The following is a 70,418-nucleotide window of genomic DNA, read 5'->3' as shown; positions in this document are numbered from 1 at the left end:
ACTATTCACCAGTCTCCCACTCCTTTTTGGCCTCCCACCCCTTTTTGCCCTCCCACCCCTTTTCGACTTCTGATTTTTTCTGGCCTCTACTATTCACCGGTCTCCCACTCCTTTTCGACCTCCAATTTTTCCTGGCCTCTACTTCTCTCCAGCCTCCCACCCTTTTTTGACCTCCCACCCCTTTTCGGCCTCCCACCCCTTTTCAACTTCTGATTTTTTCTGCCCTCTACTATTCACCGGTCTCCCACTCCTTTTTGGCCTCCCACAACTTTTCGACCTCCAATTTTTCCTGGCCTCTACTTCTCTCCAGCCTCCCACCATTTTTCGGCCTCCCACCCCTTTTCGACTTCTGATTTTTTCTGGCCTCTCCTATTCACCGGTCTCCCACTCCTTTTTGGCCTCCCACTCCTTTTCGGCCTCCAATTTTTACTGGCCTCTACTACTCTCCAGCCTCCCACCCTTTTTTGGCCTCCCACCCCTTTTTGCCCTCCCACCCCTTTTCGACTTCTGATTTTTTCTGGCCTCTAATATTCACCGGTCTCCCACTCCTTTTTGGCCTCCCACTCCTTTTTGACTTCCAATTTTTTCTGGCCTCTACTATTCACCGGTCTCCCACTCCTTTTCGACCTCCAATTTTTCCTGGCCTCTACTTCTCTCCAGCCTCCCACCCTTTTTTGGCCTCCCACCCCTTTTCGGCCTCCCACCCCTTTTCGACTTCTGATTTTTTCTGGCCTCTACTATTCACCGGTCTCCCACTCCTTTTTGACCTCCAATTTTTTCGGCCTCTATTTCTCAACAGCCTCCCACCCCTTTTTGGCCTCCCACTTCTTTTCGACCTCCAACTTTTTCTGGCCTCTACTTCTCTCCACCCTCCCACCATTTTTCGGCCTCCCACAACTTTTCGACCGCCAACTTTTTCTGGCCTCTACTTCTCACCAGCCCCCACCCCTTTTTGGCCTCCCACTCCTTTTCAGCCTCCAATTTTTTCTAGCCTCTACTTCTCTCCAGCCTCCCACCCTTTTTTGGCCTCCCACCCCTTTTTGGCCTCCCACTCCTTTTCGACTTCTGATTTTTTCTGGCCTCAACTATTCACCGGTCTCCCACTCCTTTTTGGCCTCCCCCTCCTTTTCGGACTCCAATTTTTACTGGCCTCTACTTCTCTCCAGCCTCCCACCCTTTTTTGGCCTCCCACCCCTTTTTGGCCTCCCACCCCTTTTCGGATGCTAATTTTTTCTGGCCTTAACTATTCACAGGTCTCCCACTCCTTTTTGGCCTCCCACTCCTTTTCGGACTCCAATTTTTCCTGGCCTCTACTTCTCTCCAGCCTCCCACCATTTTTCGGCCTCCCACAACTTTTCGACCTCCAATTTTTTCTGGCCTCTGCTTCTCTCCAGCCTCCCACCCTTTTTTGGCCTCCCACCCCTTCTTGGCCTCACACCCCTTTTCGACTTCTGATTTTTTCTGGCCTCTCCTATTCACCGGCCTCCCACTCCTTTTTGGCCTCCCACTCCTTTTTGGCCTCCAATTTTTCCTGGCCTCTACTACTCTCCAGCCTCCCACCCTTTTTTGGCCTCCCACCCCTTCTTGGCCTCACACCCCTTTTCGACTTCTGATTTTTTCTGGCCTCTAATATTCACCGGTCTCCCACTCCTTTTTGGCCTCCCACTCCTTGTTGACTTCCAATTTTTTCTGGCCTCTACTATTCACCGGTCTCCCACTCCTTTTTGGCCTCCCACCCCTTTTTGGCCTCCCACCCCTTTTCGACTTCTGATTTTTTCTGGCCTCTACTATTCACCGGTCTCCCACTCCTTTTCGACCTCCAATTTTTCCTGGCCTCTACTTCTCTCCAGCCTCCCACCCTTTTTTGGCCTCCCACCCCTTTTCGGCCTCCCACCCCTTTTCGACTTCTGATTTTTTCTGGCCTCTACTATTCACCGGTCTCCCACTCCTTTTTGGCCCCCACCCCTTCTTGGCCTCCAATTTTTTCTGGCCTCCCGTCCTCCCAGCCTACCACCCCTTTATCGGCCTCCCACCCCTTTTTGGCCTCCCACCCCTTTTCAGATGCTAATTTTTTCTGGCCTCTACTATTCACCGGTCTCCCACTCCTTTTTGGCCTCCCACCCCTTTTTGCCCTCCCACCCCTTTTCGACTTCTGATTTTTTCTGGCCTCTACTATTCACCGGTCTCCCACTCCTTTTTGGCCTCCCACTCCTTTTCGGACTCCAATTTTTTCTGGCCTCTACTATTCACCGGTCTGCCACTCCTTTTTGGCCTCCCACCCCTTTTTGCCCTCCCACCCCTTTTCGACTTCTGATCTTTTCTGGCCTCTCCTATTCACCGGTCTCCCACTCCTTTTCGGCCTCCCACCCCTTTTTGACCTCCAATTTTTTCGGCCTCTATTTCTCACCAGCCTCCCACCCCTTTTTGGCCTCCCACCCCTTTTCGGCCTCCAACTTTTTCTGGCCTCTACTTCTCTCCAGCCTCCCACCATTTTTCGGCCTCCCACTCCTTTTTGACTTCTGATTTTTTCGGCCTCTATTTATCACCAGCCTCCCACCCCTTTTTGGCCTCCCACTTCTTTTCGACCTCCAACTTTTCCTGGCCTCTACTTCTCTCCACCCTCCCACCATTTTTCGGCCTCCCACAACTTTTCGACCTCCAATTTTTTCTGGCCTCTACTTCTCACCAGCCCCCACCCCTTTTTGGCCTCCCACTCCTTTTCAGCCTCCAATTTTTTCTAGCCTCTACTTCTCTCCAGCCTCCCACCCTTTTTTGGCCTCCCACCCCTTTTTGGCCTCCCACTCCTTTTCAGCCTCCAATTTTTTCTAGCCTCTACTTCTCTCCAGCCTCCCACCCTTTTTTGGCCTCCCACCCCTTTTCGGCCTCCCACCCCTTTTTGACTTCTGATTTTTTCTGGCCTCTCCTATTCACCGGTCTCCCACTCCTTTTCGGCCTCCCACTCCTTCTTGACCTCCAATTTTTTCAGCCTCTATTTCTCAACAGCCTCCCACCCCTTTTTGGCCTCCCACCCCTTTTCGGCCTCCAACTTTTTCTGGCCTCTACTTCTCTCCAGCCTCCCACCATTTTTCGGCCTCCCACTCCTTTTTGACTTCTGATTTTTTCGGCCTCTATTTATCACCAGCCTCCCACCCCTTTTTGGCCTCCCACTTCTTTTCGACCTCCAACTTTTCCTGGCCTCTACTTCTCTCCACCCTCCCACCATTTTTCGGCCTCCCACAACTTTTCGACCTCCAATTTTTTCTGGCCTCTACTTCTCACCAGCCCCCCACCCCTTTTTGGCCTCCCACTCCTTTTCAGCCTCCAATTTTTTCTAGCCTCTACTTCTCTCCAGCCTCCCACCCTTTTTTGGCCTCCCACCCCTTTTTGGCCTCCCAATCCTTTTCGACTTCTGATTTTTTCTGGCCTCAACTATTCACCGGTCTCCCACTCCTTTTTGGCCTCCGACTCCTTTTCGGACTCCATTTTTTACTGGCCTCTACTTCTCTCCAGCCTCCCACCCTTTTTTGGCCTCCCACCCCTTTTTGGCCTCCCACCCCTTTTCGGATGCTAATTTTTTCTGGCCTTAACTATTCACAGGTCTCCCACTCCTTTTTGGCCTCCCACCCCTTTTTGGCCTCCCACCCCTTTTCGACTTCTGATTTTTTCTGGCCTCTACTATTCACCGGTCTCCCACTCCTTTTCGACCTCCAATTTTTCCTGGCCTCTACTTCTCTCCAGCCTCCCACCCTTTTTTGGCCTCCCACCCCTTTTCGGCCTCCCACCCCTTTTCGACTTCTGATTTTTTCTGGCCTCTACTATTCACCGGTCTCCCACTCCTTTTTGGCCCCCCCACCCCTTCTTGGCCTCCAATTTTTTCTAGCCTCCCGTCCTCCCAGCCTACCACCCTTTATCGGCCTCCCACCCCTTTTTGGCCTCCCACCCCTTTTCAGATGCTAATTTTTTCTGGCCTCTACTATTCACTGGTCTCCCACTCCTTTTTGGCCTCCCACCCCTTTTTGCCCTCCCACCCCTTTTCGACTTCTGATTTTTTCTGCCCTCTACTATTCACCGGTCTCCCACTCCTTTTTGGCCTCCCACTCCTTTTCGGACTGCATTTTTTTCTGGCCTCTACTATTCACCGGTCTCCCACTCCTTTTTGGCCTCCCATTTTTCCTGGCCTCTACTTCTCTCCAGCCTCCCACCCTTTTTTGGCCTCCCACCCCTTCTTGGCCTCCCACCCCTTTTCGACTTCTGATCTTTTCTGGCCTCTACTATTCACCGGTCTCACACTCCTTTTTGACCTCCAATTTTTCCTGGCCTCTACTTCTCTCCAGCCTCCCACCCTTTTTTGGCCTCCCACCCCTTTTTGGCCTCCCACCCCTTTTCGACTTCTGATCTTTTCTGGCCTCTCCTATTCACCGGTCTCCCACTCCTTTTCGGCCTCCCACTCCTTTTTGACCTCCAATTTTTTCGGCCTCTATTTCTCAACAGCCTCCCACCCCTTTTTGGCCTCCCACCCCTTTTCGGCCTCCAACTTTTTCTGGCCTCTACTTCTCTCCAGCCTCCCACCATTTTTCGGCCTCCCACTCCTTTTTGTCTTCTGATTTTTTCGGCCTCTATTTATCACCAGCCTCCCACCCCTTTTTGGCCTCCCACTTCTTTTCGACCTCCAACTTTTCCTGGCCTCTACTTCTCACCAGCCTCCCACCCCTTTTTGGCCTCCCACTCCTTTTCAGCCTCCAATTTTTTCTAGTCTCTACTTCTCTCCAGCCTCCCACCCTTTTTTAGCCTCCCACCCCTTTTCGGCCTCCAACTTTTTCTGGCCTCTACTTCTCTCCAGCCTCCCACCCTTTTTTGGCCTCCCACCCGTTTTTGGCCTCCCAATCCTTTTCGACTTCTGATTTTTTTCTGGCCTCAACTATTCACCGGTCTCCCACTCCTTTTTGGCCTCCCCCTCCTTTTCGGACTCCAATTTTTCCTGGCCTCTACTTCTCTCCAGCCTCCCACCATTTTTCGGTCTCCCACAACTCTTCGACCTCCAATTTTTTCTGGCCTCTGCTTCTCTCCAGCCTCCCACCCTTTTTTGGCCTCCCACCCCTTTTCGACTTCTGATTTTTTCTGGCCTCTCCTATTCACCGGTCTCCCACTCCTTTTTGGCCTCCAATTTTTTCTGGCCTCTACTTCTCTCCAGCCTCCCACCCCTTTTTGGCCTCCCACTTCTTTTCGGCCTCCAACTTTTCCTGGCCTCTACTTCTCTCCACCCTCCCACCATTTTTCGGCCTCCCACAACTTTTCGACCTCCAATTTTTTCTGGCCTCTACTTCTCACCAGCCTCCCACCCCTTTTTGGCCTCCCACTCCTTTTCAGCCTCGAATTTTTTCTACTCTCTACTTCTCTCCAGCCTCCCACCCTTTTTTAGCCTCCCACCCCTTTTCGGCCTCCAACTTTTTCTGGCCTCTACTTCTCTACAGCCTCCCACCCTTTTTTGGCCTCCCACCCCTTTTTGCCCTCCCACCCCTTTTCGACTTCTGATTTTTTCTGGCCTCTAATATTCACCGGTCTCCCACTCCTTTTTGGCCTCCCACTCCTTTTTGACTTCCAATTTTTTCTGGCCTCTACTATTCACCGGTCTCCCACTCCTTTTTGGCCTCCCACCCTTTTGGCCTCCCACCCCTTTTCGACTTCTGATTTTTTCTGGCCTCTACTATTCACCGGTCTCCCACTCCTTTTCGACCTCCATTTTTTCCTGGCCTCTACTTCTCTCCAGCCTCCCACCCTTTTTTGGCCTCCCACCCCTTTTTGGCCTCCCACCCCTTTTCGACTTCTGATTTTTTCTGGCCTCTACTATTCACCGGTCTCCCACTCCTTTTTGCCCCCCCACCGCTTCTTGGCCTCCAATTTTTTCTAGCCTCCCTTCCTCTCAGCCTACCACCCTTTATCGGCCTCCCACCCCTTTTTGCCCTCCCACCCCTTTTCGACTTCTGATTTTTTCTGGCCTCTACTATTCACCGGTCTCCCACTCCTTTTTGGCCTCCCACTCCTTTTCGGACTCCAATTTTTTCTGGCCTCTACTATTCACCGGTCTGCCAGTCCTTTTTGGCCTCCCACCCCTTCTTGGCCTCCCACCCCTTTTCGACTTCTGATTTTTTCTGGCCTCTACTATTCACCGGTCTCACACTCCTTTTTGACCTCCAATTTTTCCTGGCCTCTACTTGTCTCCAGCCTACCACCCTTTTTTGGCCTCCCACCCCTTTTAGCCCTCCCACCCCTTTTCGACTTCTGATCTTTTCTGGCCTCTCCTATTCACCGGTCTCCCGCTCCTTTTCGGCCTCCCACTCCTTTTTGACCACCAATTTTTTCGGCCTCTATTTCTCAACAGCCTCTCACCCCTTTTTGGCCTCCCACCCCTTTTCGGCCTCCAACTTTTTCTGGCCTCTACTTCTCTCCAGCCTCCCACCATTTTTCGGCCTCCCACTCTTTTTGACTTCTGATTTTTTCAGCCTCTATTTATCACCAGCCTCCCACCCCTTTTTGGCCTCCCACTTCTTTTCGACCTCCAACTTTTTCTGGCCTCTACTTCTCTCCAGCCTCCCACCCTTTTTTGGCCTCCCACAACTTTTTGGCCTCCCAATCCTTTTCGACTTCTGATTTTTTCTGGCCTCAACTATTCACCGCTCTCCCACTCCTTTTTGGCCTCCCCCTCCTTTTCGGACTCCAATTTTTACTGGCCTCTACTTCTCTCCAGCCTCCCACCCTTTGTCGGCCTCCCACCCCTTTTTGGCCTCCCACCCCTTTTCGGATGCTAATTTTTTCTGGCCTCAGCTATTCACAGGTCTCCCACTCCTTTTTGGCCTCCCACTCCTTTTCGGACTCCAATTTTTCCTGGCCTCTACTTCTCTCCAGCCTCCTACCCTTTTTTGGCCTCCCACACCTTTTTGGCCTCCCACTCCTTTTCGACTTCTGATCTTTTCTGGCCTCTACTATTCACCGGTCTCCCACTCCTTTTTGGCCTCCCACCCCTTTTTGCCCTCCCACCCCTTCTTGGCCTCCAATTTTTTCTAGCCTCCCGTCCTCTCAGCCTACCACCCTTTATCGGCCTACCAGCCTTTATCGGAATCCCACCCGTTTTTCGCCTCCCACCCCTTTTCGGATGCTAATTTTTTCTGGCCTCTACTATTCACCGGTCTCCCACTCCTTTTTGGCCTCCCACTCCTTTTTAGCCTCCAATTTTTTCTGGCCTCTACTTCTCTCCAGCCTCCCACCATTTTTCGGCCTCTCACACCTTTTTGACCTCTAATTTTTTCTGGCCTCTACTTCTCTCCAGCCTCCCACCCTTTTTTGGCCTCCCACCCCTTTTTGCCCTCCCACCCCTTTTCGACTTCTGATCATTTCTGGCCTCCCCTATTCCCGGTCTCCCACTCCTTTTCGGCCTCCCACTCCTTTTTGACCTCTAATTTTTTCGGCCTCTATTTCTCACCAGCCTCCCACCCCTTTTGGGCCTCCCACAACTTTTCGGCCTCAAACTTTTTCTGGCCTCTACTTCTCACCAGCCTCCCACCCTTTTTTGGCCTCCCACCCCTTTTCGACTTCTGATTTTTTCTGGCCTCTACTATTCACCGGTCTCCCACTCCTTTTTGGCCTCCCATTCCTTTTCGGCCTCCAATTTTTACTGGCTTCTACTACTCTCCAGCCTCCCACCCCTTTTTGGCCTCCCACCCCTTTTTGCCCTCCCACCCCTTTTCGACTTCTGATTTTTTCTGGCCTCTAATATTCACCGGTCTCCCACTCCTTTTTGGCCTCCCACTCCTTTTCGACTTCCAATTTTTTCTGGCGTCTACTATTCACCGGTCTCCCACTCCTTTTTGGCCTCCCACCCCTTTTTGGCCTCCCACCCCTTTTCAACTTCTGATTTTTTCTGCCCTCTACTATTCACCGGTCTCCCACTCCTTTTTGGCCTCCCACTCCTTTTCGACCTCCAATTTTTCCTGGCCTCTACTTCTCTCCAGCCTCCCACCCTTTTTTGGCCTCCCATCCCTTTTTGGCCTCCCACCCCTTCTTGGCCTCCAATTTTTTCTAGCCTCCCCTCCTCCCAGCCTACCACCCTTTTTTGGCCTCCCACCCCTTTTTGGCCTCCCACCCCTTTTCGGATGCTAATTTTTTCTGGCCTCTACTATTCACCGGTCTCCCACTCCTTTTTGGCCTCCCACTCCTTTTTCACCTCTAATTTTTTCTGGCCTCTACTTCTCTCCAGCCTCCCACCCTTTTTTGGCCTCCCACCCCTTTTTGGCCTCCCACCCCTTTTCGACTTCTGATTTTTTCTGGCCTCTACTATTCACCAGTCTCCCACTCCTTTTTGGCCTCCCACCCCTTCTTGGCCTCCCACCCCTTTTCGACTTCTGATTTTTTCTGGCCTCTACTATTCACCGGTCTCACACTCCTTTTCGACCTCCAATTTTTCCTGGCCTCTACTTCTCTCCAGCCTCCTACCCTTTTTTGGCCTCCCACCCCTTTTTGCCCTCCCACCCCTTTTCGACTTCTGATCTTTTCTGGCCTCTCCTATTCACCGGTCTCCCACTCCTTTTCGGCCTCCCACTCCTTTTTGACCTCCAATTTTTTCGGCCTCTATTTCTCACCATTCTCCCACCCCTTTTTGGCCTCCCACCCCTTTTCGGCCTCCAACTTTTTCAGGCCTCTACTTCTCTCCAGCCTCCCACCATTTTTCGGCCTCCTACTCCTTTTTGACTTCTGATTTTTTCGGCCTCTATTTATCACCAGCCTCCCACCCCTTTTTGGCCTCCCACTTCTTTTCGACCTCCAACTTTTCCTGGCCTCTACTTCTCTCCACCCTCCCACCATTTTTCGGCCTCCCACAACTTTTCTACCTCCAATTTTTTCTGGCCTCTACTTCTCTCCAGCCTCCCACCCCTTTTTGGCCTCCCACACATTTTGGCCTCCAATTTTTTCTAGCCTCTACTTCTCTCCAGCCTCCCACCCCTTTTTGGCCTCCCACACATTTTGGCCTCCAATTTTTTCTAGCCTCTACTTCTCTCCAGCCTCCCACCCCTTTTCGGCCTCCAACTTTTTCTGGCCTCTACTTCTCTCCAGCCTCCCACACTTTTTTGCCCTCCCACACCTTTTTGGCCTCCCACTCCTTTTCGACTTCTGATTTTTTTCTGGCCTCAAATATTCACCGGTCTCCCACTCCTTTTTGGCCTCCCACTCCTTTTCGGACTCCAATTTTTACTGGCCTCTACTTCTCTCCAGCCTCCCACCCTTTTTTGGCCTCCCACCCCTTTTTGCCCTCCCACCCCTTTTCGGATGCTAATTTTTTCTGGCCTCTACTATTCACAGGTCTCCCACTCCTTTTTGGCCTCCCACTCCTTTTCGGACTCCAATTTTTCCTGGCCTCTACTTCTCTCCAGCCTCCCACCATTTTTCGGCCTCCCACAAATTTTCGACCTCCAATTTTTTCTGGCCTCTACTTCTCTCCAGCCTCCCACCCTTTTTTGGCCTCCCACCCCTTTTCGGCCTCCAATTTTTCCTGGCCTCTACTTCTCTCCAGCCTCCCACCCTTTTTTGGCCTCCCACAACTTTTTGACCTCCAATTTTTTCTGGCCACTACTTCTCTCCAGCCTCCCACCATTTTTCGGGCTCCCACCCCTTTTCGACTTCTGATCTTTTCTGGCCTCTACTATTCACCGGTCTCCGACTCCTTTTTGGCCTCCCACTCCTTTTTGACCTCCAATTTTTTTGGCCTCAATTTCTAACCAGCCTCCCACCCCTTTTTGCCTCCCACTTCTTTTCGGCCTCCCACAACAATTCGACCTCCAATTTTTTCTGGCCTCTACTTCTCACCAGCCTCCCACCCCTTTTTGGCCTCCCACACTTTTTGACCTCCTATTTTTTTGGCCCCTATTTCTCTCCAGCCTCCCACCCCTTTGTGGCCTCCCACCCCTTTTCGGCATCCAACTTTTTCCTGGCCTCTACTTTTCTCCAGCCTCCCACCATTTTTCGGACTCCCACACCTTTTTGACCTCTAATTTTTTCTGGCCTCTACTTCTCTCCAGCCTCCCACCCTTTTTTGGCCTCCCACCCCTTTTTGCCCTCCCACCCCTTTTCGGATGCTAATTTTTTCTGGCCTCTCCTATTCACCGGTCTCACACTCCTTTTCGGCCTCCCACTCCTTTTTGACCTCCAATTTTTTCGGCCTCTATTTATCACCAGCCTCCCAGCCCTTTTTGGCCTCCCACTTCTTTTCGGCCTCCAACTTTTCCTGGCCTCTACTTCTCTCCAGCCTCCCACCATTTTTCAGCCTCCCACAACTTTTCGACCTCCAATTTTTTCTGGCCTCTACTTCTCACCAGCCTCCCACCCCTTTTTGGCCTCCCACACATTTTGGCCTCCAATTTTTTCTAGCCTCTACTTCTCTCCAGCCTCCCACCCTTTTTTGGCCTCCCACCCCTTTTCGGCCTACAACTTTTTCTGGCCTCTACTTCTCTCCAGCCTCCCACCCTTTTTTGGCCTCCCACACCTTTTTGGCCTCCCACTCCTTTTCGACTTCTGATTTTTTCTGGCCTCAAATATTCACCGGTCTCCCACTCCTTTTTGGCCTCCCACTCCTTTTCGGACTCCAATTTTTCCTGGCCTCTACTTCTCTCCAGTCTCCCACCCTTTTTTGGCCTCCCACAACTTTTCGACCTCCAATTTTTTCTGGCCTCTACTTCTCTCCAGCCTCCCACCATTTATCGGGCTCCCACCCCTTTTCGACTTCTGATTTTTTCTGGCCTCTACTATTCATCGTCTCCCACTCCTTTTTGGCCTCCCACTCCTTTACGGCTTCTGATTTTTTCTGGCCTCTACTTCTCTACAGCCTCCCACCCCTTTTTGCCCTCCCACCCCTTTTTGCCCTCCAACCCCTTTTCGACTTCTGATTTTTTCTTGCCTCTACTATTCAGCGGTCTCACACTCCTTTTTGACCTCCAATTTTTCCTGGCCTCTACTTCTCTCCAGCCTCCCACGCTTTTTGGGCCTCCCACCCCTTTTTGGCCTCCCACCCCTTCTTGGTCTCCAATTTTTTCTAGCCTCCCGTCCTCCCAGCCTACCACCCTTTGTCGGCCTCCCACCCCTTTTTGGCCTCCCACCCCTTTTCAGATGCTAATTTTTTCTGGCCTCTACTATTCACCGGTCTCCCACTCCTTTTTGGCCTCCCACTCCTTTTCGGCCTCCAATTTTTCCTGGCCTCTACTTCTCTCCAGCCCCCCACTCCTTTTTGGCCTCCCACTCCTTTTCGGCCTCCAATTTTTACTGGCCTCTACTTCTCTCCAGCCTCCCAACCTTTTTTGGCCTCCCACCCCTTTTTGGCCTCCCACCCCTTTTCGACTTCTGATTTTTTCTGGCCTCTCCTATTCACCGGTCTCCCACTCCTTTTTGGCCTCCCACCCCTTTTCTGCCTCCAATTTTTTCTGGCCTCTACTTGTCTCCAGCCTCCCACCCTTTATCGGTCTCCCACCCCTTTTTGGCCTCCCACCCCTTTTCGGATGCTAATTTTTTCTGGCCTCTACTATTCACCGGTCTCCCACTCCTTTTTGGCCTCCCACTCCTTTTTGGCCTCCAATTTTTTCTGGCCTCTACTTCTCTCCAGCCTCCCACCCTTTTTTGGCCTCCCACCCCTTTTTGCCCTCCCACCCCTTTTCAACTTCTGATCTTTTCTGGCCTCTCCTATTCACCGGTCTCCCACTCCTTTTTGGCCTCCCACTCCTTTTTGACCTCCAATTTTTTCGGCCTCTATTTCTCACCAGCCTCTCACCCCTTTTCGCCCTCCCATTTCTTTTCGGCCTCCAACTTTTTCTGGCCTCTACTTCTCTCCAGCCTCCCACCGTTTTTAGGCCTCCCACACCTTTCGACCTCCAATTTTTTCTGGCCTTTATTTATCACCAGCCTCCCACCCCTTTTGGCCTCTCACTTCTTTTCAGACACCAGTTTTTCCTGGCTTCTACTTCTCTCCAGCCTCCCACCCCTTTTCGGCCTCACACCCCTTTTCGGATGCTAATTTTTTCTGGCCTATACTATTCACCGGTCTCCCACTCCTTTTTGGCCTCCCACTTCTTTTCGGTGTCCAAGTTTTCCTGGCCTCTACTTCTCTCCCGCCTCCCACCATTTTTCGGCCTCCCACAAGTTTTCGACCTCCAATTTTTTCTGGCCTCTACTTCTCTACAGCCTCCCACCATTTTTCGGCCTCCCACCCTTTTTCGGCTTCTGATTTTTTCTGGCCTCTACTATTCACCGGTCTCCCACCCCTTTTTGGCCTCCCACTCCTTTTCGACCTCCAATTTTTCCTGGCCTCTACTTCTCTCCAGCCTCCCACGCTTTTTGGGCCTCCCACCCCTTTTTGGCCTCCCACCCCTTCTTGGCCTCCAATTTTTTCTAGCCTCCCCTCCTCCCAGCCTACCACCCGTTTTTAGCCTCCAACACCTTTTTGGCCTCCCACTCCTTTTCGGGCTCCAATTTTTTCTGGCCTCTACTACTGACTGGTCTCCCACTCCTATTTGGCCTCCCACCCCTTTTTGGCCTCCAATTTTTTCTGGCTCTAGTTCTCTCCAGCCTCCCACCCTTTTTTGGCCTCCCACCCCTTTTTGCCCTCCCACCCCTTTTCGACTTCTGATCTTTTCTGGCCTCTCCTATTCACCGGTCTCCCACTCCTTTTTGACCTCCAATTTTTTTGGCCTCTATTTCTCACCAGCCTCCCACCCCTTTTTGGCCTCCCACTCCTTTTTGACCTCCAATTTTCCTGGCCTCTACTTCTCTCCAGCCTCCCACTCTTTTTGGGCCTCCCACTCCTTTTTGGCCTCCCACCCCTTCTTGGCCTCCAATTTTTTCTAGCCTCCCCTCCTCCCATCCTACCACCCTTTTTTGGCCTCCCACCCCTTTTTGGCCTCCCACCTAGTTTGGGCTGCTAATTTTTTCTGGCCTCTACTATTCACCGGTCTCCCACTCCTTTTTGGCCTCCCACTCCTTTTTGACCTCTGATTTTTTCGGCCTCTATTTCTCACCAGCCTCCCACCCCTTTTTGGCCTCCCACTCCTTTTCGACCTCCAATTTTTCCTGGCCTCTACTTCTCTCCAGCCTCCCACGCTTTTTGGGCCTCCCAACCCTTTTTGGCCTCCCACCCCTTCTTGGCCTCCCATTTTTTCTAGTCTCCCCTCCTCCCAGCCTATCACCCTTTTTTGGCCTCCCACCCCTTTTTGGCCTCCCACCCATTTTCAGATGCTAATTTTTTCTGGCCTCTACTATTCACCGGTCTCCCACTCCATTTTGGCCTCCCCCTCCTTTTCGGACTCCAATTTTTTCTGGCCTCTACTTCTGTCCAGCCTCCCACCCTTTTTGGCCTCCCACTCCTTTTCGGCCTCCAATTTTTCCTGGCCTCTACTTCTCTCCAGCCTCCCACCATTTTTCGGCCTCCCACAACTTTTCGACCTCCAATTTTTTCTGGCCTCTACTTCTCTCCAGCCTCCCACCATTTATCAGCCTCCCACCCCTTTTCGACTTCTGATTTTTTCTGGCCTCTACTATTCACCAGTCTCCCACTCCTTTTTGGCCTCCCACTCCTTTTCGACCTCCAATTTTTCCTGGCCTCTACTTCTCTCCAGCCTCCCACGCTTTTTGGGCCTACCACCCCTTTTTACCCTCCCACCCCTTTTCAACTTCTGATTTTTTCTGGCCTCTCCTATTCACCGGTCTCCCACTCCTTTTTGACCTCCAATTTTTTCGGCCTCTATTTCTCACCAGCCTCCCACCCCTTTTTGGCCTCCCACTCCTTTTCGACCTCCAATTTTTCCTGGCCTCTACTTCTCTCCAGCCTCCCACGCTTTTTGGGCCTCCCAACCCTTTTTGGCCTCCCACCCCTTCTTGGCCTCCCATTTTTTCTAGTCTCCCCTCCTCCCAGCCTATCACCCTTTTTTGGCCTCCCACCCCATTTTGGCCTCCCACCCATTTTCAGATGCTAATTTTTTCTGGCCTCTACTATTCACCGGTCTCCCACTCCATTTTGGCCTCCCCCTCCTTTTCGGACTCCAATTTTTTCTGGCCTCTACTTCTGTCCAGCCTCCCACCCTTTTTGGCCTCCCACTCCTTTTCGGCCTCCAATTTTTCCTGGCCTCTACTTCTCTCCAGCCTCCCACCATTTTTCGGCCTCCCACAACTTTTCGACCTCCAATTTTTTCTGGCCTCTACTTCTCTCCAGCCTCCCACCATTTATCAGCCTCCCACCCCTTTTCGGCTTCTGATTTTTTCTGGCCTCTACTATTCACCAGTCTCCCACTCCTTTTTGGCCTCCCACTCCTTTTCGACCTCCAATTTTTCCTGGCCTCTACTTCTCTCCAGCCTCCCACGCTTTTTGGGCCTACCACCCCTTTTTACCCTCCCACCCCTTTTCAACTTCTGATTTTTTCTGGCCTCTCCTATTCACCGGTCTCCCACTCCTTTTTGACCTCCAATTTTTTCGGCCGCTATTTCTCACCAGCCTCCCACCCCTTTTTGGCCTCCCACTCCTTTTCGGCCTGCAATTTTTACTGGCCTCTACTTCTCTCCAGCCTCCCACGCTTTTTGGGCCTCCCACCCCTTTTTGGCCTCCCACCCCTTCTTGGCCTCCAATTTTTTCTAGCCTCCCCTCCTCCTAGCCTACCACCCTTTTTTGGCCTCCCACCCCTTTTTGGCCTCCCACCCCTTTTCGGATGCTAATTTTTTCTGGCCTCTACTATTCACCGGTCTCCCACTCCATTTTGGCCTCCCCCTCCTTTTCGGACTCCAATTTTTACTGGCCTCTACTTCTCTCCAGCCTCCCACCCTTTTTGGCCTCCCACTCCTTTTCGGCCTCCAATTTTTCCTGGCCTCTATTTCTCTCCAGCCTCCCACCATTTTTCGGCCTCCCACCCCTTTTCGGCTTCTGATTTTTTCTGGCCTCTACTATTCACCGGTCTCCCACTCCTTTTTGGCCTCCCACTCCTTTTTGACCTCCAATTTTTCCTGGCCTCTACTCTCCAGCCTCCCACGCTTTTTGGGCCTACCACCCCTTTTTGCCCTCCCACCCCTTTTCGACTTCTGATTTTTTCTGGCCTCTCCTATTCACCGGCCTCCCACTCCTTTTTGACCTCCGATTTTTTCGGCCTCTATTTCTCAACAGCCTCCCACCCGTTTTTGGCCTCCCACTCCTTTTCGACCTCCAATTTTTTCTGGCCTCTACTTCTCTCCAGTCTCCCACCATTTTTCGTCCTCCCACACCTTTTAGACCTCTAATTATTTCTGGCCTCTACTTGTCTCCAGCCTACCACCCTTTTTTGGCCTCCCACACCTTTTCGACCTCCAGTTTTTACTGGTCTCTACTTCTCTCCAGCCTCCCACCCCTTTTTGCCCTCCCACCCGTTTTCGGCTTCTGATTTTTTCTAGCCTCTACTATTCACCGGTCTCCCACTGCTTTTTGGCCTCCCACCCCATTTTTAGCCTCCAATTTTTACTGGCCTCTACTTCTCTCCAGCCTCCCACCCCTTTTTGGCCTCCCACTCCTTTTCGGCCTCCAATTTTTCCTGGCCTCTACTTCTCTCCAGCCTCCCACCCCTTTTTGGCCTCCCACTCCTTTACAACCTCCAATTTTTTCTGGCTCTACTTCTCTCCAGCCTCCCACACTTTTTTGGTCTCCCAAACCTTTTTGCCCTCCCACGCCTTTTTGACTTCTGATTTTTTCTAGCCTCTACCATTAACCGGTCTCCCACTCCTTTTTGGCCTCCCACTTCTTTTCGGCCTCCAACTTTTCTGGCCTCTACTTCTCTCCAGCCTCCCACCCTTTTTTGGCCTCCAATTTTTTCGAGCCTCTACTTCTCTCCAGCCTCCCACCATTTTTCGGCCTCCCACACCTTTTCGACCTCTAATTTTTTCTGGCCTCTACTTCTCTCCAGCCTCCCACCCTTTTTTTGCCTCCCACCCCTTTTTGCCCTCCCACCCCATTCTGTCCTCTAATTTTTTCCTGATCACTACTTCCCTCTGGACTCCCACCATGTTGTGGCCTCCCACCATGATTCATCCTCCAATTTTTTCTCGCCTCTACTACTTTCTTGCCTCCCACCCCTTTTTTGTCTCCCACTCATTTTTGGCCTCCCAGTCCTTTTTTGGCCTCCAATTTTTTCCTGGCATCTAATTCCCTCTGGCCTCCCACTCCTTTTCGGCCTCTAATTTTTCCTGGCCTCTACTTCTCTCCAGCCTCCCACCCTTTTTTGGCCTCCCACCCCATTTCGGCCTCCATTTTTTTCTGGCTTCTACTATTCTGTGGCCTCCCAACCCATTCTGGCCTCCAATTTTCTCCTGGCCACTACTTCCTTCTGGTCTCCCACCTTGTTTTGTCACGCCACCGCTGAGTGCTCCTGTGCCAGACATGTTGGAACTGCAATATGAACTAGAGTCGAAGGTGGCCAAGTGGTATGCCACGATTGATATTGCTAATGCATTTTTCTCCATCCCTCTGGCAGCAGAATGCGGGCCACAGTTTGCTTTTACCTGGAGATGTGTCCAATACACCTGGAATCTACTGCCCCAGGGGTGGAAACACAGCCCCACCATTTGCCATTAACTGTTCCATACTGCACTGGAACAAGGTGAAGCCCCAGAACATTTACAGTACATTGATGACACCATTATATGGGGTAATACAGCAGAAGAGTTTTTGAAAAAGGGGAGAAAATAATCCAAATCCTTCTGAGAGCCGGTTTTGCCATAAAATGTAATAAAGTCAAGGGACCTGCACAAGAGATCCAGTTTTTAGGAGTAAAATGGCAAGATGGATGCCGTCAGATTCCAATGGAGGTGATTAATAAAAGCGGGAAATAGTTCATGCAGCAGCCCTTGGGCCAGTTTGGACAGGGCAAGATGTTAAATATGTGCTCTAATGGCCCTACCTGGTGTCTCTGGCAGAGAGCACCAGGGGAGACTCGGGGTCGACCCCTGAGGTTTTGGTGTCAGGGATACAGAGGATCAGAAGACCGCTATACTCCAACCGAAAGGGAGAATCTGGCAGCAGGCCATGAAGGGGTCCGAGCTGCTTCAGAGTAGCCTCACTCGCTCGTGCACTCGCAATGGAGAAAGAAACAGTAGCAACCGAATATGAGCAAGGGGACGGGACCGAGGCAGAGAGGCGGAGAAAGAACGCCAAGCCAGCAATGGGCAACAGGCCAGAGTGATCAGGAAAGAGAGGAGGCAGGACAGAGGCATCTAGAAAAGAGGTGAGGGACAGGGAGCCAGAGAGCAGGAGAGGACTGTGGAAGGGAGAGACACAGAGCAGGATGCTGGCCTAGAACAAGAGCAACAGAAAGAATGTCAGATAGAAGGAGTGTGAGAAAAGACAGGAACAGAGAGCAAGACAGAGAGATGAAGCAATCAACAGTTGAGACAGGGAGCAGCACAAAGGGTCCGAAAGAAGCGTGGTGAAGAGGGTGGAGGATGGGGACAGGGAGATACAGAATGAGAGGAGTGGGCATCAGTGAGCGAGACAAAGAGATAGACAGAGGTGGAGAAGGGGGGAGGGCAATAGGCAGTCAGGGACACATAGCAGCATGTGCAGGCACAGGGAGGTGTGCACGCCGCCGCTCGTGCACACTTCCGGGTCTGCTGCCGCTCATGCGCGCTCACGCTCTGCCGCCGCGCGTGTGCACTTCCTGGTCCGCCGCCGCGCATGCGCATTTCCCCGATCCGCCACCGCGCATGCGCACTTCCGTGACTGCCGCCGCTGCGCATGCGCACTCCCAGGGCCGCTATGGCGAACATGCACTCTAGGGGCCGCCGGTGCGCCACCTCGGCGCATCACAGCTCCACGGGCAAACATCCAGAGCCAGTGACACCTATTACAACCAACCAGCCTTTTCTTAAGGAGACTGGTACCTGCTGAAGAGAGAGAAAAGCATTTGTGACAAATGGCAATGGCTCTCCTGCATTCACCAACAGTGCCTCAAAAAATGTTTCCTCAGGTCAGTAAATCTCACCCTAAAGACTAACTGGAAAATTCCTCACACAGTGGCCAGAAGAAGTGTAAAACATTTCAGCTGAGGAAATAGTTTTTATGATTTTTAGCCTATTACCAGCATGATGAACATGTGCAGTCCAAGCTACCTAACCGACTGGCATATTGCTAAAGTTCTCTTCAAGGAAAAGCGATTACCTTTTCTTTAAAGATGCCAAGGCTCATCCAGTTGGATGTTAGGATGCGATTTAAATGTTTTTGCCTCAGATCTACAAAACTTATGCACAATCAGAAACAGCAACAAACTGTTTTTTGAGTGGTCTGTAAATGTCTTGAAATGGAGCATTTGGGGAGTACAAGCATCCTGCTTACTTTACGAGAGGCTCCTTTCAACGTAGTGAATAACTTGTATGGGGAAAAGGGCAGTTCCAAGTGGAAATACGGCATGCTATCTAAGCTTAAAAATAGCTCATTAGTGACCAAAAAAATTACTTTAAACTTTTGGATAAATGCCAGGGCATCTTCAGAAATTGGGCTTGTGAAAGTGAAAACACAAATCTGCACCTACTCATTTGCATGCATATCTTAGCAATCAAAAGTGAATCTATCAGCCAGCACAGAAAATGGACAAATGTGAAGAGCGCGTGTCTTGGTCTTTATACGGTATTCTCTGGTCTGCCTTCAAACACAGTACTGCTGGATTAGCAGTCTTAAAGACAATGTGGAGTAGTATAGTTGTCCAAATTTCTCATTATTGCAGCTTATCATTTGTGATCCTAACTTCACTACTGAAAGAAAACTATGGGAGTGAGTCAACGTTACCCTGAAAGCCTGTAGGTCACATCACTGATGTTTGTGCCTCTAGTCATCTAGCTGGCCATTGTGGGTCAGACAAATACAGTAGAAAATAAAAATCAATTGTACACATAAAGTGCACATTATTGATGAGTAGGAATGAAAAGGTCTTGATCGTCGGAGAATATTTCCATGATTGAATGATTTCTGTGGCATTTGACCCTGAGATAAGAAAACATAATATAGTCATTAAAGTTTGGGGGATGTTTTGCAGCAAACCCACCACTGATGAAAAGCCAGTATGGTAGATTCTAGACCTGGAAGAAAAACAAGTATTCTCTCCTTAATGTCACTAAGTATTTTGTTACTAAACACGGAATACTGTCGAGTTGTTATTTGACTGCAATACCATTTTAAATGAGATAATGCATCCCAGAACATTATGTGCAGATTATTAAATGTTTGTCTTAACATTTATCTTTTAGAGAACAAGTCGATCCCCAGCCACCCTAGTTCAGTCTCACTGACCACTTAGGATTTTTAAACAAAGCTTCAGCATCTTTGCAAGACGTGGGGAGGTCTGTGGACCACTTCAACAGACTTAGATTTTTTTTCACCAATAGCAGAAAAAATGTTTAGAAACCTAATTTAAGTACTCGATAGAAGAGACATATGTTTAGAAACCTGATTTAAGTACTTAGTAGAAATGGCTGGCTGTAGACTGATAGCTTGCCAAACTGATCGAATATTCCCAGGCAAGCTGTCATTTAACTACGAAATCGGACATGACCTATTGATGGATCCTCAGCACCAAAATTAAAAGATAATGATTAGCTTTTTAGAGTTCTCAGCATAGGAAGTTTATTTATCCTATACAGGACCCTTGGATCAGTGATACACTTTTGCAGAGTGCTGAGAACCACCTAAAAAGAGAATTCAGTGCTAGATATACTTCTTAACTCATATTGATCCTAGCGGTGGACTTACACATTAATACCAGGCATGCCTAACAAGGCCTTATCCTTGGCCATTGCACTGCTAATGCTGGGTCCAGGACAATCTTTGTAGACAAAACAAGCATATTTCTTTCCCCATCTTTCCTTTTCTACAACAAGGTCTCTTTCCCTCTCTCTCTCCCGAACATTTTTTGCAGGCATTTACTGAAGTTTAGAGTGTTTGAAAGGGTATTCCCCAGCCTACCATCAGTCCCCAAAATGCACTGTAGCAGTCTGATCAGCTCAAAAAAAATTCGAGTAGATTTTAAGCTCTCTCAAATAGTTTTCACACATCAGCTCAGCTTGCAAGCCACGATCTATCTCTGAGTGCCAGGCAGACTTTTTAAAGATAGCATTTACTCTTAGAATCTTTATGTAAGCAAAGGAAGAAATTATTTACGATGAAAGTGGTAAGACACTAGAACAGGTTGCCGGAGAGGTGTGAATGTCCCATCATTGGAAGTGTTCAAACTCAGGTTGGGTGGGTTTAAGGTCCCTTCCAACCCTAACCATTCTATGATTCTATGTACCTTTAGCCTGTAGAACTTCTGCTGCCATTCTTCCACGTTCTCCTCCTCCACATTAACCTTGTCTTTTTTAAACTCAGTGAAGGGTAATTTAGGATAGGGAGTGTTCATTCTGTTCCAGTGGCTCCATCTTTATCCTCCTCTAGGGAGACACAGAGACCAGTAAGTTTGTGGAATACAGGTGCAACCATGGGTTCCATTTCTAATTCTGCCACATGCTGACATGGAGAGGATGTACGGTGTATAGCTTTGCCTTTGCACAGGCAAGCTGAGTGTTTGCTGATACTGAGATATGTAAACTAAAAGTTAGTCCGAAAGTTTTCTTTTATTCTGTTTGTCTGAGGCTGACATTGTTCTCAAAACTTGGGAAGTGCTGGGGAGGCAAAAGGGAAGATAATCTGAAGGAATTTAGAGCTGCAGATTTTTCATTTCTAGCTTTTTAAACTGAGATTCTTTCACTGGTCATAGTTAAATTATGCTTGGAGCAGTAGCAGACTCAACAACAGATTGATTTTCTCCTCCCTCCATCCCCAGCAAATATAAATTCAATGTGCAAAGCTTGTGCTCCATCACTTGCTCCTGTAGCAAAATAAACTGCTTATAATGTGAAATTTACTCACATGGATGGAAGATGGCAGGGGTTGTAACTTTTTATTGGACACCGCACATCTTTAATTTTACACATTTTGTAAAGAAAGGTATGTTTTTTAATTTGCATTTATTTTAAATCTGTTTCTCTTTAAAAAAATGTCTAACTTGTATACTGCTTTGCAAGAGTATTTTCATGTTTAGTAGGCTGCCTTAACATAAAGTTTCCTCTATAGTCATCAGTATTGCAGCCGTCAGACTGCAACTTCCATTTGATTTCATAACACTCCTGTTTTACGGGGTGAAAATGAATCCCATGTGAACACAAAACACTGTGTTAAACCACCTTTCTTCTAAAAAAAGAAACCCCAGATTATTCTGGTTTTAGTATAACTGAATTCTATTGATTTGTACTGTACATACCATGAAAAGGTAAATCTACAGAGGTACCAGTTATCCCCTCACATAAAAAAGGAAAATATTTTTCTTAGTGTATACAATAATGTAAACACTCAAAAGGAATTTAAAATCTTGTCCACAATGTAGTATCCTGTAATGGAGAAAGAAAGAAACATAGGAAAGAAAGGAAAGATGTGCAATTACACACATATATTACCAGTTTATCTGTACTCAGATGGTAATCATTTAGGAAAATGCCAGTAGAGAATTTTTGCAGAAATCACTTCTTTTTCACAGAATCTGTGCCAAAGATAGCAACACTTGACACTTAGGCACTCTATTCTGTATTTCAAATGCAAGGGAAACTGGACCAATTACAGTGACTCTATTTATCATTGACAACTGCAAACAAAAATCAATTGTCTGTGCCAAATTATATGCTTAATTATATTCTTTAATTTAACAATGCAATTGTAGTGAGATGTTCCCTCTCGAGTTCCTTTGTATAACCAATTTTTGTTACAAAGCAGTAATTGGACATTACCATAACCTCAGCTGTGACGTGGGACTTGGCACATCCGAAAAGGAGGACTAGGAAATATTCCTCTACCTTCGTAAGTGTCCTAAGTATAAATGTACTGCTCTGGCACTGCTATTGGATGATGGTTCAAACAGACCGCATACTGCTCTTAAAATCCTACTACAAGTCAGGCACCTTAGTTTCCATTGATTTGATGCAGACTGAGGGTGCTTAATACCTCATAGTGATGTGCTTATCAGGATGTCTTGTATTGATAAATTAGACACAGGCGGATGATGCACTTCTCCATCTTGTAGATGAGAGAGAGTAATACCTAGATTATCAAGGAGCTGGTAGGTCACGTTGCCATGGTTACAACATGAGATACAATAGTTTTTCTCAGTGTCACTTTTTTCGTAATGCGTTAACAAAGGACTGCAGCTTTTATGATGTTTTATATTTTTTTCTCTTGTACATTTTAGTGTTAAGATGGCAGAATAACCATGGGAGACTGGAATTTCCTTGGAGGCATTTTAGAGGAGGTCCACATTCATTCTACTATTATTGGAAAGATTTGGCTAACGATCCTCTTCATATTTCGAATGCTTGTTCTCGGAGTGGCGACTGAGGATGTCTGGAATGATGAACAATCAGAATTTATATGCAATACCGAACAACCTGGTTGCAGAAACGTGTGCTATGATGAGGCCTTTCCCATCTCTCTCATAAGATACTGGGTCTTGCAAGTTATATTTGTGTCTTCCCCTTCCTTGGTGTATATGGGTCATGCCTTATACAGACTAAGAGCCTTGGAAAAAGAGAGGCAAAAAAAGAAAGCTCAGGTAAGAGTGGAACTCGAAAGCACCGAATTAGAAATGACTGAAAATCGGAAAAGGCTGGAGAGAGAACTTCGGCAATTGGACCAAAGAAAGCTAAACAAAGCACCCCTGAGAGGCTCTTTGCTCTGCACTTACGTGATACATATTTTCACAAGATCTGCAGTGGAAGTTGGGTTTATGATTGGGCAGTATCTTCTTTATGGCTTTCATCTAGATCCCCTTTATAAGTGTCAGAGAGATCCATGTCCAAACACAGTTGACTGCTTTGTATCTAGACCAACAGAAAAGACAGTGTTTATATTATTCATGCAGTCAATAGCGACTGTATCATTGCTTTTAAATATCCTAGAAATTATCCATCTAGGATTCCGAAAAATTAAAATGGGACTCTGTGGGCAGAATAAAGACAAGGATGACCCTGACAAGTTCTACGTAAACAAATCTAAGAAATACTCTGTGATACCGCACTCTTCTTTGGGAATATCCACCACCTCTCAAAAAACTCTTCCTTCTGCACTTAGCGGTTATACCTTTTTAATGGAAAAGCAAACTGACACTGACGTCTACCCAGTTCTAAATTCTCCCATGTTTCAGTCTGTGCAGAATAACCACACAGAAAGCAGCAGCAATTACACCCATCGCAATCAGGAAAACAAATCGCCAAAGAAGAGGCCAGCTACAAATGCTTTAGACAATCAGACTCAAAATACTAGCACAAATAATAATGAAGGCTTGCTTGGTGAGCTTGGGACTGAAGTGCATGATGAGGAAAAAGCAGCTGAAAATAAATATTTCCGTGTTGTTACTCAGAATGCAGACAACGCTTTGAGCACATGCTTGAGAAGCTTTGCTGAAACACCATCTCAAACTTCACTGCAACCTGACAGAACTTTTCCTATTACCAGTTTCAGAAGACAACATGGAATCAGTGCATCTTGGAACTGCTCAGCAATGGTTGAGAGTGCAGGAGCCTCAACAAATTCTCTTCCGACAAACAGCAACAGAAGACAAAGCAGTTTCAGTGCAAACAAAGCCCAACCTCCTTACAATGCTGATGTAAAAAATTCTAGCCGACCAGACACTCCTGACTCTACAGGGGAGGTGAGCTCAGAATCTAAACAAAGTAGAAACTGTGATAGTCCTAAGCCTTTCTCTCTGTCCAGGCAACTGTCGCTGTCAAGTAATGCCAGCAACAGGCGTGCCCCCACTGATCTTCAGATATAGTGTGAGTTAACCCATTAATTGCTATAGTCAATGCTGGGATAATTACCGAACATTGCGACATAAGCAAGATCTATGTATAAGAGTAGCTAAATCATTCAACTATAACCAGCTGTTTCACTGTTATGGTTTAACGACAGCCAGCAACTAGGCACCACGCAGCCACTCACTCACTCCTCCCCCCTCCCAGTGGGATGGGGAGAAGAATCGAAAAAAAAGGTAAAACTCATGGATTGAGATAAGAACAGTTAAATAACTAAAATAAAATATAATAATAATTGCAACAATAATAAAATATTATAATAATAATAATTGTAATGAAAGGGAATATAACAAAGGGAGAGGAAAAAAAAAAACAAGAAAAGACAAGTGATGCATGATGCAATTGCTCACCACTCACTGACCAATGCCTGAGCAGCGATCCACCCCTCCCAGTCAACCGCCCCCAGTTTATGTATTGAGCATGACGTTCTGTGGCATGGAATATCCCTTTGGCTAGTTCAGGTCAGCTGTCCTGGCCATGCTCCCTCCCAGCTTCTTGTATGCCTGCTTCTTGGCAGAGCACAAGAAACTGCAAAATCTTTAACTTATGATAAGTGCTACTTAGCAACAACCAAACATCAACATGTTGATAACATGTGTGTTATCAACATTATTCTCACACTAAATCCAAAACACAGCACTGTATCAGCTACTAGGAAGACAATTAACTCTATCCCAGCTGAAACCATGACATTCACATAGATAGAAAAGTTGTGTAGCCCTTTGAAACCAGTCCTTTAAACCTTTTAAACAATCTATTTACTTCCTCTGTAATGAAAGGGTTGCTTTGACCTCAGTGTATAAAATTCTACACTATCCTTCCAGCTAAAAAGGAAAACATACACTGTATAAGTGCACATATTAGGAAAAGTCAGGTATAAAATCACAGCTGATACTATTTAAATTGAATAAAATTACAAAACAAAATTTACAGTCTAACAATATATTTTATGAAGACCAGTAAATAAAATTAGGCTAAACATGGCACTGATACTCTCAGGAGAAATTAATTATCAGTAAATATGTTTCTGCTTAATCTCTCTGAGAATTCAAACAGACATTTGATAGCTGTCTTAAAACAGAATGTCAAACACATTCTGCTATTTGAACTGTTAAATACAAAAAGAACAAACCAATTGATACACGTATCACTAATTCTTTGACTCCACAGTACACTTTTTTTCAGTGCATCACCACTGACTTCCTCCACAGAAAACTCAGAGTGAATCTCTTATTGTATACTATTACCAGTAAATACACTATTACATTTGTAAAGCATCATGAATTACAAATGAGTTGTCAGCTTTAATTTTGAGATTTTGCATAACACTAATAAGTTAGCAGTTTATTGTTTTTTAAATCAGAAAACAAATACTGAAATTTATTAATCAGAAATTTTGAATTTCACAATCCAGAAGGCTTACTATGGTGAGAAAAAAAAAAAAAAAAAAGGTAGTACCTTCATACTTTCAGCTACAGTGTCAAAAAACATAAGAGGTCTATCAAACTGTAAAACTACTCCTTTTCTGGATACTATGGGGTTCATCTGTCCCCAAAATTCTGACAAACTTTTAAACCAAAGGATGCTTACAATTGTTTAGAAGGAGCATATCCATTTGTGCTTTTTATGGGGGTAATAAAACAAATAAAGGACATTCATCCACTTGCTGCTCCAATCCATCTAGCATAAGGCTATCTAGCATAAGTTCCATGAAACATCTTGAAATAATAAAGGAGGGAATGTAGCATCACGGTATTATGGCATCATTAAATTCTTAATGTGCATTATCATTATGCTTACGAGCCAGACATGTTTCAGATTGGCTGAAGGCTGTACAATATTATGAAAAAGAAGTCTCTTTAGCTTGCAGCAGCAGCATTAATTTGGCCCTGTCCACATAAGGAATACACATTAATATTCTTAAATTACTAAAACTATTCCCTGTAGATTTCTCTCCAGCAGCTATTCTTCTCACCTCTAGTATCATTCTACATGTATATATAAATACAGCCCTACATAATTTTGCTTACACTGTACTATTTAACACTGTGTAGTATACAGGAATGTATATAAATGTATAGTGTGTTTTAGCTGAGTTAATACTGCTACAGTGGCTTTAATTCTTGCATTTCTTGATGCGTACATTTCTGTGGGCCATAACTACTAATGCATGTGTGCACTTCATGTCTCTGTAATAAAAAGCCTTGTATTTAATGCACTCCGCTCCCACTGTCTAAATAATAGAAAATTAGATTTAGATGCCTACATATGGGATATGACATTTGCATTTCTGTTGGTTCAAGACGAGATACAAAAGAATTTGTTTTTCTGCTGCTGACAGAGGATTTTTATTGACTTTTTTTGTGTGTGAACATGGGTCAAACATTCTGTTTCATCACAGCGCTTTGTCAATAGGAAAGTGTAACTTACTTCCAGTGAAAATTGAAGATATTGCAGACCAGCATGCAGTAAAAGTGTGAAAAGACCCTAACATCGGCGGATGCAAGATTATTCGGTTGGTTCTTTTTTATTTTTATAATAAATAAATTTTATCAGTCAGTAGGTACCCCAGCGTTTCACAAAAATAAACCGATATAACCGTTTCCGTTTTTCAAAACAGGCTAAGGCAAAAGACCTTTTCGATGTGGAGATTCCACCACAGGAAGCTCCCTGCAGCCCCTCGGGCAGGCAGCCCTGCAGCCGCAGCTTGCTGCAACTTTCTCCTCCCGCAACTTCTCGCTCAGCTCTCGTTACTTCTCGAGCCGCAGGTACGGCGGTCACCTGGGCCGAACGAGGTCGCGGTACCGCGCGCGGCGGCTTCTCCCCGCTCCCAACGCCGGCGGCCGCTCGCGCAGCGCCGCTCGGGACCGGACGCGGCCCGGACGGCCCCTGCCGCGGCAGCGCGGCCTCCCGCCGGGCACAGCCGGGCCCCGGAGCCGCCGAGTCCGGAACGCGCCTCCGTACCTGGCAGCGAGCGCGGGGCGGAGAGACGACGGCGGCGCCGGCTGCTGCGGGGCGGAGAGACGACGGCAGCGGCGGCGGCGGCGGGAGAGGCCGCGGCACCCCGCGGGGGCAGGACGGCGGGGGCGGTCCGCACGCAGGCCGGGGGCGGTGCTGCTGCCCCGTCGCTATGGTAACCGCGGGGAAGCCCTCGCGCCGTAAAAGCGCAGGGCGCAGGCGCGCGGCCGGGGCAGGCGCGCTTGGGGGTCAGATGGCGCATTACAAGGTAGGAGGGGGCGGGCGGCGCTGCTGCCGCCGCCGCCGCGCGGTCGGGGTGGTTTTTCCGCGCCGTCTGCGCGGAGGGGCGCGGGCCGCGGGTTGCGGGCTGGCACCGGCCGGGCCTTTCGTGCCGCCTCCGCGGCGGGGCCGGCCCGGCCCGGTCTTGTCCGACGAGCCGCCTCCGGAGTTGGGGGGGGGGCGCCGCCGATCTTACCGTGTGGGCGTCCTCCCTCAGGCCGCGGACTCCAAGCGGGAGCAGTTCCGCCGGTACCTGGAGAAGTCGGGGGTGCTGGACACGCTCACCAAGGGTAAGTCTGCGGCTCGTGTCGCGCCGCCCGAGAGGCCCGTGGGAGGCTCTTCGGGCGTTTCTGCGGGCGGAGGCCGTTCCCCTCGGGGCGTCTCGCGGCCGCGCCTCGGGCTGCCTCGACGCTCCCTGCCGGCTCCTCGCCTGGGCGAGCCGGCCGCTCCTTCTCCTCCTTCTCCGAACTGCGGCGCGTTAACGCCGTTCTGGCGGTTCGCACGTTCATCGTGCCTGTGGGTCGACTGTGAGAGACGCGTGTGGAACAGGAGTGACAGAGACCCGTAAGAACGACGAGGTGGTTACTTTGCCACTACGTGGTGTGTCGGAGACCTCTTACTCGGCCAAAGGGCCTTTCTCTATGCTTGCTTTTGGAAAGAGCTGAATTTCTTGGGGGCTGTTATTCTGCCAGAGCTCTCCAGGGCAAGTAAATGCTTGAGGCAAAATAACAGCAAATGTGCTCTTAAAAACACTCTGTTTAAAAAGACACTTTCTTGAGTAGAGCTCGGTGCTTCTCCAAAAACTAACAAACCTGTAAGTTTTGTGAGAGTGACTATCTGTATCAGAATGGGGAAAATTATGATACTAAACTTGATCCATACTTTGGCTTTCTGTATGGATTAGCACGTTTTAAATCCTTCCGAAGTCTTCTTGAGAGCCTTCTAATAATATGTAGAGAATATCTGTTAATATTCCTGCTTGAAAAATACGCTGTTTAAAGAGGGAGCAGCAGATCTAGGATGTCAGGTGAATAGGTGCCACGCTAAGACTCTTGGCCTAGCATTTGATTTCTTTCGATCACTGTGCTAAGCATCCTATTGGGATGTCAAAACAAGTCTTCTAAGCAGCATGGCATCCTAATTTTGGTTTTAATTATGTCCTTAGCTTAAAATGAATTTGGCTGTGCATTTCGGACATCTGACACTGGGAGAAGATCATCTAAGTATTTATGAAAGCAGACATCTTCTATAGCCATCTGTCTGCCTCTGTGGGGAAGGGGGAGTGGTTATGTTTGGGAACTTTGAGTTCCTGTCACTGACTTCTCCAGATATGGAGTTGGTATGTGTATGGCTAGTTTTATGTAAGCTGTCAGGGTACTGTTGCTTGTGCCTGACCTCTTTAGCACTCCATTGGCTGCTACAGCCCCCAATCCATAAAGATGATTGGTGTCACCTACTCTGATGGTAGCCATTTAGTATTGTCATTGTAGGTGTTTGATGGAGGTTTGCTTTTATGCTGAAAGTTACAGAAGTGCTGATGTTGTCCTGCATGTTCAAAGATGTAGCTTAAGTGGAAGTAATGGCTTATGAAGGGAAAGTCTCAAAATAGTTAGAATTTCAATTTTGCTGGTGAAAGCCAATACTAGGGTTCCATGTGGAATGTGTAAAAATTGTTCGGGCTGTTTTGTGTTCTGTGCTAGAATAGCCAAGACTGTGGTTAGGGAATCAACAGAACTTCTGTCTAGCTGTTACTGGGTGGGATGCTCTGTTCCCTCCTGTGCAGCAGACCTATTGTTTATGTCAAAGTGTATAAATGAAAATCTTGTTAAACAAAAAAATGTGCTATAAATGTGGCATGTAACTTGTATGCCTTCTCACTCTTGGTACATGTGTTAAAAACTTAGAGTTGCATGAACATTTTGCAATTGTTGAATATTTTCTATTTGCAGTGTTGGTAGCCTTATATGAAGAGCCAGAGAAACCAAATAGTGCACTGGAGTATCCTTTTTCTCTTCTGTGAATTGTTCATAGAGACTTCATGCAAAACAGTATGGCTTCTGACTCTTTGGTGACCTGGGTAGGCTTGTATAGAAGACTTAAATTGACAACGTGGCTTTTATGGATGCATTTTAACTAATAATTGCATTCTTACAAGCAATCAGAAAGTCTGACGGGATGCAAGACAACTGTGCGTATTGGTATGCCAGCAATGACGAAGATAAGTTATAGGCCATTAGAGAATGTTGTAGACCTGCAGCATTAGATTTGAGTACTTACAGTATCTGTGGCTTCTGAAGTCAGCTTCTTCACGCTTCCTTTTTTTTTTCTAATAATACAAGAGGGGAAAAAATTAACATCTTTTTTTTTTTTCTGCTTTTAAGCTATTTTTGGCTATTGCTTCTATTTTTAAGTCTTCCAAACTAATGTGTTTAAGAGAGGAAAAGGAGAGGAGGATGTAGTAAAACACAAGAATTTGTCCTGTGCGTACTGATTATTTTTTTTTTAAGGAATATACTGATAAACTTGAAAAGCTTTCTTATTTTTGTAATTTAATCCTGTAGGATGAAGAGCACTGCAGTAATCTAAGTGGTTTAATGCAATTTCAGTCACATGTATTGCAGCACTAACTTCATCATAAGTATTAAAACTAAAACGCGGTTATGCTATCTAACTGAAGAAATACTTAACATCTAAATATCAGCTTTCTGAAGCATCATCTGGGAGCTTCAGCTCCTGAGAATCCAGAAATAGAGGCACTTCGCTTGGAAGTGGCAGAGATGAAAGAAAAATACGAAGCTGTATTGGAAGAAAATAAAAAACTGAAAACCAAGGTAAAAGTAGACTTAGTGTTCCTCAGTAGTTTCATACTCCGCAACAAGTAGAATACTTTAATACTTAGAATACAGCTAACTTAGATCCATTAGAGTAACCAATAAATGTTGTTGCACTGTTTGGCCTTATGGCTGAGGAATGCTGACAGAATTCATCACAGTAAAGATTTTTTTTTTTTTTGTTGGGATACTTCTTATATTCTGTAACATACAATAGTATTGCTAAACTAGGGATTGTATTTATTTAGTGAAAGTATATGTTATCGAGGCTAATCCCATGTCTTTGTTCAGTCCTGTGTGGATGTGTTTAAGTTGTCTGATATTATGTAGCTCATGCTTTCACAAGAGTTTTGAAAAAGAAAAAAGCTAATGTATCTATTATAAAGCCTTTCAAAAGGCAAGGCAAAGGAGGAATATTATATATTTGTTTGACCTGGCACAGACTTGCATGTGTCAGAATGTTACCAGTGGAGGCACTCGTATCCACGTGGAACAGTTAACTTGCACTTTTCAGCTAAAACGACCCTGGTATTCCTCTATCTTCAACAACAGTAGATCTGAAATGCTAGCTAAGGCAGAGCCATTCTTTAATGCATCTACAGGCTGTCTGAAACAGCCCTGAGATGTGAAGAACTTCCCCTTACGAGAGGGACTGTAAACCTAACAATGCTGAAGAAGGAAAGAAACCTTTGAGAACCTTAATAATCTAGTAGTTTATGTGCTGCTACATGTTTCGATGCATTTATTGGAACAGGATGGCTGCTGTTATACATGAACATCCCTATACAGTTTTCACTGGGAGACAACCAGCCCACCTTAGTTCTGGGAGTTCTTGGGCATTACCCATTTGTATTTCTTGTCTGGACTGCCCTCTTGCTGTCCTAGTAATTCTCCTTCTCTGTTACCCATTGTGAGTCCTTACAGCTACATTTGTTATTTCTTACTAGGAAATATGACAAAGAGCAGAATTTTAGGGGGAGTAGCAATAGACCAGCAGTTCATTCGGCGTAGCCGACTTAAAAATGCAACCGATAGTAAGTAGACACATGAAAGCAGAGTAACCTGGGTCTTTGTTTAAAGAAATCTTTTAAAGAGGTCAAAACTTGTTCCAGGAAAGTAAGCCTTTCTATAACCATGGGTGTTTTTTTGTGCTTTCACCTTCTTCAGCCTTCAAATGATAACTCTAACTTTACATCTTTTCCAGCATTAATGGTTTTGGTTTTTTCCCTTTCTTTCCCCTACCATCTTCTGCCCATCATTCTGACATACTGTAGAAGTTCTCATGGACAGAATGCAGGGAGAACACTGCCATTTCTATTTTCTTTTTTAGCAGTCCTCTAGCATAAAATACGTGCCTTTAACTGTGCATTTATTGATAACTCGAATCATGTAGTGATAGGTAGTGTTCTGCTGTTGCATTCATCTGTGAAGGTCTGTTCTTTTCCTTATAGTTTTTGGTCAGAATGTCAGTTATTGGGTGGGGCGGGGGGCAGAAAGTCAATAGTTAGGCCCTTTGTGGAAAAGAAGATTGGCTTTGGATTGTGTACTTGTCATCTTTTGTGGCAAAATCTAAAAGAATGACAAAATGCTATTTTAGTGGTTCTTGTTAGTGGCATCGTGATTGCTGTAGTTTAGTGTTGCTATGAGGAACACATGGATATTTTAATTTTTTCATGTACTTTATTTTTAACTTACTCTGCAATTTGCAGGAGAGGGAAAAAATCTTAATTGAGGAAACTGGACTGGCATATTTCAGAGGCTCAGTCCTAATGCTTGAACTGATTTTTGAAGCTTGACCTTACCTTTAATGCAACTGAGGTCAAGTAAACATCTTCATTTGTTTCTTTGGAAATAACCTTGCAAGTAAAGGTCATACTTCAGTGCATAGTTGCCTAGGCCATACTCTCCAAAATGCATAATGAAAGCTAGAATGATTACAGGAAATGTTAGTTTGGATACTGGTGCTATGAGAATGACTGTTTCAATTAATCATATTTCGGTGAAATCAAAGCTTACAAGGCACCGATCATTATCAGCTGCTACTTGAGATGAAAAGTACTTAACGAGACCTAGAACAAGAAACTGGCAAAAATCTCGGGCAAGACCTATATGCTTGAAAGCGCATTTTAAAAAGCCCACTTGGTAGAGCTGCATGAATATATGATGTGACAAATTGATGTTTTGAGGGGAGGATTACTTTGTTGCCTGACTTGAAAATGGACTTGCATAAATATCAGTGATGATTAAAATGCACAAAGTAAATGGAACACTTGTAGAGCAAACATTTTCCTACATTTCTTAATGTGGAAACTCTCTGAAATGTTGCAGCTAACTAAATTCCTCTCTTTAAATCCACAGCTGGCTCTGTATGAACCACCTCAAGATGAGAAGCATGGTGAATAACAGTAGTTTCTCCTTTAATGCCTTGACTTAATAAAGGGCTTCCTGAGAACTGCAGTCTTTTGTGTGTGTGTGTATGTGAACTCTTCATGTCTACTTTGTTACTTCATCATCTTAAAGGAAAAAATGCAGTATCATGAGTGTACAGCTATTTTTGTGCAGCTGCAGCAGCAACTGCTGAGTTTCAGCATACCGGCCAACTTTCTTGCTTTTTGTGTTTAAGAAAAGGTGATAGTTATGATTAACTTCTAGATAACTATGCCTGCCAACTTTGTGTAGATTTTGCATTGTGGTCTATGGTCCTGTTAAGCTGCTGATCTGTCTTGGTTTTCTTTTAACTGGAGTGGGTGACATGACAGAGGTGGACCAAATGTAGGCTAAAGCAGGACCTCCAAGGTATGTTCTAAGTTGGCACTGAGGTTAGGCTTCTGCACTGATAGGGTAACTGCCTACCCAGAGGGGCACAAAAGGAATGAATATAGGTACGTCAAGTGATGGACATCACACAATGTTGGAGAAGCAGTACCTACTGAACTTACACTTTTTAATTTGCATGAGGTGTACTGATTTACATGCAGTTTGCGTCTCCAGTCTTTTCTCAGAAACTGGGTCTTGGAGAGTTGATCCAGATACTACCTGGACAGTTCTGTACAGAATACAAAATTCTTACTTGTAATGGATGTCCTGTGTAACAGTACAGCTTGGAGAGTTCCTCTTTCTGATTCATCTAACGGGGAAAATAAAACCTAGGCAGGGCAGAAAATCCAAGAGAGGGTGTGTGTGTGACTTTGATTTGTAATTTTGCCTCTGAATTTCAGAAGAACTGTGAAGCCAATTCAGGGAAACAGGGGCCATAGAACAAAGTTGGCCTTTACCAAAAAAAAAAAAAAGGATACATTTTAAAGAGCTGCATTTGTCTCCTATCCTAAACCTAGTACTTTCAAGGCAACTAATGACAGGAAAAATAATGGGAGATGGGGAGGTGAAGTGCAGTAGCTGTCTTATGTGTTAGATCTATTAACTATTTAACTTCCTTGTTTCTGGGATGGGTTTCACATTTTGTCTTACAGGTGTGGTAGGATGGATCAGAACTTTTGCTAAAGGAGATATACAAACTGAAATCAAGGGCTAATGAATGTAATGGTTGCTTACCTTACTACTGTACCTATTAATGATCTAAAGATATGAGAAGAGAGGTAAATGAGGGGAAAATACTTTTATTAAATCTGTAAAACAACAAACAACCCCCACCTCAAACAAGCAAACAAAAAAAGCCCTGGAAAAAAAAAACCCAAACAACAAAAATGTCCTACCCACTGCAACAAGGAGAGAAGAAAGCTCACTTGTAAGTTAAACCTATACCTAGCATTAAGCTTAGCATGTGGAAATAGGGAGAGGATAATGTTGTAGAGAACGCATCCTAGAGCCGAGCGTGTGCTGCGAGCACCGTGACGGGAGGAAGACAGAAGTGAGCGCTGTGGGGCGTGTCTGGCAAAAGGAGCCGCAGCAGGTGAAGGTGTTTAGCTGGGGGGGTCACAGGGCAGGAAGGACGCCGTGGTCGAGACCTCGGGTGTGAGGGCAGTAATACACGCTCACTCTTCTCCTAACTGTATTCTCTTCCCTCTGAACACAGTTTGGTCTGCTGAGCCTTAAAATGGGATTGTAATAAAATAACAAGTGTTGGCTACAGCTTCAGTCGAGCTGCTTGCTTGTACGAATGATGCCCGCCGAAAATCGACGCCCGCCTGACGAGCACGAAGGACCTTGCTTCGTCGGTCGCTGGGGCGGGGTGATCGCCTCTCGACCGGCGGCTCCCGGGCCTCGGTTTAAACTCAGGTTTGCGCCGCAACCGAAGCGCGCGCGTAGGGGCGGTGCCCGGGGCCGGGCACGCGGCGCCGTGCTGACGGTGCGTCCCGCGCGGGGCGGGGGTGCCGTGCGTCGGCAGTGCGGCGGGTTCCCTCCACCCCCGGCCCCGACGGCGGCCGGTACCGCCCTGCGCGCGCGACTGGGCCGCCGCTCGCCCCGCCCCTCTCGCTCACGTGCGGTGGCGCCGTCAGGTGACGCAGGTCGTCTGACCGGGGCCATCCTACCTCGCTGCCCTCCTGAGCCAATCGGCTCTGCGGAGCTTGGTGTCAGCCAATCCGGGGAAGGCTGTGCGGCGTCGGGCTGGGTTGCACGAGCAGAAGGGGGCCCTGGGACGGGCGCTGTGGCTGGAGGGCGGCGGGCTCGGGCGGACATGGCGCTGCAGTTCGGCGCGGCGGGCGCGGCGGGCGCGGCTGAGGAGCCGGCGTTGGTGGGGGGTAGCTTCGGGGCTGCGGACTCGTTCCCCAAGGACTTCGGCTACGGGGAGGAGGAGGAGGAGGCGGAGCTGGAGGGAGGCCAAGGGCCCGGCGGGCCCGGCGGCGGCGCGGGCGGGCCCGGCGGCGGCGCGGGCGGGGCGGACTCCAAGCCGCGGATCCTGCTTATGGGGCTGCGGCGCAGCGGGAAGTCCTCCATCCAGAAGGTGAGGGGCAGCCGGCGGCTTCCCGCCCCCGCCTGCCGCGCTGCCTCTCTGGCGCCGAGCTTTTTCTCCTTTCTGTGTTACTGTTTAGGCAATTTCTGCTTTTTAATGTGGGCGCTTGTAGCGAAGTTGGAACGAAGGGAGGCTCCTGCTTAAAGACGCTAACTTCCCGGAACGGACTCCGGTCATCTGCCTTAGAGAGGAAGGTTGTGTAGCATAGATTGTAGCCCTTGTAGTTCTTCACTTTAACGCCACAAAAATAAAACGCGAAGATACTGGTGTGAATCTTATAATGAGGTGTTTTCTTACGGATGTGAAAGCACGGTGAGCGGTACAGGTGTGTGGTCTTTAGCTAGCGCTTCTGGTTGGAAGAAGACTTAAGCTGTTATTCTGCCTTTTGATCCGTTGAAAGAGACTTCAGCTTCTGTATGAGTAGAAAGGCAGCTTCTGGTTTCCTTTAGTACGATAGACGGAGTGAACTGGAGTCACTGATCGAGGAGGAAATCAAACCCTTTTGGTGCCCTAGGTTTGGTGGTAGCTTTGTGAAGTTGCTAGTGTGTCTTAATAAAAATAAGACAAAACTGACCTTTTTCGTTTGCCATGTAGTTCAAGAGAAGTGTAGCAGCACTAATAATGATGCTTGTTCCTCAGTGCAAATTTTGTATTTGCAGTCCCTATTACGAAGTGATATTTTTATGGGAAGGCATTACTAGTGAAATGCAGTGGTTCTCAAGCTCTGGACTTAAGGACCTCAAACTTTCTTCAAATGCAAGTGTGGAATCCTTCAGAGATTTCTGTAAAGGTTTTATGCAGAGAAGCCTTTTTTGGGCATTGTAGTATAGCAGGTATGAGTTGCTTCTTTTGACCATCTTATGCAGACTACTTGGTAATCCATTGACTGTACTAGACCAATGGGTTCTAAACTGTAGTCAGGAGACTCCTGTCTTTTGCTGTAGGCTTGCCTTTCTTTAGACAAGGTTTGCGAAAGGTACCGTATCTGTTAGAAATTTTTTCCATTGTGCTATTCCAAAATACAGTGGCAGACTGGGCTGTCATTGCTTTTCAGTCTTTCCAGTTACTCCCCATTATTTAGGCCTATTGCCCCCACTGGATGTGCAAATGCAGTGATTGCACTGAAAGTAAGTCTTTAGTCATGTGAACGGCACTCATTGTAGACTCTCGTTAGAGATCTTACTGTATTATCCACGGCTGAAAAAAGTGAACCGTAAAAGCTAGAGGAAGACAGTAACTCCAAATTGCAGCTAGATTTTAAGACTTTAGAAGTCACTTTATAGATGTAGCTTTTGGACTTTTGGGGGTTTTTTTATGACCAAGTTTGGTAGCACCGGTTCTCTGAGGACCAATTCAGGTAGTTGTACAGGAAGGGAACAGTGTGATGTTGAGCATGCAATAAGAGGATATAAAATTTATCTTTTGCTGATTGGTTGTCAATCTGGCTTGAGAATTAGAAGCTGTAGTTCTGTTACCTAGGAGTTCATGGTGCTGCTGCCTGAGCGAACTAAGTGTGGCAATAATTTGAGACATTCTTGTAGTATCAAGAAGTTTCTCTAGAAATCTAGAAATTTGTGTGAGAAACATGAATTATTAAACCATTCCAGCCTTCTACTGAGAGTAATGTTAACAGGAAGCCTCTCACAAAAGAAAAAATTATGGTGCTGGGAAGGAACTCTCTTTTTCCTTTGGTCAGTTGGATTTTCCATGCTGATATAACCCGTAAATGTTCAGTAACAAATTGAGGTTAGAAGATTTTGGGAATGTGACGATTGCTTCAGTTTATAAAACAAATTTTTGTGTAGACTTATGACTTGCATAACTGGACTTACTGTACTGTCTTTACGTAATAGGAACCTGGAAAAACTTCAAACTGTACCTGATTTGGGGGTTTTTGGGGGTGTGTGTGTCCTTTTTTGGGTGTGTTGTTTTGTTGTGGTTGTTTTTTTTTTTTTTTTTCATGGTCATCAGACTTGCTGCTCTGCCTTCATAAGATTAGCATAAATCTATTATTGGGAGAGGAGTTTGTGTGTGTGGTAGAACCTGAAGCAGCAGCTTGTTTGGAGCTGCTGTAAACTTTTCGGTTATACCCATCTTTCTTTAAAAGTGTTAAATGAATTGAATTGGGGTAGTAGGGAGTCAGAACTAGCTGTCTGTCATGCTTCTGCAGTAAGCTCTTGTAGAAAATTTTACCACAAGATGTAATGTAGGGCTCCTAATAACTAGTGAATTTCTTTAAGAAACTTTGTCTGTCTTGTCTTCCTTTTTCACACCCCCCCACCCCCTTAAATCTCTCCTCTGGAAAAAAAAGACAACTGCTACTTCTGAGACCATCTCATTCATTATGCCATCTTAAGAAATCCAGAAAATTAAAGCAAGGATTCTGGAAAGCATGAAAATGACAAAAGTATGTCTTACTGCTGTTAGGGAATCCTTTGGAAGTTGTTTTTTGTTGTTACCTGTGAAGCAGCTGTTTGCTTCCAACTGGTAGATTCTCAACACCATCTTGCAATACCGTACCTTTTCTCTCTCTTTTCAGGGACCTCCTTCCATCTGCCCGTGCAAATTCCTTTCTGGACATCAGGGCACTAGAAATAGTCTAATTTTACCTCAAGAAAAAAAGGGGTTTACCATGACTGGAAAAAAAAATGGAGTTTGAAAACCCATTCTGCATATGGACTTATAGGTAAAGGTGCCTATTTTTATGTGCAGAATGATCCTCTGCTGCAGTGGGGAGACTGGTTGTTTATGAAGGGCAAATTGCCTGCTTTGGCTGTACAGACTTCATCGAGGCATGTGTTGTGGTGGCTTGGGACCGCTCCCAGTGAAGGGTTCTTCCCTTCGGGTTACTTGCACTGTGAAGGTTCTTAGAGAAGTTCTAGTTTTGGTGGTTGTTTTCCTTCTGAGGAAAAGGATGTAGATTTCTCAGATACAAACCAGTTACTACTGTTTCCAGACAAAGTGTCAAAAAAAAGGAAACTATCCTAGATTTGTTACTTTCTCAGAAACTTGCAATTCCTGTGTTAGATATTCTTCTTGCAGTTTATAGGTGTTGCTACAATGTACCTGATAAGGTGTCTTGCAGTGGCAGATTAGATTTGGTCCTAAACTCTTGCAGTAGGGGTGTTGTGGAAGTCATGCTTGTCACTTTATGTATAGGATTAATGTTTGGTGGTCTGGGAAATTTTTGTTTGTATGGATTGGGCCAGCATTTCAGCTGGAAGTGAAATTCCAAATATGGCTGTTCTCTGATTTGTAAAAAAACCCCAAAAAACAACAACAAGAAAAACAAAACAAAAACCCACAAAACCAAAAAAAAACCCAAAACACAGACACATGCTTCTCTGGGGAGTCCATTCATCCATTCAAAGTTTAAGGTAGTCGGAATGAATGTGTCGGCCAAATTCTGCTCACTTCAAGGAAGGGTAGCTACTTGAAAATTAAGGAAAAAATTGTGAGTTTTGAAAAAAACACCAAAGAAAGGGGCAGTCCAAAAACATGGAGGCGGTTCAGAAATACTGCATCAGGAGTGCAGCTTAACTGCTGCAATTCAAAAATAAAGCCAAGTGCTGCTGTAGAGAAGTTAGTGTAGAGAAAAGGTTGACGTGTCACCAAATAAAAAATATCCTGAAAACTTGTAGATTGCGGGAGGGCACATGTGAATGAGAAATTCAGAGGGATAAAAGAAAGAGTACACTGCTAAGAGTGCTCAGGCTGACAGTGAAAAGTTCTTAAAATACAGTCAGAGCAGGAAGTCTGCCAGGAAGTTGGTGAGACCATTGGATGTTGAAGGTGTAACAGGAACACTTGGGAATGATAAAAGCCATAGCGAGGAAACTCAGCAGATTCTTAGAATTTTACTATCTTTGCTCTGCCTGCGTATGGTTAGTCAAAATTGCTTGGCATCAGTGTTAGCTGCTTGCTTCCAATCAGATGCTTCCACTGCCTTTTTATTTGCTTTACTGAAGCTGTGTAAAGCGCGTAAGAGCAGGGGTAGATGCTAGGCGATAGAAATGGAATTTGATCAAAACTGTGTTCTGGTTCCCCTATTAGTGTAAAAACCATGGGGAACATCAATCTGATGAAATGCACTGCTTTGTGAAGGAGGGGGAAGGGGGATGATGGCATTGCTTCTCAGGGACTCATCTGCTTTAAACTGGATTCACTAATTCTGTCCTGCTCCCTGTGGGAGACGATGATTTCCAAAGAAGGAACGTTGATTTCGGAATGCTTTAAAACTGTGCTGTAAACCCAGAGGAATTTATAGTCCTTGCACTATAGCCGCTAGTACCTAGAACTGTTCTTAGTTTTCCATAAAAATGTCCTGCTGTTTAAAAGCTCATTTAGATCCACGCTTCCCTAAACGTTTGCCTCAAGGAGCTGATTTTTTTTTTTCCCCTTGGTCTTAAAAATCTAGACTGATGTACTACTTTGAACCCCACTAAACAATCCATTAATTACACTGAGCGTGGAGTTGTCTCTCTTGCGGTTTTTTTTTGACAGAGATTGTTGCACTAGGTCTCTTTAATGGATGACTTCTGTAACTGTGTGAACCATTTTTTAAAAAAAAATTACCGAATGCTATATAGGAAACATCTTTCTTTCTGCAGGCCTAGCTTTTGACCACCAAGTTTGTAGTAACTTTTGTAATATATTCGCGAGTTGCTTTAGCGCGGTGTTTGCTGTTGAAGCTGACTGCTTTTGCCACAGGCTGCTTTGCTGTGGGGCTACAGGCTAGTTCTATTTGTTCAGGGAAGGGCTAGAATCCCAGTGGGGCTTTCTGAGTGCTAGCAATGAGTATGTTTTTCATCACTGCAGCTAAACTGTTTACCAACTAGTGTGAAAGCTCTCATAATTTCTTTAGGGTACTTGAAAGGAGAGGGTCAGCAAACATAATTCAGTTGTTAATAGATGGCAAACTACCTGGTTATTTGGGTCTCTAAAACTGAGATGTTATTTTTGTACACTTTTATTGTAGTTCAGGAACAGTCTGATTATATTATGTTATAACACTTGACACCAGACTAAAAGCAAAATTTCCTTTAGGAATTTCTAAGACTGGAAAGGAACAGTTCTTAGAAGCTCACAGTTGCTTAATTGGTGCGGTGGCTCTATATACCGGATCTGAATTGGCTAATATAGCGGAATTTGAAAAGACTGTTAGACTTGCAAGGAAGAAGGAGTAACTGGGATGTCTCTGTCTTTAGGCAGTGGTGTTATTTAGACTTGCAAAAATCTTTAACTGTATTTGGTTGCTTGGTTCGGGTTGAGGGTAGGTTATTTCCTTAGCTGATGCAGGAAGCTGTCCATTTACCAAAATGAAACTGTACACTTCAGAATGGGTAAACCTATTTGTAAGATTCAGGTTGCAGAACTTTGACCAATCTCTTTTAATAAGATAAAGTTGAGACTATTATTTGTGTTCTCTTAATAGGTGGTGTTTCACAAGATGTCTCCCAATGAGACTCTGTTCTTGGAGAGTACCAACAAGATATACAAAGACGATATTTCCAACAGTTCATTTGTGAATTTTCAAATATGGGATTTTCCTGGACAGATGGACTTTTTTGATCCAACATTTGATTATGAGATGATCTTCAGAGGAACAGGTGCTCTAATATATGTTATTGATGCCCAGGTAAATACAAATCACTAAGAATCACAAGGCAGTTTTCTTTTTGCTTTCTGTGTGAGAGGAACGATCAAGGAGAAGCTAATAATTAATATTTTTAGGTAACTTCGTAAAACATCTGTTACATATGAAAGGATGCGTTGCCAATCTAACTGCCGGTGTCTGGTTTTTAATTTTGTGAAGTGACTGGAACATATGCTCCCAGTGGAGAGAGTGGAAAGGGGCAAGTACTCTGAACCTGCCTTTTCTACAGTAATAGTGAGAACCTGAAGTGCTAGGTGATTTGAATTATCCCTTCCCTTTGCTGTTGACTGCTATGGAGTTCATTTAATAACAGCACACTTCTGACCTCGGTTTCAAGTTCTGGTACTATTGGGTATCTGGTAGCTTCTGAGGAACTTAGGAATCACACTGTGGGAGATTACCAGGTTGTTAGGACTGTCTCGGAGATCACTGACACCTTTTGTTGGAGTTGAAGTGTAACCTGCCTTTTCCTCTGAAGCCTAGTTTTGTGTAGCTAAGCCTTGTATAGCTAATGCAACTTAATTAAATAACATTCTAAGCTACTTGGATTTCTGACACTCCAAGGTATTTTCTTCTCCCATACTTCTATTTAGTTACAGAAGTGAAGTTCTTGCACTGAAATATTTTGTCCTTGTGCACAATGGAATAGTTATCGGAGATAAAGCCTTGTCATTCACTCCTGCCAAAACTGATTTACAGGATGACTACATGGAAGCTTTAACAAGACTCCACATTACAGTTTCAAAAGCCTACAAGGTCAACCCAGAAATGAACTTTGAAGTTTTTATTCATAAAGTTGATGGTTTATCAGATGACCACAAAATAGAAACTCAGAGGGATATTCATCAGAGAGCTAATGATGACCTTACGGATGCTGGGCTTGAGAAACTTCACCTTAGGTGAGTAAAAGATTCTGGCGTATGTGATTCTACTGTTGCTGATATATGCATGCTGACTAATGGCTTTTAGATGTAATAGTGGATTGACCTGAGCAAGGCCTTGTTAGTTTCTTAATACTGCACAAATGCTTGTTGTAAAATACGCGGCTGAATTTACAGCCAAGCCTCGGCTGTTAGGCTGACTAAAATAAGGCAGGCTACAGATTCCAATTAACAGATTTATTCATAAACCCACTGATAATTCAAGGTCCTTTTGTATACTTTTCATAAAGCATAACAGGCTGAATTTGCACGTGTGGCCTGGAGGGGCAGGGGAAGCTGCCTGCCTTCTAGTCGTGGCCAGTACTGACTTTTCAGTGTGATTGGTTTTAAAAGCTTAGTCTCTTACTTGATATTTGGCTCACTTTTAAGGTGTCTTGTATCTTTTCTCTGTTTTTACTGCTATTTTGATTCACATGGAGCTTGAAGTATTGCCAGTATCTCTTGGTGTTAGTGTGAACAAAGTGGAAGGCCAGGAATGAGACTTGAAGAAACCTAGTTGAGCATTTAACGCCTTTGTGATAAGCACTCTGTAGGCTAAGTGGGTTGTGAAAGCATGTTCAAATTTTTCTCTCTGTTCTCCCATCTCCTGGGGACGGTCGAAGTCTGTTTCATGTTTACTCTAGTAACTCAGAAATTAGGTTCTTGGTGCAGTGGCCAGGTATATTTGTGATAAAGGCATCCCAGTTAAATCATCAGGCCTGAATGTCAGGAAACATAGCTTTAACATTTCTATTACAATCCTGAAATACTCTTGAATCTTTGTCCTTTTTTCTTCCTTTTCCCTCCCTCCTCATCTCAGCTTTTATTTGACCAGTATCTATGACCATTCGATATTTGAAGCCTTCAGTAAAGTGGTACAGAAGCTCATTCCACAACTGCCAACACTGGAAAATCTACTAAATATCTTTATATCAGTAAGTGTTAATCTGACGGAACTTTGAGTGAAATACATGTAATGGTAAAGCAAGTCTTTCTGCTAAGGAGCGCTAGCTAGCTGTGCCCATGGAAGGTTTGGGTGGCACTCATGTTGGTGTACTCTGCTGGCCTGCTTATCTGCATTAGAAACTCTTTACCACAGCTGAATTGTACTGGTGTGTGCTTTGTGTGGGTTTCACTAAATACTGCCAAAGGATAGTTTGGCTGGTTATAACTGTTGATATGGAAGTCTTCTGCCAGCACAATAATGATTAGTCTGCTAAGGCACTTAGTAAATGTAGCTGTACTGGCAAGAGACTTTTTTCATAATGTGAACTTGTCCTTGAACTAAACTATCTATTTCATGTGGCCTGTGAGACTTTTGCCCTTATTCTTTTAGTGTGTGCATTTCTTATAGAATTTGTGTCACAGAAATTTGCTGCTGTATAGTTTAAATCAAAATATCACCCTAGAGACAAGGCTGAAGAAGCCTGTATCATTTAAACTGTCTGTGAGGCTGTTGCAGGCATGTGGGCAACATAGCAAAAACCCAGGTGTGATTGAGAGGACCTGTGCAGGTCAGACGTCGTCACCCCATGCTACTGTATAATGCTTGTTTCCTGTGTTGGTAGAGGGCTGTCTGTAATAACCTGGCCCGATGGATAAAGGGCACATTAATGCTCACCCTGCTCAGTGCCATGAGGGTATGGAGCATGGCCCTGATGCCAAAAGGATCGTCTGGATGTTCTCAGGACTTTGGCTATTCAGACAATCTAAGAAGCAGCAATACGGAGGGCTTCTGGTGCATAAATAGAAATTAAGCTTTGCCAGAAATCCATAGCGTGTATGTGGTAACTTGGCTAACTGCAGAAAGCTTCTGAACTTAGTGTGAGCATGTGCACTTTGCCAAAGTGCTCAGTTAAAAATGGGATGGTACAACTGGCTCGGTGCTTTTCCATACCCATAACTGCCGTAATGTGATACTCTTCATGGAGTCGTAAGTTTAGAAGTTTGACTTTATTTGCTCTGTATGTTAAAGTACGCGGCAACTGCCTCACGCAGAAACTGAACTGCCAAGATTCTACAAGCATAAAATATAAGTGTCAGCACACCGCTATGAAGTAATTTGTCTCTGAGCCTGGTCCGTCTGGTGGATGTGAATGAGTTGGCTCTTCTAGAGTTAATAGAACCACAGAAGAGGAAAACTGCTGAATTTAACTTCTGGATGCATAGTAAAATGTAACCTTAATTATCATCTGGTAAATAATAAACTAAAAAGAATTCTAACCCAGTCCCCAGCTTTATTTTTGTCAACTGGAAGGTTATATTGATAGGTACTATGGCAATAAGAGTATTGTATTTATAAACTATATGCTCTCAATCTTGATTCTGTCTTAAGCCTCTAAATTGGTTATGTTTAAAGCTTTAAAGCATTTCCTGCTATTAAGAATGTGAAAGTGTATGAATTCTACTTGAGATTTTTAAAATGCAGTTATTTTAAAAATTCATGCAGATTCTTTCTCTTTCTGAAGAATTCAGGCATTGAAAAAGCTTTTCTCTTCGATGTAGTCAGCAAAATCTACATCGCAACAGACAGTTCCCCTGTGGACATGCAGTCATATGAGTTGTGCTGTGACATGATTGATGTAGTGATAGATGTTTCCTGTATATATGGGTAAGTGATGAATACTCTTAGGAAAAAAGTCCTTAAAAGTTGTAGAATAGGTTTCAAACTGTGCAAGTGGTGCTGGCTTTGTCATCCAGCAAGACGCTGTCGATTGGTCTGTAAAGCCCATTGGTTCTGTAAGTAGAATAAATCCAAATGATTTGGCAGCTGGATCGAGCATTCGTACTGTTGGTTTCCCTCCACTCATGGCCTTAGACAGCCATCTGACATTTGTAAAAGTCAATTGTTTCATGTAAAATATGAATACTGCTGTGTCTCATTTGGCATGGTGGGCACAACTATGTTAATTATAGGCAAATAATTGGAGTTGATAGCATGCCATAGCTTCGAAGTGTAACTTGCAGTCATATTGCTTTGAGACTTGTTGCTCTCTGAACAGAACAGCATTTGCGAGGTCAGCTTGACTCTTGCTGACTTTCTCTAAGGGATGCATATATAGTGCTTGTTTCTCACAATTTACGGTTGAATTATACTTCTCAATTGATTTTTGAAGTGGCTCTGGAGAAGCGGTAACTTATTTTAGAACTGTGGTTGTAGCCTGGAAAATACAGTGCTGCCAAGAAATACCACAACGCTTAATGGTTTGTCTCCTGATGGGTCAACCCAGGGTTGTGTAATTCTTTGTTTTGGGGTTTTTTTTCAGGAGTGAGTGCTTAGAAGTAGCTTGCAATACATCTTTTGCTTCTGCAGTAATTTAACTAACACTAATAACTTGCAGATAGAAAGCAGCATTCTAATCTTTTCTTGTCATTGTGGGCTGGTTTAGCTTAAAACCAAAAACTGTCCTGCTCCCTGTTGCCCTCCCCCTCCCATGCCCACTCCAGCCTCCCTAAGGAAGCCTTTGCATTAATTTACCAAAAGTAATTTCACTGAGGCGTCACTCCACTGACGTTTCTACGTAGGAGTCCTGCATTAGAATCTTCAAACCAATCACTTGATACCTTACTGTGGCACTGTAAAGTCAGTGAGGCAGTGAGTAGCAGTGACTCTTCGGTTTGAAGGTAAACTGTGCTATAACTAATGTACTATACCACCTTCATTAAGAGTGCTCAGCTGTAAGCTGAAAACAGTATTGACTAAACAGCTACAGCTCTTAGTTTGATATCAAAAGAATCCATGCCGATCACTTGCTCTTAACTGCTCATCTAAAAGAGTATCTAGTGAAGGCCTCTACTCTCTTTAGGTCTAGCTTTCCTGAGAAACTCAAGGTGTGATAATGTCTTACTTTGGATAGTATTAACACCTGCATTGCAGGTTCTTCACTTGCTTACCTTGAGTAATATTCTTCTAACTGTATTTAACAGGTATTTGTCTTGAAGTTACATATGCATGCCTACTAGATTATGTGTTGCGTTAACACATTCTTTCTTAGGTTAAAGGAAGATGGCACTGGAAGTGCTTATGATAAAGAATCAATGGCAATTATCAAGCTCAATAACACAACGGTCCTGTACTTAAAGGAAGTAACAAAGTTTTTGGCATTAGTTTGCATTCTTAGAGAAGAGAGTTTTGAGCGCAAAGGTAAGGACTTCCCCCCATTGAATGGCTTTTATCTTATGTTTTTAATCAACTATAAAATATTAATACTGTATATCAAATATAAAATATTAACTAAAACAAGTCACCTTGAATTTTGTGTAACTAAATTTGTTTAATTTCTTCTGGGAGGAATTTTCTCCCTTCCTAGAGATAGGTATGAAAAGGTTTTACTTTTATTCTTGTGAATCATCATTTTAATTGGTGTCCTCCTGCTCAAATGACTTGTGTAGCTAATGTGGCCTGTGTCACTACCATCTGCTATAGTGGAATCAGTAGAATGGAGTAATGCTTACTATGTTCTGCTTGACAGCTGCTGTCTTGGGAATAGCCATATTGTTTATCTCATGTCTCACTGATGTAATTAGCGTATGACTAAAGAAATCAGCAGTGGTAGGCTAGTGCACTATGTGATAGGAACTTAGAACAAAGTGTTTAATATATTGCAGGTCTAGCCAGCTATATAGTTGCTTGGACCTCTAGGAGGTGATGGTAGGAATGGTCTTGCCTACGTTATGGGGTAGAAATGAGAGTGTAGGCCCTAATTTCAAAGTATTTCACTTAACGGTGACTTACCTTGGCATTTTAAAAAGAGAAAAAGCAGATGGGTTCTTTTAATAACTGTACTGTATTTGATCTCAAAGTTTTTCTCACTGCAGTTAGGATATATATCAATGACACAAAGTGCAAGATAACGTTCAAGTGATGGTCGTGCTGTACTAGCATGATTTTGGGGGATAGTCTTGTGTTTGTTCCCTCACCTGCTCTTTAATTATGAATATACACTTTGCATTCCAAGTGAGTACCTTTTCTTTCTAAAAACTGAGACAGTCTAAATAAATACTGCCATCAGTAAAACGCTGTTAAATCTTCTGAATCCAAATTCATACTAAAATAAGTAGCAAAATAGCTGTTGGTAAAATGAAACATTTTATATTAATTTTGAAGCTCTGTTGATTACATAAATCTGCCAAGCTGAGCACAGTTTTTCCTCTCCCCTTCCCCTCCTTCTTGACAGGTCTGATAGATTACAATTTTCATTGCTTCCGCAAAGCCATTCATGAAGTCTTTGAAGTAGGTGTTGCATCCCACAGAATCTGCAACCATCAATCAAGCGTCTCAAATATGAAAGCAGTGACTCACAATGGCACACCTAGGAATGCAGTCTAGAGGAAAACAAAAGATGGACAGACTTGTCAGCTCTTCACTCCAGAGTTTTGTGGAACAAGAGAAGAGTAGCCTGAAAGCCTGAAGTATGTTTCACAGGAGAAGAGTGGCGCTAACTGTGGAACAGCAGCTTGTAACTCATGTTGGACAACTGAAACTACTGTAAAAATACTTTGAGGCCAGTGGAGTTAGAAATGCCGGTTTGAAACCAGCTTTATTGCAAATGCAGTGGTTTTTCAGTTTGGAGTCCTATTTTAACAGTCTGTTTCTGACTGATGGCCCGGTCAAAACTTAAAAACGATTGAGTTGAGTTTTGTGTGAAACACTGAATAGTCACTTGCTCAACTTTTTTTTTTTTTTAATCTGTAGAATATCCACTTTTGCTTCGGTTTACCCTTTTCTCATTTAAAAAAAAAAAAAAAAAAAAGGTGGTGTTATTGTTTAGGCTTGTGAAACTCAGGCTTTTTGTTTGGTGAGGCTGGTCTCACAAATCATTCCATAAAGTAGTTCTTGCTCTTGCCGGTGTGCTCGTGAATTCAGTACTTGTTAAGTGGGTGCAAGGCAGGGCTCTGTTCTAGTGATTCTGTTTGTTTGGAGAGCTGACCTGGAGCTTCATTTTAAGAGATAGTGATACTTTGCTTTCAGACCATGCTTCTTGGTATGCCCCCTTGATGGAAGGGAAGTATTAAAACCAGAAATAAACTACCTGCTCTCTTTTGCAAAAACATGGATGTCATAAATCTGTGTGATTAATCCTATTCACAAAACAACTGCATGGCTAACTAAACTGAAATGTCTGCCATCTGTCGGAATGAAGCAACCACTTTCAGCTATTCCCAAGTGAAGAAATTACAAAGTTACTGACTTTTGATGGTGGATTTCTCTCTCCCCTCTGACTGATAATCAAGGCAATTCCTAGGAAAATGTCTGAGGGCGTTACCCGTGCATGGCACTTAAATATCAGTGTGCCACAACCTGCTAATAATACTGGACATTGAAAGTGCGTTGATTCTGTACTGTGGCAAACACCTTGTTTGTCGCCATGCAATCTGAATAGTATGTTTTGTGATTTTGTGAATGCTGGCTTTCATACTATGGGAAGTATATCTGAATTGTTTTATTCTAATTTATTGGTGTTATTACTGCAGATGTCATACTGTACATCAGCCTTGCTATGCAGTAAGCTCAGCTACTGGCCCATAAAGACCTTGCCTCTTTTTACCTGTCCCTATGTGTGTATAGGTGTTGCGAAGCCACTGGACCAACTGACTATACAAGTGCCACTATAGAAGTTTCTGCAGGAAGATCTGTAACTGTAAGCGATCTCTGCAACTGATGTATTTATGTGGTAAGAAATAACCATGGGATTGCTTCTGTGCTTATAGAATGGATTTTCACTGAACTATGTAAAAACGAATATACATGCATTAACACTAGGGTGTATGCACATACTGTGTAAATGTTTTTCCTTTGCTCTAAAGATGTTGTATGATACTAAATACATAAAGGTTCTGCTCCAAAAGTTACCACAGTCAGCAGGAGACTTGGGAATTCAAGTGCTCTAGTTCAGTTCTCTTAATAGCAGTTGTAGTTCTGAACCTAGGCTGAGCCCCTTTTTGGTAATGGAACTGCAGATTATTTCTTTTAAGCAAGCACTGTGGGCTTGTAAGATTGGGTTTTGTACCTTGCAAGCTCTATCACAACAGTGTTCTGGTACTCAAGGTGAGGAAATAATTGGCAAGCTCATAGGAAGGAAGAAATCATTCCCATTTGTGCAGTGAGTTTTCCATGTTATGAGTACATGTGTATGTTCCTCTCTGTCTTCACTCTCTACATGATTTTGTGCTAATAAAATGAAAAACTGTCAAACTGTAACACTGTCTCTGTTGGAGGGTGAGACACTTTAACAAAAGTCTATAAAGGCCTATATCGTTAAGCAAATTTTAAGAAGTCGTTATCGTCACAGTATTTTTTAAAAAAGATAAATACTACCTTCCCATGTGAGGCTTTAGAAATTTTAGTCAGCGTTAGCTTTCCTCTCAATTAAAAACTGACTCCAAACTGAATACTCAATTTTCAGGTGACTTTAGACTTTAAAGGCATATAAACAATGAAGTGACTTGTTCTCTTCATTAAGGGTGAGCATTAATGCTGCATTCTGAAATTCTACCTTCTGGTGTGTGTGTTGTGGTGGGGGTTTTTTTTGTCAGCATTACCGTATTCCTGAATGGTTGCATTTACTAAAGGTTAACGGTAGCATCTCAGAACAGAATACTGATTATTTTCACTATTACCTGCACAACATTAGCTTTAAAAGTTAAATTTGTCTCTAGTAAGAAGCACGTTATTTCTTTAGTTTACTAACACTAGGGTTAATGTTCTTCCTAACATTAATTAATGTAAGTCACATGCTGCTCTTCAGGTAGAGTGTTACTTAACCTGTAGCTGGTTTAGCAAAGCAGTTTTTGGTTTCTTCGCAAATCTTTATGCTGCCAGGGAGGGAGCTGGAAGGATAGGAATTATGCTTTATTTTCTCCCTTGTGTGGCGACCTGTGTCCCCTTCCTGTGCTGACCTGCTGTAGGGAGAGATGCTGTTAAGAGATAAGGAAAGGCCACATCACAGTCTCTCCAACAGAAGGACTGAAACTGCAAACATGACCATCAACTAGTGCTCCACCTTTCTGCCTTTTACTTTTTTTTTCCTCTGAACCTGTAGTGGCACAGATGCTCTGCAGTCTTTTTTGCAAATAACTTGGGATGTGTGCTTCTAAGGAGAAAAAGACTGGCCTGCAGGGAGAAGGAATAAAATCTAAAGGCCAAGCCCGGGAAGAGGGGGCAGAGTAATAAAAGATGGTGGGATTCTGCTGTCCTAAAGATTTAAATCCGCTGATCGTTTGGCTGGTCCCTCCCTTCCTCTCAGACCTCCCCAGAAGTCACGCGTGACTGAATCCCTCTCCGTATCTAACGGGCAGCAGCTGTATGCGTGGGGATGCCCGGAGTGGGGTCTGCCCTTCACGCAGCAAGAAGGGAAGCGTGGGGAGAGCTCTCGTCGCATGGGGCCTGCAGCGAACCGCCCTCCAGCCGGGGCGCCTCGTCCTCGCTGAGAAGGGGCGCCGAGGGCGGGCGCCGGGGCCGAGGCCGCCCGACGCGCCTGGCGGGTGGGGCCGGGGCGCGCGCTTCTCCCGCGGTGCTGCCCCCGCAGCAGGGGGCGCCCACGTGCTGTCGCGCGGCTTCCGGGCGGAGCGCGCGGCTTCTGCGCGTGCCCCGGAGGTCCCCGGCGGCGCGCGGGAGGGCGCGAGCCCTGTGGCGCGGGCGGCCCTCGCGCCGCTCCTCGCGCCGCTCCTCCGCTGAGGGGCCGCCCCTGCTGCAGTTGGCGGGAGCGCTGTGCCCGGCTCTGGCGGGGCGGTCTGCGCCGGGCGGCGGGAGCCGCCGGTCAGTCTGGGCAGGGACCGCCCGGCGCCTGGCGGGGGCTTTTCTCGTTTACGAAAGACTTTTGTGTTCCGTTGTTCTAGTTCTGAGTACCTGCTGGCGGTAGATGGCACTCTTGTAACACGTCTGCAAGATTTTAAAAAATGTTTCCTTCCCCAAAGCCATCTACTTCACTTTCGGTCTCAAGGAGGTCTTACTTGAGACAAACATACATCCGCTTGCTGCTGCACAGTAGGACAAGTTCAGAGGTCCCAGTTTTTCCTTGAAGACTGAGTTAACTTTTAGAACACAGCACCTGCGGGAAACTGTCGTCTTTTTCGGTTTTGTCAAATGCTGTTGCTGTATCCCAGGTAAAGCGTTTTCTTTTATTTTTTCTTGCTTTACATTTCCACTGACTCCTGCTGTTGTGCGTATGGCCGTCTTCTCCCTTTCCTTTTCCCACTGTGCTTTGTCTTCTCAGCACTGGTTTCTACCCTGAGAGTTGGAAATGGGTAGCAGGAGAGAAGTATTCTTTAAAAAGGAGTTCTAGAGGTGCCTTTTCTGAATGGTGGAGTGGTTTTTGACTCACATTTGGTAAAATTCTCTTATAATTGTCTGCATAAATAGGATTTTGTTCTCCTGTCATTTCATTCAAGTGCACAGTATTATTTTTTTTTTTGCCCAAGATCCATCACGTTAGGATTTTTTCCTTTGTGTTATGAACAAAGTATTTTTCCGTGTCTAGAACTATTATTATATTTTCTTATTTTCAGTGTGACTGTTTGCCGCCTTTTTTGCCACTACTTGATATCCTTTTTAACAGAAACATTTGTTCTCACCACGTATGTGTAAATGGACTGTCAAAGAGGAGGTACAGAGGTGACAGAGTTGAGCTGTTCTTGATCGTGGCTGTTGGTATGATGGGAGAGAGTGACATCAGGTTGCAGCGTGGGCCGTTCAGATTAGATGCTAAGGAAAAAAAGCCTTCGCTGAGAAGGTGATGGCAGTACTTTGGAGCAGGTTACTCTGGGAGTTATAGGTCTCCACCCTTGGATGTTTTCGAGCTTCAACTAAGAAAAGCTAGGGCTGACCTGGTCTAGTGTTGGCTTCAGATTTGAGAGGGCGGTTGGAGATGATGACGTTCAGGGGCTCCTTACACCCAACAGCTCTCTGATGCTGCAAAATACTTCTGACTCTGCTAGCTGAAGAGTATAAGCAACAGATGAAACACTGTCTAATTTGCAGTATATATGTGGTTCAAAATACAGTATCACTGAAGAGAGATTGGTGGTAGGACCACCAGGCATAGATGTGTGGTCTGTAGTGTGCCCTGTGCTTAAAAATAGCAAGAAAAATGTGGTTTTTTTCCTCTCTGGAAGTGGTTTGGTGTTATTCCCCAAGGGAATATGAGTAAGCAAATGTTTGATTAGAAATAAAGCTTCATGTTGATGTAAACATTGCACAGGATCAAGCAGTAGAGGCAAAATAAAATGTGTATAACATTTTTAAATTAAAGGAAAAATAAAGCGTGTACCTCTGTTTTAACTGACTTTGTAGTTTTAAAAATTGTAGATTGTCAGAGTTTACTGGGAACCAAGCAAATCTGCCGAGCTTCTCTTAATATATGGCTATACTAGCTGCACTTTTGACTGGATTTAAGAATTACTTGTCCTTGGAGCTCCTGAGCTTCAAAGCTGTATGTTGCTGCCCAGTTTGGTCTTAACGTGTGACAGGTATCCCTTAAGCGTGAGAAAGAAAGAAAGAAATACCAATTTCTTCATTTTTAGTTAACCCTAGCTTGCTTCTGGGTATGCTCTGAAATCCATGTAAAGATGGTGCTAGTGGGTGTTTGTGTATCTCCAGGTACACAGCTTTATTAGTGGTACCATTATAAAAATATGGACCTTGTAAAACTTGTAAAAAAAGGGAGAGCCATATCACAAAGAAAATTGCATAGTCTTGGTATTATTTTATTGAAATTTGTAAGTTCTTCCTAGTTTCAGTCAGGAAGTAGATTGTTTTTGAGGATAAGATTGAGTTTGTTTTAAATACAAGCATTTTTGTGGTTCTAAATAGAAGTCAAAGTTGCTGCTTTGCAATTTGAATATTTTCCTCCTTCGTGCTCTGTTTTGAAAGCTATAATTTTTCTGGGCTTAAGCAGCTACTGTTTTGTTTCTGTGATTCACCTTCCAAGATGCTTGTGTTTGGGGTGAAATATTAGTTAAAGAATTTATAACAATATAATAAATTCAGTATGAAAAGAAATGTCATTGAAACAGCAAATAACTTAAGATGTGCTTTTTAAAAATTCAAGTTTCATTATTTCACAGAGGAATAGATCAATATTCCATCATTTAACAGTTGAGTTTAAAAACCTGCTGTGAAGTGAAGCAATATATCTTATATTGGATGTAAGCTACTTTGATGTTAATTCCCTGCTTTCGTGTCACTTAGGGGCAAATAAGCTTTCCAGCTCCAGTCATGACTCATTATGTCATTATGTCAGGCACTTACTGTACCTCCACAGCTATGCAATTCATATACAACAAAAACCGTGACAGCATTTTCAGCTACTTCATTACACTACTGATTTCTTGGTTTCTTAAAAAGAATGTCTTTTATAGCTTCAAGCAGAGTGGTATAGTTTGAGTCTATAACATTGATTGGGTCTGCCTGGGAACAGTTTTCATGGTATTTTAGAAACGTAAATAAGAGTACTACTGTTTTATTTTTCATTGTTGTGACAGCGTTGAAAACAGAAAGAAAATGTGAGCTGTATCAAATGAAAAAACCCCCAAACGCTCAAAACCCAAAAAGCCCCCAACCAAACCCCTGAATGTTTAGCGATAATACAAGTTGCAAAGCACATCCTTCACTTTAATGAACAAATATCCACAACACCGCAGTCCTTCGCATGTCATGAATATTGACTGTTTAGTGGGCTAAAGATTCTGTGCATCGTTTAGAAAACATTTCCCTCTGGCTATTCCTGAATGCATACCATAATGAACCATTCATAGGTGTAAGTAGTAGGGGGTGGACTTCCACTTGTCATGAGAGCATTTGAAATTATGTGTGCCTGGACTGGGATTACTTTTGCAGTTATTGAATTACTTGTGCAGCCTTTTGTAGTTATTTTTCGCTGGTTTTCAATGTGAACTGAGCACACCCGAGGATCTTAACCTGCCCCTCTTCTCCACTCCCACTGTAAAAGTTCCATAGAATGGAGGAAAAAATAGACTATATTTCAGGTTCTTCTCCTCCTCATCAGTCTGGTGTATATTTCTTCAGAACTGAACTACACAGAAGGTATTGAGTGCTTGCTGTTTGACACTGCTAGCCATGCCCTTTAAACAAATTGTATTTCTATTTATAGAACTTGTCACTGAAATAATAGACCATTTTATATTTGATAATGTAATTAATGCTGACAATTTTCCAGTATTGTCCCATGTGGCAAATAGATTGTTCATTTTATTCCCAGTCTGTGCATACAGAGAATGTAATCTCTTTGAATGATTGGGTAACGTACTATACAATCAAAAGCAATTACTGAGTAGGATACTTCATGTCAACTAGGAAAAGTAGCATAGTTAGTTACTAGGCTTGTGCCACAGCAGACTTAATTGCACTCAGTGCAAGTACAGAAGGATTTGGCTTTAAAATAATTCGCTCAGCAGCATCGGAACCTGGTTACTGTGTTACAGTTACTAATTGTATATAATTTCTTCATCAAGTCTAAGAGGTATCCTGAAAACATGTTCGTATGGGCTCTGGGATGACAAATTTGATTTGAATAAATCGGAAGCAGACTCTTTTAATAAAAACAAACCTTTGTTCTGTGTTGTAGGTGAAAATACAACAAATGTGTACAACAACAAACCCCACCAAAATACAATAAAATACAAAATGCAACACTGGGTACAAAACATGCCTGTTAGTAAGGCGAGAAAGGTCTTTACTTCCTTGTCCACTGATCTAGGCTTGAATTCTATACCAAGCACACACAGGTATAGCTTGTTACCCACCTCTTGCTTGATGGGAAATGAACGATTGGCACGACTTTCCATGTGAGCTCTCAGTCTTTCTACTGACACAACGTAGGCAGGTTTTTTTTCCCTCCTGATCTTTTAAGAGATCAGTGTTCTTCAAAAGTTCTGGCTTGGATTATAATAGTACCTATTGTATGTGAATACATTTTCTGTCTTTTTTTGTTGCTGTTTACTTAGCTAAGACATTTTTACAATATAAACACAAAATTCTGTGGAAGTACATTCACAGCTAGTATTAATAAATCAGTCCAGGCTAAGGCAGACCAAATCTGTAAAAGTTTTTGTAGTTTGTTACAGAGAAAACAGGTTCAGGCGGATGAAACCTCCTGAAGACTGGTTTGCTGCTTTCTCTGCTTTACTGATGGTGAAGATACGATGGTTGGTCACGTTCTTCGGATTACTGAGGCTGCAGTCAGTGCTTGTTAATTAGGTTTGTGAACTGATTTGTCTTTGGTAGCAGGGAGTATGGCCACGTTTGCTAGCCTTATGGACTTGATGGAGGACAAAAGACTCCTCTGACTGCCCTCTTCCTTTCTGTCCTTTATTTGTGTGTTATGTTAGAGGATTCTGATTTTTCTTCCTGATTTTTTTACCTTAGATAATGTCACTTTTTTCAGCAATCAGCTAGGTAATTTGGAACTAATTATTCTGATTTACCTCTCAGACACCTGGTGAGGCAAGTGAAGAAAAGCAGTTGGGGACCATTCAGAAGGAAAAGGATCAATTAAAATAAATCTGTTCAAACAGGAGGGTAGAAAAATGCTGGAGGCTACAGCTGAGGCATTTGAAGAGCCGAGTGTTTGCAAGATCCAGACTACAGAATCTGAATTGTGACTTTTCTGGAAGCTGTTTTCTTTTCACGGCAAAATAGACAATATTCCAAATGCAGGAACAGAGCTCAGCTTCAGGAGAGAAATTGTTTTTTTACCTAGAATTCATGCAGCCTTTTTAATAGGGTTTTCATATTTATTTCTAGCAACTACAAGTGTCTAAAGTGACACACTTTGCTTTCACAATGGAATCGTCTGGAGGTGAATTAACTCTTCCTCTGAAGTCTGTTGCAATCCTAAGGTAGGACTTTCTTTGACTCAAAAGTGGCAAATGTGAAAATTGGGTGGCTTTTGATTCTTTAATGTTCTGTTTTCTTTCCTACCTTGAGAGGAGAAACTATTCCAGTCTGTCCACATCTCGCTTCTGACTGGTTTTCGCAATAGAGTTTTTATTGCTGATGTTATGTCCATCTCCTTCTCTCTTCCCCCCCATCTTTCAGGCTGCTGACTGCTTATTCTTTATCTGAAGTCTGTGAGAGAGAAGTGAAGAGGAAATATTTGCATTTATAAGCCTATATAATTGTGTTTTGAGAGACTGATGATTTTGATTACCATTGAAAGGAAAAATTTCACTTCCCCATAAGCACATTCACTTTTCAAAAATTCTATGAGCCTTCATGTGTCACGCTTCCAATCGCCTGTGTCTCAAGGCTAGCTTTTCTCACACACATACCTATTAGCTGGAACTCACTGGGGTAAAAACAGACTTATAGTACTCATTGTTCAGAGACATCTTCTGAGCTGTTGCAGTCACGCAGGTTTTGAAATCTCATTTGAAGATCAACCAGGTGCTAGGCCAGACAGTTTTTGACCTGGAAGGTGATATGATTTGTGTGCAGTCTTTCCTCCCCTCTGCCCCCCTCTTTTGGTGTGTGTGGGTTTTTTGGGGGGTTTTTTAATACATGTAACCTTGATGATACTTGATACAAATACTGACATTAACTGCTTTTGGAAAATGACACTGTGTAGAGCAGGGGTTATATTACAATTTTGAACTACAGAGTGATGAACAGAAACATTACCGTTGTGCAGGATGACCTAAATGTTAAACGGACATTTATTTTAAGACAGTGTCTTGGTCTGAGCTTGTAATTTTGGTTGATGGTATGTGATTTTTTTAGTACTATTCAAAGACTGGTAAGAGAGTAAGGAAAAAAATGCTCGACACCAAAAACTAAATAATAGAAGAACCCCTAAAGCAGTCCTGTTTAAAATGAAAGAATTTTTTTTTTTTTAATAATAATGGGCAATATCTAACATCTATCTTGTCATCTAAGTACAAGGTATACCCTTTATCAGACTGTCTTCTGAAGGCATGATTCTGTAGCAACCTTCCATTAGCTGACAGATCAAAAACTTGCCTTTTACGGTTTCTGAGGAAGTTTAAGTTCTTCCCATTAAAAATGAATAATAAAACTTAAAGATTTCATTATAATAGGGTTAGGAGGAGGTGTTTTGCTTTTTATAGCTATACCAATGATCAAAAAGTCAGTTGAAACCATTGCAAAACTAGGGAAGAGGTCATTAGAAAACCAGTGTAAAGAATCTTTTAAAGAACACTTTTGGATTTAATTCAAATATTATTTCTTGGTGGTGTCGGTAAGCGGGCCATCCACACTTCATATCAGATATGAAACAAAGGGAAGGTGTGAAATGTCTCAGGCTCATCCAGAAATCTAGAGGATGAGGTACTTCAGTGTGAACAGTCTTCTGTAGACTTTTTCTTAAATCAGTGTATAGTAGAAAATGAGCCCAACAAAAAGGAAATCGGTCCAGAGAGCGAGAAAAGCATTGCTGATTAATTAGTTGTTTCACCCCACAATCTTCCCTCTGCCCAATCTGAATCAAAACTCTAGAGATGTTTCTCTGTAGTTTCTTCAAATGATGATTTGGTGGTTCTGCACATTTTTCTTAATCTATAACATCTGTTCCAAAACAGCTGCACTAATAGAGCTTTCCCACTGCCACGAATTGATCTGACTAAACAGTAAGAATTATCCAGAACCCTTTCCCACTGGATTGTAATCCCCAAATATATTGAATTCTCTGATGTACCAAGAAATAGCTACTTATAAAGATGCTCCAATTGGAACTCCCGCTTCTATGACTTACCGTGAAGGTTTACAACTTATCAGTTATGAACTGCTATGCGCGTTATGGCCATAAATGCTGTTTTACGATACCGTGGTAAGGAAGCTCACTGTGACTTTAGCTGCCTTTTTGTGCTGTGCTTTGTTTTGCACCAGAGTCAGTGAGTACAGAAGGAAAGTTTGAGTACAGTAATGCAGTTAAGGAGCTAGACAGAATTGACATCTTTATCCCTAATTATGGATCAGTGCTTTTAGTTTTCTAGACTTCCATGCCATGTAGTGAAAACCATTTTGCTTTTATAAAAATATGTACTTTCTGTATAAATTATCATCCTAAAAGGAGAAAACTGACATTTTTGGGGTTCAGGTTTATCGATTAAGTGACTTATGTTGAAATGCCAAGTAAAAATAAACTGTCTGGTGGATAAAGTAATGTGGATCATTTTCACTTAGATTCATATCTATTTGGCGCTTTTTTTTTCCATTTTACAATGAGTGAATTGGTCATTCAGTGTTCCCTTGTGATCTAAAGGTAGTTTATTTTTCTTGCCCTCTAGATGGCTGTCTTGTTCTCTTTTAAAGAATCTGTTACACAAAGGGAGTCTAGTAGAGCTGTAAGGGAGAAAGTTAAGTCAGTTTTTACGTGTTTGAATATTTGCGATGTACTTAAGCATTTATGAGCAAAAATGTTGATATGTGACTATATCATTGAAAACCTGCTGTGAACAACTGTGAGCTGATACATCTTCTGCTACTGGGCAGGAGGACAATAAGTACTAACTTGTTTCAGAGAATGGAAAATATTACTAAATACATTTTTCATTGTATCAAGAAAGTGCTAATTTATCATGGGAAGAAAAATTCTGTCATGGTTCTAACAGGCACAGCCATAGTAGTATTTTTCCATCTACTTAATTCTATAGGAATTTTCTTAATTTATCTTAAAAACTTCTTTAAGTATTTTGGCTATAGCCACAAGCACATGGGAAGTATAGTAAAGATGCTGAGGGGATGGTCTTGCAGTATTTCTAATGGGTTAGAACACAGGATGTACAAGAAGGGTTTTTGAGCGTGGTTTATCTTTTTGCTTTTTTTTTCTTTCTTTCTTTCTTTCTTTTTTTTTTTCCCCAAAGATTTCTGGCTTCATCTTGCAAACTTGTATTTAGATAAACTGTCTTCAGAAGAAACTTGTGTAGAGAATTGTCTTGAAATGGACTGTTGTGAATTGATTTTTAAGATTAATAACTGTTTTGTACACTTTACATGAAGGAAAGCCAGCAATACAAAAATCTGTTTATTTTGTAAATGGTTAAAAAAAAAAAATTACAAAACAACCCACCAGAGGAACCCCCTGAAAACCCCCCAAATGAAACACTGATCATGTGTCATATGTCTGTTTTGGCTAGTTTAATTATTTCTAAAACATAAGTGCTTTATGGATATCAATGAACGCTCACGACTCTTTGCATGGGAAGTCAGGATTTGGTTTATATGCATTTATAGGAGGACAGTATGTATAGTTGAGTGCCATGCCACACTCGTTGCTCAAACCTTTGATTTATTGGATAACTGTAAATTTATGTTGTTTGGTAGACTTGTGATTTGTTTGGTTTTTCGCATGTGTGTTTTAAGGTATGCGCAAAGGGCCCTCTTACAATTACATGTGCAGCTTATGGCTGAGATTCTAAGTAACAATACCCGAATCTAACTTTGTGGGACATGTAGGATGACCGAACTCATGCATTCTTATACCAATGCATTCTTTGAATATCCGAGTCACTACTTACAAGTCAGACATTTAACCATGTTTTGGGCTTTATCACTTCTTGTAAATTATACAATAATTGGCGAACAACAGCTTAATAAAACCGAATCTTCAGGAATCACTCATCAGTGGTGTGGAGTGAAAACTTTCTGAGGTTTTCAGTTCTTTGTTGGTAATAAAACTAAAATTTTTGTTTCTCGAAGTCCTTCATTTATTTTGTTAGATACAGCTGCTTAATGCAGGAAGGAGTGAGTCCAGTGTTTGCTATTCAGTTGGCATTTATCTTTATTTGTAAGTAAACCGACCTAGAACATGACCTTGGTATTTGCTGTGTTTAAGTATAGAGAGGCAGAAGGATCTAGTCTACGGTTTTCTGAATTCTGATGAAGGCATTTAATTTTTACAGTGTTTCCTTTGTTTCTAAATGTCTTTACATATATGTATTTTTTCCTGCTTCTGAACTACTGAAAATGGAGTTTTCTCGGTAAGTGGCACACTGAACAAGAAGTGCCTTCCTTTTGACTGCAGCACCAGTCTTAGGGTGTTTAGAAACAACTGTCTAGTTAATTGCTGTTAAAGACAATTGTTAAGGGATGATAACTTACATGATTTAGCATTGATTAAAATAATTGCTTTCTGGAAAAGACTTGCTCATCTAATAAGTTAACGCTTCTGAATGGAAGATGTTAAGATCATTAAGCATCCTTCTGCTGTCATAAAGAAAGATGCCAGTTTCCATCAGTGGCTGATAGTCTCATAGTCTGATAAGTAACTTTGGTTAGGAGGTGAGTAGCTTAATCTGCTTCTCCTGCATACAACAGGTCATAATGTGATAGATAAGCAGGTATGCTTACTCCATGATTAAGGATGAATCATGTTTGAAAATCATGATGTAAAGCATTCAGTGATCTTATCAGTCTTTCATAATAACTCCAATGTCATGCAGACTTTTTATGAAAAAGAGCAAAGTAATTGGTATCCGTCACATGCACTTGTGTTAAGATCACAATTTCCATGACAGTACTGTGCTTTAATAGAGTCTGTCAACTTATTTTAGCCTGTAATGGCTCACAGCACATCAATCTTAAAGAATACATGAATCTATTAGTGAATAAGTTAGCTGTAATTTTACTGTTAAGTTAGCTGTAATTGTACCACAGAACTCTCTCAGGGACGAAAAGTTAAACATAGATGAAATCCAGTGCAATTAGGTCACACAGCTTCTTAAGTAGTAGGATAAGGGTAAATGGTCAGTTCACTTAAAATCAAAAGCCAAATATGAGGATTTTGAGGCTAAGAAAGACCCATCATGAGGTTTACATTTGACTTTATTAGTTATTTGGTTTTATAGAATTTTTAAGACTACCTAACTTAAATATATTTCCAACCCAAGTACATGTGTTGGTAACATTCTTAAAAAGCTTCAAAACCTGCATTTGTTTTGACTTTCAGAAATGCATGGTCACCTGAACTATTTGTTATATTAAAAAAAAAAAATCAGAAATCTCAAGGAGCAGGAGAAAGATTAAGGTTTAGTCATTGTGCAGCTATATTTGTATGAAAATGATGCATCACCAGGAGTACCGATAGTGAAAGCAGTTATGTTTGAAGAGAGAGGAGGATCCCTGAAATCTGTCAAAAGTAAATGAATGGAAGAGTTGTTGGGGGAGTTCTCATCTTTGGAAAATCTGTTTTCAAGACAACAGAAAGGGGATTTTTTCACTTCAGTGTCTGCAGCAGAGTCCTTCGGTCAAAAGTTGGATAATATTTTTTTCTTCTGTGTTGCATTCTTTCTATTTTTTCTGATAGTGCCTTTTTCAAAGGATACTTGTGCAAAATGTCAAAATGCCGAGTAAGAACAGATCCTCTTCTCAAACTTAATTGAAAATACCATAAAGACAGTGTGAATTTAAACGAAGCTTTGAATTTCATGGTCTGTCTGTGCACCTTGCAGACCAACATGCTCTGACCGAGACCTACCAAGTTGATCACATCTTTTTCAGCTAACGTTTTTTCCCATGTTTCTTCCTTTCAATGCTATATAGATAACGTGAGAAAAGTCATATTGAAAATACCAATGTTGTAACACTGTCAATGTCGGATAGGCACACTTGTCATTGGTTGACTTTTTCACAGCCTCATTGTTTCAAGGCTTTTTTCCCCATGTGCATTTCATTTTGCTTTCTTACATTTTCTGTCTGTGAAGCTTACTCCCTTTAGCCCACTGTCATGTGCTGTTAAGTGTGAAAATATGCTAAGTGAGGAAAAAAGGGAAATGTCATGGGTGCAGATATATCTACAGTATAATGGCTTCCGTGACTGTAGCTTACATAGATACACCTGAGCTATCTTTAAACTAGTTCACTTGGATGCCACTAACATTGTGACAGCAGAGTGGGGTTGCAGTATATGTTAGAGAAGTGGAGGAAATATTCATGTATTTGGAACATGCTAAGATCCATCTGAACTATGCAGTTAATAGTCATCTTAAGTAAGCTAGATTGATTTGAAAGTAGCTGTTCCAAGGAAAGAAAGTCCCAAGGAAAGATGCATGTTTGAAACACCTGAGGTTTCCAATCACATAGAATTAGGAGAGATGGTGAGGTTGTGTTGTCATATTCAGTGTTTCTGTACTGCTGCTGTTCTCTGATTACACAAAAATACTGCTCATTTGAGATCATCGCTAACTTAAGCTTTTTCTACTTTTAACGCTCTGCTCCCTCATTTTTTTTTTTATTCTTTCCAGTAACAGTGCTGATAGGGTCTGTTTATGAGAGTTGAATGTTTTTTGCCTTATTCTTGTCTAATTGCCACAAAGGACGCAAAATGCAAACACAAAAAAGAGAGGAGAATGATCGAAGACAGACACTGTATGTGAATGTTCCACATGTATCTTTCTGAAAAACTTTGTTTTCAAAAACTTTTGTTATAAACTAAAAGTTGGAGGTGAACTTGGAGAGCTTCACTGACTTTTTTTCAGATTAGTGGTGTACTTTGCATGGATGTTTGACTGCAGTGGATCAGAACATACGTGCCTTGTGAGTCTTTGCAGTCAGTTGGTCAGGCTGGTTTTCAAGTTATTCTAATCCTGTATGGAAGCTATGGTGTGTAACTCTTGATAAAATAGGAAATGGCTGCTGCAATTTTATTGAAGTTCCCATCTTTTACTGGATTTCTTTTTTAGTATCTGATACTGTAATAATAAGGTGTGTATATACATGTACATAGCTCTGTAGTGTTTTGTTTGTAGCTCCTCTCTCTGTGTAGTTTAAAATATATAGACAGAGTATCCATAAGGCAACTTCAACGTTCCTGACATGATAGAGCAGTCACGCTCTCCATTTTCTATCTGCTCTGGAATTGCTTCTACACTTCCCTGTATCTTTTGGGGAGTTAGTCGAGCAGAACTGTATCTGCATATTCCAAATCTTTCATTTTTTACCATCATGCTTCCTCTCTAGAAAAGTAATGATAAAGTTTGCTAGCATTCAAGTAGATCTAGGCCTTATGTGAAGAACATTAACATAAAAAGTTTCGAGCTACATGAAGAATGAATGAGACAGAGTAGTAGCAACACCACATAACACTGCATGTAATCTAGGTGTGTCCCAAAACAGTGGGGCATTTTATTGGAGTGGCATAATAGCATGAAAAATTTTAAGTCTGGTAGCAAGTCCAGTAAGTTTGTTGAATTAGATGTTGCCAGCTGATTAATAAATAGCAAATTAGTACCACTGTGTGTGTGTGTAAGATGTAACTACATTTTGTCTTAAGTAACATTCATCAAATTCAAAAGGAGTTTGCCTTCCCAATAGTGCATAAGAATATAGGTAGGGGGATAAAAAAACTTTTTTTTTATCCTAGCTGCTAGAGTGGAGCTAAGTGAGTCACCTTTTTTTGCTCGTTTGTTTTATTTTTAATTCTGCATAATAGCATTAATAAAAGAGAAATGTGTAAAATATTTTACCTTTCTAACCTCTGTTGGTTCGAAGGAGGATGTCTATGTCTATTTATTAGGATGTGATAGAAGACTGTATCTTATCTTATTCTTCTGCATAATACTCTGCCTTATCTTAAGTTTTATGACTACCTCACACCAGAAGGTTATTAAACATGAGCATATGGCTTCTGTCCTGGTGGTAGCACTAAGTACTCTCACTGAAATGCACCAAGCATTTGGAGGAAGGAAAACGAATACAAAAGAACAAATAAAAAAAAAAAATAAAAAAGAAAAAAAAGCTGTAAAATGATAATGAGGGAGCATGTAGTCCCTCTCAGCAAGCAGCTCACCAGAGCAGAAGTGTGGCCTCAGTCACGGCACTGTGACTCATTATTAGAATCCTTTGCCTAAAGGCTTGGAGCAGTGATGCAGGAGAACTTCACGCTGAGAAGCTGATAGCTCGTTGGAGTGACTGTGAGACTAATCAGGCAGCCACTGCTGCTGAAGGCTTGCGCTTGTTTCCTGACAGACATATTCAGAATCAAACATTAAGACTATCAGGTTTCATGCATTTCTGTGAGGGCACAAAGCATCCCAGCTTATTCGGTATGAAATGTTGTTGTTGTTGTTGATACGATAATAAAAATTATCATCATTATTACCAGCCTCAATTCTCTGGGGAATAGAAAATGTCCTTCTGGAACTGCTCCAACTCTGACATTTTGTTCTGTAAAATAATTCTCTGACTTGGACAGGGCAGGACGTTCATTTTCAACGTTAGAATAATATTTTCCTATTAGCCTAGGAAAGGCATTACTAGAATGAATATTCTTCTGGTGCTGTTCTCCATCATTATAGTGACAGCACAGGAATTATATTAGACTATTTCTAAAAATTTTCTACCTTGTGCTTATTTTGTATTTCTGATTGGTTCAGCATCTTTGCGTAATGTGACTGCCACACAACTCCTCTTTTGTAAAGATAAAAGGTATTCATCCTTGGTCACCTCATACCATTGCAGATTCTTTATTGTAATATCTAAAAGCCTGTTGAAGCTTGAATAGCATTCAAGTTTCTTTATGTTCTTATTTTTGTGGTGGGTTCTTAGCTGTATATATGTATATCTGTAACTGTTCATGAAGAGAGTAAAATTTGATGTTAAATGGAAACATGGGAGGCCTACAGGGCAGGGAAGACCAACACCCGAGAAAGCCAAAAAAGCTAGGTTACACAATAGGCTGTTATTTCAGCTTTGTAGTTCCCATCTTTTATGTCTTATGGCATGACATAATGTGCCGTGCTTTTTCCAGTGATGATGCTGGAAAATGGTTACCTCACATTTTTTAATTTTGGCATGGGGATTCCAGTCTTAAGCATCTCATTTTCATTGTACCATATAGAGAAAATACCTAGTCCCCAAAACTGGGATCCACAATAGCCTGCTTACTGAATTGCTTTAACCAGCAAATTAAAAATGCAAAGAAAATGATGGGCTTAAGATTCTGCTTTGTTAAGGGTTCAGATGCCTGATTTCATTAAACAATCAAAGCAGGTTAGTCCTTTTTTCATACATAGTACGGCAAGGAGAAGGTTCACTTATACCTGGTATGGATAGGCAGAAATTAAGTGCCTTAGGAATTTACCCAGTGGAAACTTAAATACACAGATAATTCAGGTACCTTTCAGAGCTGACTGACAACTGAGCAGAGCATTTGGGAATTAGGCTCATAGGTCCCACTTGTAAATTCATTGCTGAATGGTTCTTTTGAGTCTTATAGTTACTTTTTCTGAAGATCTAAGAGGAGAATGTGTGGTTCTTTATGCCTATGTACATGACCAAACCAATAAAATGTATTTGTGCTCACAATGATGTTAGGAACAACAGTTATGGGTTCTTGGGATTTTTAATTGTCTTGCTTGGAAACATAAACTGTTGAGATTCAGAAATTGTTCTCTAAACCAAGTGGTCATGACACATGCTTTTGTCATCTCATTTCCTCCATTGATTATATATGAAATTTATTGAATCTGGGAGTGGCTTGAATTAAATCACTGTAGGTTGAGATGTGATGAAGCCAGAGATAGTATAAAGGAGGGAGTATCTGAGACTAGTTTGCCTTGTCTCGCTGAAATGAATTTGAAATGTAGGATAAACTTACACCCTCATGTGTTCCTGTGACAACCTACTTGACATAAACAACAGTTATACAGAATTACGAATTTGACCTCCTTGTGACTGGGTTTAAATATAGTTTAAAATCTGAGCAAAATAAAGACCTAGATTTGGATGCATTTTTATGAATTTGCATCATTGCATTATAACTCTATGGAAGCAAACGGACTGCATATGCTGGTTTGGGTGCATACAAGTCTGAACCTTAAGTATTTAAAATAGTATTGGGCAATAATTTTAATAGTTTAGAGGTTGGAAAATATTATTTCTGTCTATGTGTACTTTTGTTTTGTTTGAAAATTTCGTCATGCTTTGCAATGGTAACTTACCAGAGCATTATACTTGGCTAGAAAGTATTTATGTGTCTGGGCTTATTGACTGATAAATAGTAAATTGCAAGCTGTATGGCCAGAATACTTGCCAATGATTTGCAGACTGCAGTACACATACTGAGGACATTTATGGAAGACTTTAAATTCAAGGATTTTAACTTTAAATACATTAAGTAATAGTCTCTGCTTCAGATGTAGTGAAGCTGCTGGTTGGTACGGTGCAAATTGCATGTTGGCAGCACCAGGCAAAAGCAGTTATTGGAACATTTTGTTCATCCCTGAATACTTGCAAATAGTGCCCTAAATAAAATTAAACTGAAATTAAATAAGGAACGGTTTAAAACCTAGGCTTAATGCAAGTATAAAGAAACTGTGTAATTCTGTATAACTTGGGAATACAATATTTATCGTGTGGCTTTTTATAGATAAATGATGTGGGGTTGCTGTCAGACCTTGCATTGCAGTGACAGTTATCTGGCCTGACTTTTTTGTATCTTGATAACATTTTGGTTATTTGATAGGGTCTAATCACTGGTGACCACAGCAAATAACAGAAGTTACAAATTTTGCTCTTTCTCATCTGCACATTATTCCCAGACATGTCTTGATTGATTTTGTTTGTTTGGTTTGGTTTTAATTTTCTAATCACTAAGTGAACAGTATAGGCAACATAAAGATTATCCATGTGGCATTCTTCCTTTTCAATGTTGTTTGTTTCCTGAAGTATTACACTGCATGCTTTTTTTTGTTGTTGTTACTGGCTTCTTACAGCAGGAGATACGGTAAATGCACTATTTTCTCCCATCTCTTCACTATATTCCCTCATTGAGTTCTCTACTCAGTCTTTCTAAAGAATTCCTTGTTTCATCTCTTAAAAATAAACTTTATAAAATAGAGTTTAAATGTCTTTACAGTGCATCTCTTAAGCCTCTAAATGGCCAAGGCATTAGTTAGGGCTTTTTGACTTTCCTTCTGTTCTATTTATTGCTTTGGGCAAATAATTTGAGTGAAAATACGAATGCTTTTGTGAAGTGCAATACACTGAAAGAACATTATCTCCTAATTTTAAATATATTCTGAATACAGGTAGAATGTGAGACTTGTTTAACATAATATTCCAGTTTAGTTATTGTATAACAGAATAAGAAATCCCAGAGGAATTTTGTTAGCAAGGTAAAATAGAATCACATACACTCCTTATTATTGCAAAAGTTTCCTTAATCACATTGTTTAAACTTTTCAATACAATGTAATGTTTATTAGTGGTTTTTCATTTTCAGCTGTCAGATAATTCCTTTTGCTAACTCTGGATAAATAGTACTCTCAATACTTTTGGTTTTAGTTATAGATGATTTATATATGACCAGACAGCTGATACAATAAAGAAGTATTGTGTTTTCCACTGTGTTGAACTTAGAGGTTCAAATGTGTTAATGCAATTGATTTGACTGTAATATTTTATAAAAGTTTCTGTTGAAGAATAAAATACTGTTAGTGATTCTTGTTGTCAAAGGTTATGAAAGGAAATTAAATGTACTTTGAGCTGTAATGACAGCAGATGGTCAGGGTGTAAACCAGAGGAAATAGAAATAGTCTCATGGTCTCTTTTTGTTCCCATTTTCCAATGAAAACTGTACATTAGTAAAAGTCATTATAATGAGAAGCACTGGAATATATCTTCTCTTATATGGACATGTGTGAGGAAATAAATTAAAATTTTCCAAGATTTGGAATATCAGTTTGCTATGCAATTTCCAATGATGGTTCTCCTTTTTGGCTATGTTTTTCTTTTTTTTTTTAATCAATTTGAAACTTGATTTGTGTTTGAGTTGGAAGTATTCTAGGAGAGAACTGGGTAAGGATCTTGAATAGATATCAAAATTGTCATGAGCTTTTAAAAACAGATACCTAAATAAATCCAATTTTTTGTTGTTTGCTGGTTGGGTGTTGGGGTTTTTTTGCTGGGCGAGGGAAGTACTGAACCTGGGGCTGGCTGGGATCTGTATCCTTTGGTATGGAAAAGTCATCTAGTATTCAAAGGGGAAGATAATGAATGAAGAATCTACTGTTCAAATTTATGAGTGCACTTATAAGAACTTTCCAAGTCTAGCATGAGTCTTTAAGATTTGAACTTTATTGGTTACTTTTTAACTGAATCAAAGGAAATAAAGTGGCATAGCTAGCTATTGAGATGCTGTAGTCAGGCTAAGTGGTATTGGATAAAAGAGTTAATAGAATTCAAGATGAGAACTGAACTACTTAAATTTTAAAAACTTATTAGCTTTTTAGGAAACTTAAAGACTGAGAACAATGGAAATGGGACAGACTAATACTGTATTTCAACCATTGATGCCTTCTTGAACCCATTAACTTTTCTAAAAATGGCCTGTACTCACCTAAATTGGGTTGTCTGGAGAGAAAGATGTTTGAAAATACCAAGAAACTGTGGACAATCCACTGTTTAAACTGGATCGCCTCTATTATTAAAAAGTGGTGATGCGGGGTGTTTGGGTTTTTTCACCCTGTATCTAATTTGTTCATGTTTCGCTCTGTTTCCTTTCTTTTCAGACCAGTCTTCAAAAGCCTGCAGAATATTTGTCGTTTTCTTTCCATGATGTTCCTTATAAATGATGATGAAGTTAGTTCTTGGACTATTTTCATAAACAAAAAATACTGAGTTTTGCAAGTCTCTTGTAATGGTGAGGTTCTTTGTGTAAGTCTCTTTTATTCCTTTCAAAAGGGAACGCCAGAAGAACTTGCGTTACACTTGAATAACTGATGCAAACTGCAATAATGGAACCATTTTTCTTTGTCTTCTCTACTCTTATATGCACCCAGGTATTGCTTTCATCTATTTTTCCACAACATCGCAGTGGAAGCTTAAATTGGAATGCTTCCCTAAGTCCTTCTTGAAAGCGTTCTCCCAAGATCTTGTCCTGTAATCTGTACCTGTGGCTTGAATCCCCTTTTGATATCCACATTTTTGCATTTTGGTATTAGAATATGGTAGAATACAATATATTATAATATAGTAGTAGTAGTAGTTTGTTAAAATAGTTAATATAGTTAATATAGTAGTAGTTTGTTAAAAATCCACAGCATTTCTTATGCCTAAACAAATCTCATCATCATTAATGACTTAGCCAATACTAAAAATGATGGAGAGGACTTAAGTCTGCAGAGGGGTGTTTTTGTTTCAATAGGACTGCATAAGACTTTTCCCAAAGCAGAGGTGCTTGAAGAAAAACTGTGAAATTTTCTGGTTTTATAAAAAGTGTCTGGAGCCTCTTGGATTTATAGCATTTGAAGTACTGAAGGCATTATGATTTCTTTTATATCATCAACTGTGTATAATAAGTTCTTAGTCAACCTTGGGGTACTGCATTGGGTTTCTAGTAGAATTTCTAGAGGGGTATCAAGTGTATACTTGAAAATAAATAGAGAGAGTGAATATGCTTTTCCTGCAGTGATATATTTCCGTTATTGATCCTTTTTCTTTAGTGAGTATGGCCGATGTTGTTGCATGGAATTTTAATAGAAGTACCCATAATTCCAAGATAGAAAATACAGGCAAACATCAATCAGAAATCACTGATGATAATTTCTAGTCATTTTTCTGACCAATGGAAAAGGAAGGGGTGATTATTTTTGTCTGGTCTGCCTGCCCCTAACCTTACTAACTGTTGTAAATAATTTCTATTAAAAGAAGTTGCCTGAGTTTCAGAGTAAGTCTTTTGAGATAAGATAATATTTTAGTAAATTACAAGGGGCATCTTATCATGTGAAAATTTGAGTTACTTGGCTTATATTTAGATTCTTTTCCTTCTCCATGTTTAAAACTTAGGAGACTGATATTTCCATGCTTCTCTACCTTCAAAATGTTTACAGAAAATGAGTGACCGCCACATTTGAGCGCAGACTGTGTCCTTCGTGCCAGCTTCTCCCTGTAATGTTCAGTGGCTAAAATAGAATTCTGATGGAACACTGAGTCACGAGGGCTGACCCAGCAGAGCGCTGTGTATGTGACACATAATGAAAGGTTGAACTGTCTGTCTCTGAGGTGGCGTAGCAGATCAAATCACAGAGGATCAGGCGGAGATATGTTGCCTTGCTCTGAGTGACAGAAGTTAATAATTAGTGACAATGATTGACAGATACACTCCATCTGCTGCTCTGACGCCTAGGAGCAGTTATTCCACAACTGTCTGCAGGCACAATGAACTCCTCTGGGAGAGAAAGATGGTCCGTGATTGACAGCTGCCTCCGAGAGAGACAGGCCACTGACAGTAAAGTCACTGTCAGCAAAAGTGTTGAAGTCTCCCCCTGTTCCCTGGAAGTTTCACTAGCTGTATACATTTATTCTCTTTCATTTATCATGTCAGGTGGGGTTTTAAATATATTACTAGCCAGCCATTTTCTTAACTGCAGGTTTTTTTCCAGTGGTAGTGTAGAGATCCGTATAGAGTGAGATGACTTCACCTATCTTTGGCTAAATGAAATACTGTATACCAGCATACTGACATAGTTATATGTAATTAAGCTGTCTGTTGGGAAAGGAGAAATCTTGCATTACTTTCTCTGTATATTGATATTTTGAATGTTCATGTAACAATGTTACATTTTTAATATTTCCAAATGCAGAAAAAATATTTGGAGAGACTTTGAAATTTAACTTAAGTCATGTGGTATTATCCCTTCAGATTTGCAAAATTCTAGTAGAAATACAGGTGGTTTTTGACAGATACCATAATCTATAGTTCCTAGACTTTAATAATACACACAGCAAACTGGTAACTATGATTTGTAATGTACATGCATACTTAAACAATAAAGTCAAACCAAATTTATTCTGAATTCTGTAAGGTAGATACATGTAAGAAAATGTAACATGCTTAACATATGTAGTTCATAACTATACCTAATTATAGATTCATATAGATTCTATGAAAATAAGTGCAAACAGCATTAAACTTTTGAGGGTTGCATTTCTTAGCATAATACTAGCAGCCTTCAATATTTGG

The 70,418-nt window shown here is 42.8% G+C and overlaps 3 protein-coding genes and 1 long non-coding RNA gene across 5 annotated transcripts; 3 read left to right on the top strand and 1 right to left on the bottom strand.

Annotated features, from left to right (window-relative positions):
• Positions 1-20,947: 20,947 nt before the first annotated feature.
• Positions 20,948-27,023, bottom strand: LOC141954532 (uncharacterized). The gene is made up of 3 exons (XR_012632198.1): positions 26,890-27,023; positions 22,797-22,932; positions 20,948-22,630 (listed from the first exon to the last, which is right to left on the bottom strand). It is a non-coding gene; the product is annotated as an uncharacterized LOC141954532 (long non-coding RNA).
• On the top strand, positions 22,326-26,552 carry GJA9 (gap junction protein alpha 9). Its single transcript, XM_074894154.1, has 2 exons — positions 22,326-23,762; positions 26,341-26,552. The coding sequence occupies exons 1-2, from the start codon at positions 22,326-22,328 to the stop codon at positions 26,362-26,364; spliced, it is 1,461 nt and encodes a 486-aa protein (XP_074750255.1). The 3' UTR covers positions 26,365-26,552.
• A 25-nt stretch (positions 27,024-27,048) lies between the features above and the next one.
• MYCBP (MYC binding protein) lies at positions 27,049-32,450 on the top strand. The gene is made up of 5 exons (XM_074894155.1): positions 27,049-27,151; positions 27,380-27,452; positions 29,112-29,160; positions 29,864-29,993; positions 32,352-32,450. The coding sequence occupies exons 1-5, from the start codon at positions 27,056-27,058 to the stop codon at positions 32,394-32,396; spliced, it is 393 nt and encodes a 130-aa protein (XP_074750256.1). The 5' UTR covers positions 27,049-27,055; the 3' UTR covers positions 32,397-32,450.
• A 1,023-nt stretch (positions 32,451-33,473) lies between these two features.
• RRAGC (Ras related GTP binding C) lies at positions 33,474-48,682 on the top strand. 2 transcript variants are annotated; one of them, XR_012632197.1, is made up of 8 exons: positions 33,474-34,896; positions 40,340-40,543; positions 41,261-41,460; positions 42,302-42,416; positions 43,950-44,092; positions 45,477-45,625; positions 46,659-46,893; positions 48,050-48,682. XR_012632197.1 is itself a non-coding variant. In XM_074894152.1 (7 exons), the coding sequence occupies exons 1-7, from the start codon at positions 34,111-34,113 to the stop codon at positions 46,808-46,810; spliced, it is 1,749 nt and encodes a 582-aa protein (XP_074750253.1). In that variant the 5' UTR covers positions 33,474-34,110; the 3' UTR covers positions 46,811-48,682. The 2 variants fall into 2 exon arrangements, 1 of the variants encoding a protein (XP_074750253.1); XM_074894152.1 differs by having other exon boundaries at positions 46,659-48,682.
• The last annotated feature ends 21,736 nt before the right edge of the window (positions 48,683-70,418 follow it).

The sequence above is a fragment of the Strix uralensis genome, chromosome 25, assembly GCF_047716275.1.
Source record: "Strix uralensis isolate ZFMK-TIS-50842 chromosome 25, bStrUra1, whole genome shotgun sequence".
Classification (NCBI taxonomy): domain Eukaryota; kingdom Metazoa; phylum Chordata; class Aves; order Strigiformes; family Strigidae; genus Strix; species Strix uralensis.
This window is presented reverse-complemented; position numbering and strand designations above follow the sequence as displayed.

Excerpts from the sequence above, each read along its gene's own strand:
- GJA9 (XM_074894154.1), top strand. The coding sequence starts at position 22,326 with ATGGGAGACTGGAATTTCCTTGGAGGCATTTTAGAGGAGGTCCACATT. Across the intron at positions 23,763-26,340 it reads CTCCTGACTCTACAGGGGAG|GAAAGTGTAACTTACTTCCA; the intron begins GTGAGCTCAGAA and ends CTTTGTCAATAG.
- RRAGC (XM_074894152.1), top strand. The coding sequence starts at position 34,111 with ATGATGCCCGCCGAAAATCGACGCCCGCCTGACGAGCACGAAGGACCT. Across the intron at positions 40,544-41,260 it reads TATATGTTATTGATGCCCAG|GATGACTACATGGAAGCTTT; the intron begins GTAAATACAAAT and ends ACTGATTTACAG. Across the intron at positions 41,461-42,301 it reads CTTGAGAAACTTCACCTTAG|CTTTTATTTGACCAGTATCT; the intron begins GTGAGTAAAAGA and ends TCCTCATCTCAG.
- MYCBP (XM_074894155.1), top strand. The coding sequence starts at position 27,056 with ATGGTAACCGCGGGGAAGCCCTCGCGCCGTAAAAGCGCAGGGCGCAGG. Across the intron at positions 29,161-29,863 it reads AAACCAAATAGTGCACTGGA|CTTTCTGAAGCATCATCTGG; the intron begins GTATCCTTTTTC and ends TCTAAATATCAG. Across the intron at positions 29,994-32,351 it reads ATAAAAAACTGAAAACCAAG|CTGGCTCTGTATGAACCACC; the intron begins GTAAAAGTAGAC and ends TTAAATCCACAG.